At 39.0% G+C, this 72,089-nt stretch overlaps 1 long non-coding RNA gene across 1 annotated transcript; it reads left to right on the forward strand.

Annotated features, from left to right (window-relative positions):
• The first annotated feature begins 5,898 nt into the window (after window positions 1–5,898).
• LOC139308044 (uncharacterized) lies at window positions 5,899–30,409 on the forward strand. Its single transcript, XR_011599709.1, has 5 exons — window positions 5,899–6,114; window positions 20,385–20,449; window positions 26,532–26,580; window positions 29,534–29,812; window positions 30,106–30,409. It is a non-coding gene; the product is annotated as an uncharacterized lncRNA (long non-coding RNA).
• Window positions 30,410–72,089: the final 41,680 nt, after the last annotated feature.

The following is a 72,089-nucleotide window of genomic DNA, read 5'->3' on the forward strand; positions in this document are numbered from 1 at the left end:
AATTTAGACAAATATGGAAAAACTTTCTGAAAGCCATGTCTATGGAAACCCACACTAATATGAATAACATTAATACACAGTTGAAAAAAGTAACTGAAAACAAAACCAAGAGATTGATTTTCTCTGTGTATGTTATTTTGAGGAGAAACATTCTAAGCATCTATATTCAACATTTCTGCCCCAAGCAAGAGATATGCAGATGAGGGTAAACATTATTAATATATGGTAGTTATGGTAGTTACATTATAATTGACTAAATTTATCCTTTGTTGTAGAATTTGTCATACTGTAGCTCTTTGTGTCTTATTTTTATCAGCCAAATCAGTTTCCCATGTTGAAAAATATTTTTGATTTACTGAAAAATGTACCAAGCTGTAAAAACTGCAAACTTAGTAGCTACAAATAACTACATTTCCTATGAACATAGATTTATATTCACTAGGACAGGGAATCTTAAATAGTGGATCATGACCCTGAGTGACTATGAATAAATTTAAAAGGTGTTGTATTTGCTTCTAGTTAGCCTTCACTAAACTATTGACCCAGGATTAGGCCATTGGGATGATCCAGGTGCTAGGAGTCTCCTTCAGTCTCTTTGTGTCTTGAAAAACAGATTCTGCAGCAGCAGCAGCAGCAAACCACTCCTCCTCCAGAGAAATCCAAGTGGGATTGAGCAGCGGTGGGATCCTTCTGGTTTAACAACCGGTTCAGTGATTGCACACTGCGTGTGCGTGCACAGTTCAATGAAAAATCACCTTCTGCATTAGTGCTAGGGAATTAAAACAGCTGAGGCGCAGCAATCTGCTATGTCACGCTAATCAGCTGTGAAGATAAGTAAAGCGCAGGGGCAGGCAGGCCCAGCTGATTGTCGGAGCAAAACAGTTTGCTCCCAGCTGATTGTCGGAGCTACCGGTTCGCCCAAACCGATCCGAACATAGAATCCCACCCCTGGGATTGAGGCAATATTTCCTAGTCAGATGTTCCTCTTCCAAGGATTGTTTCTTCCTGGACTTAATCAGAAGGTGTCATACTGGGCCCTGGCACTGAGTTTGAATCTGGGCTCCAGAAATCGCAACTCCTATACCACTTTTTGCAGGAAGATGATAGATCACTCTGAGGGGCAAGCATGGCTGGGCTGCCTGAAGAGCACATATGGTCTCCGTGCCAGAGTCTGCTTTGAATAGGAAACAAAGAGGAAAACTCAGACAGTCTTGAAAGCATTTGAATCCAAGCTGAGTGATCAGGGACTGTTTCTGTGAATACGATGACTATCAAGGATTGCTCTGGCTCTAGAAATGAGTTCTGGTGGTGAATCTGTGTGCCAACTCCAAATATCCTGAGTGCACTGGCCTCCCATTGGAAATCATCCTCTCCCTGTAAGAGTGGAAGTGGCCAGGTTGCCTGGAGTAAGCATACAAGAAGACAAGAATCCTGGCTGGATTGGTTTAAATAGCATTCAGAAACAAGGCAAACTGTTGCAAGACCTATTCTTGCAAGCGCAAAGGCCATCCGTTTGGTTCTGGAAATGCATTCAGACAATCAGGCATGGACCCAGCTTTGAATGTGCAAACCTGGCTTGCATCTTGACAGCTGAATCACTGTCAGACCACACTTCCGATTTCCTGGGTCAGTAGTGTCTGAGCATGGTCTCATAGTTCTATGCATGTGGCAATCACATACATTCATTTGTTATTTTAGGGGGTCATGGTACCTCCAGGTTTTAGCACTGCTGCATTAGGATGCAGTGATAGCAACCAATTATTCAATTATATCAATTATCATAGTATGGTTTTCCCAGATTCTTAACTTTTCTAAACAAAAGATGACTTGGACATTGAAACCAAAGATTTAGTCATTTGTTCACAGCCCCATCCCAATTGTTGTGCTCAATAGGAGATCAAGTCATTAGATATTCATACTAAGAATAGGTACTATATTTATGGCAAATTTATTTCTCCCTGTCTTGCAATGATACACTTCTTTTCACAATCTGCAACGTTAGCATAAGTCAACCTCTGGTACTGAAAGAAAGAAAAGGCTACCATTGGTTTATGGTTTTTTTGAATATTATATGGAAATATTCTCCTGAATATCTGTAGAGATTCTCAATCATCAAGGTCATGGTTGTCCCAAAGATGCTTTTTCAGGAGGCAACTTGGACTTTCTTGTTTTTTCTTTTGAAGACGTTTCACTTCTCATCCTGAATCTTTTTTCCCCCTCATCCAATTTAATGAAAGGATTTGCTCTTAATATTTCTTTCAAAGGAAAAGAAAGCTTGGGTGAAGGTTTTATGGGTGGAGTGTGATTTGCTTGTGCTTGTTTAGTTACAGGGTAGCCAAAATGTATAAGTCTATATTTTATTGTACAAACATCTCTCCAATAGTCTTCAGTTTCCTCAGCTTCTCACATTTCCATTAAATTGCAGAAGATCTTCTGAAGGAATTCCTCCCACAGGGAGCTTGTTCAGTTTGTGAATTGTGGGAAGCAGAAAGGCCTCAGAGTGATGGAAATATGTGTCAGTGGGAAGAAGAAACCAGCAAAAACAATCTCTCCACCATTAATAGAAGTCTGAAAGAAATGGCTGAATACCCTAATAATCTATCTTTCTTTCTTTCTTTCTTTCTTTCTTTCTTTCTTTCTTTCTTTCTTTCTTTCTTTCTTTCTTTCTTTCTTTCTTTCTTTCTTTTTCTTCCTTCCTTCCTTCCTTCCTTCCTTCCTTCCTTCCTTCCTTCCTTCCTTCCTTCCTTCCTTCCTTCCTTCCTTTTGTCTCGTTGTCTCTCTGTCTCTCTACTATGAAAACTCTCATTGTCATGACCTTTAAATGGGTGAAACAGGGCATCATAAGGCAACAATTTTTGAACTAAGGTATCTCAAATGGCCTTATAATGCATCCAAAATCCAGGACCCATGAGTCTCATGGAATTGAAATGTGACAAATTTTATAAAACATTTTTATGGCATCAACATTATCATAAAGCAATTTTATGACATAACACAAAATGTCATAAAACGTTTCTTATGCTGATGTTTGACCATTCTATACAGTTCAACGTAGGCTGTTTTCAAGGCAGATACATCTTGAATGTATCCCAACTCTTCCAGTGAACGCAGTACATTAGAAGTTCTTAATTTGCATTCAAAGCTCTCTCACCGTTGAACGCATTGAGGAATCTGGTAAGGAAATATCTCTGAAATGACAATCCAAGGGATCACAGGTTCTCTGGTAAAATATTAGAATCAAAGCTTTTCTCACAGAAGGTCCTGAGAAATTACAAGGCAGATTTCAGTTCAAGATTACTTTCCATCAGTGCTACCTGTGCACACCAAAGTGACTGGCAGGGAGAAGGGGAGAAGGGAGATCCAATTGATGTCAGCAGTGTCATGGCTGCACACATTCCCCAAAGGGGCTGTCATGCCCTCATCGGAGCCTGAATCTGCGGAGGAAGATCATCCTGAGCTGGAGCCAGAGATTGAGAGGGAGGCTTCATTGGCTTCGGAGGAATGTGGGGAGGAGCAGGCCGAGTCAGCCCAGGGCCCTTCAGGATTGGGACAGCTTGTTAGCAGGGAGGAATAGGGGCAGGATGACCAAGAGAGGGCAAGCGGTGGACATGAGGAGCAACAGAGCTCAGGTGATGAGCAAGGACTGCCCCCTCCTGATCCCCAAGCACAGAGATGGAGAGAAGTTGGGAACAGCGCAGGCCAACCCAATGACTCAGGAGGAAAGCGCCCCACCTCTCTTCACAAAGCACACCTGGGGACTGAGATTTAAGGAGACGCTGTGGGGAGGGGCATTTGTGAGGAACAAACGCTAAATTGGTAGAGTTTGGTGTGCTGGTACAGACAGTTGGAGCTTGCAGGACTGCTTGCTTTTTCTTACTTGTGGATTTAGTGCAGGGGTGGATTCTAACCGGCTTTATTACCAGTTCTCTTTGTGCGTGTGCTTTGTGCGCGATCGCCATGCGCATGCTCGCTTTGCTTGCCTGTTTGCCAAACTTGCGCTTTGCGCAAGCGCGTTGCGAATCTGCCCAGCTGAGGTGCACCAATCCGCTCTGCCGCACCTCTCAGCTGGGCGAAAAAAGAAGAAATATAAGGTCAGAATAACGCGGGGGGCGGGCGGGAGGGTCCAGCTCCCGAAGAAAGAGAACCGGTTCGGTGACGTAATAGCATCACCGCTACTGGCTCGGCCAAACCAGGCCGAACTGGGAGCAACCCACCACTGATTTAGTGCCTTCTTCCTGATTTTATAGACTCAATACCTTGTTCCTAACTTTGTGGACTCATTGTTTGTTCCCTGGTTCATGGATTAATTGTTTGTTCCTTGGTTCATGAACTCCTTTCTCTATTCTTTTGTTTTGCTGGATTGGGCGCAGCCAGAGACTGCCATGTGTGTCTGTGTGTGTGTGTGTGCGCGCGCGCACATGCGCATGCACATACACACACACTTTGCTCTGAGACTTGCCAAGAAGGTGGGCATTTGAGAGGAAATTTGGAGCATTGAAGGGTAGTTTGAACTCTTAGCTGGCTGTGTGACCTTCGTGCTTTGTCCTGAGTCATCACAGGGGCAGCTGCAGTTTACAGCACAACTTTGCAATATATTTCATTTCAGCATTTTCACAAAAGCAGTGCATTCCTCCTATGGATGCCATTGACACATCAGTTTGACTTTCACAGTTAAGTGTTATATGATGGTGTTAAGTGTTTATGATTAAGTCTTAGGAATGTAGTATTTATTTTAAAGGCACTAAGTGAATTTGGAAAAGAGAAAGGAAGAGATGCTTATTTTTAGGCTGGTGTTCCTCTCCATGTGAATTATTGTACACTTATATACAACTATGTTATTTCACTGTTTGAATGAGACATTTCCTCTTCTTGGTGATCAACTACCTTGATAGCCAATCTATGCAAGGGCTTTGCTCACCTTCATTCCATTCTGCTTCTGAACACTCTCATTTGAATACTTCCAGCACCCTAAGTACAGTACCATCCTATAGTACCTCAGAAGTAACTTCTATTGTATTCAAAAGAGTTTGGATGGAAGTATAGACTTCGTTGATTAACTAATTAAATCAACTGAATCAGGAAACGACACACTTTTTTATAAGAATGAGGAAGGATATGATCATTGTTTTTTTTTTAAAAAAAATCACAGATTTTAGGCAATATATGCATATGTCTTTATCATAGACACCATTTTAAAGAAAATGTTTCTTTAGTTTCTTTTCAACAGGAGAAGGTGAAATATAAAATTGTTTGGTCTTTCTGTAGCCACCAGAGAGCACTCTATTCTTGGGAATGCGGCTGTGACATTAAGCTAGGAGAAGAATGGAACTGCCAAAAACAAAGAAATTATATGTACACACTATAGAGCTCATATGACTCTGCTATCAGAAACCATTTATCTCAGCCTTTGGAACTCTAGCCAGACTTGCAGTTTGTAGGCCAGAAAAGAAGCATGAGCGACCTCTCTCGTCAGCCAACAAGGATCTAGAAAACTCTTGAACTCAAGAGCTCAGTGAACTCAGTGTCTCTTTCTTTTACCCAGCAATCAGACCCACCCTGCCTAATCCCCAAAGGGGTGACTGGATCCAGTGTCCCATTTCCGAATCCTTCTGCTGCACTGTTTTCTCTGTCTAGAGAAGCAAATTTCCTGCTGGGAGGGCTGGAGACAGACATAAACAGAATCATAGCTCAGATACTTGAACCTTCAATGTCCTTTTCCACTGGGTAGAACATACTTGTACTATTTCCAACTCTCTCTTTAAATCCTTCCTGGAAGCTTTTGGAAAAGATTAGTCTCACTGTCTAGTGGCTATCAGTTGCTTAAGAACATGTCCCACCCACCTCCTCTCAGTAGCTCAGAATGTAAATGCTGCCTGAAGGAATCCAGGCTAGATGGGCTTGTGGCCTCTCATGGATTACAGCACCCTCCTTGCAGCGGTGAAATCCGGCTGGATCTATCCGGCTCGTGCGAACTGGTAGGGTCGGCGGCGGGAGGCTCCACCCAACCACCGGGATGTCATTATGTCCCGTTTTTGACCCTCTGTGCATGTGCAGAAGGCTCTGCGCATGCGCAGAAGAGGCACGGACGCTCACATTTCCAAACCGGTAGCGAAGGTAAGTGCATTTCACCGCTGCCTCCTTGGTCTCTCTTTTATTACATTGGAAAGCTGTTTTCTCACTGGGAGACTCTGTGCTGTCAAGAAAGATGAGTAAGAATATCATTCTCCTCTGAAAAAATACTTTTACATGCCTTTTTAAACAAGGTTGATACAGCTGAGATCAATGCCCATCAAGATCGAAAGTTTAGGTGTGAGCCATTTTAGCAGGGGAGGGGAAAAATGGGAGTTCCAGGCTTGTAGGCAAAGCACTCATTAGTGCTTCCTATTCTTTTTCCTCCCTCCCTGTACTATGCAGCCAATAGGGAAGACTGGACTAGAGTATAGGGAGAGTGCTGCTGGGTAAAACTAAAAGTTCTGTATCTCCTTTATTGACAATAGCTACTGTCTGATCCACCACTGCCTACTGAATGTATGCAGGGGTGGGCTTCAGATCCTTTAGCAATGGGTTCGCTGCCTTGTTGCTGGGTGGGTGTGGCCATGGTGGGCATGGCCTAGTTGGCTGCCTGCACCACGGCAGGGCGGGGGGGAGGCGTTTTTCACCTTGCTGAGGCTTCGGAGGCTTTCTTCGAGCCTCCGGGAGGACAAAAACTGTTTCCCCCGGGGTCCGGAGGCCCTCCATAGGCTGGAAACAGGCCCATTTCTGGACTTCTGGAACCTCCAGTAGCCCCATTTTTTGCCCTCCCAGACCCTCCGCGCAGCCTGTGCACTTACCTGGAATGATGAACAGGCCATGTGGAGACTCCTGGGAGGGGCGGGTCAGGGTGAGGGGGTGTGTCAGGGTGGGAGGGGCCAGCCAGAGGTGGTATTTGGAGGTTTGCTAAACCCCGGCGATCCTTGGCTAGAGGACCGTCCAAACCCTGCCGAACCCCAGGAGCCCACCCCTGAATGTATGCTCATATATAGACCAAAAAAGCTGAAATCCTGGGGAGTTCGCTGTCATTCACCAGGGACGATTTGGAAGCAGATGGCAGCTCACCATAGGGCAGCTCTCCATATTATTAATAGAGATGGCTAGTCTCATTCTCACGGGCCCCCTAAACACAGCAAGAACATAACCCAGTAATTATTTTGTTATAATGTGTCCTGATGACATTGCCTTTGCTCCATCACCCATCCACAGTTGCGACAGCTTAGCTATTCCATAGTAGTGATCTCCCTTTTTCCCCTAACACAATTCTTGTGAAGACAATCTACCATGCTTGATCAACAATGTGATTGATGGTACAGTCAGAGGTTTCTGATCTCTCCACCTCCTTTTGGCTAGTTTAGGCTGCTGCAAACTCACTAATTCCACATTCAATTGCTGGTAGATTTGTGTAAAGAAATGATCCAATGGACAAGTCAAAGCATGGAAAATCAAAAGCTTTTGAAAAAGAATCCATGCCACCTTTCATCAACAGGTTATAATGTGTTGTTGTTCAACCCGTTAGCCAGGTAACCTGACAAATGGCCACGTAACTACAGCCATCCATCTACATTCACCCAGTCTCATGTACTGTTAGGGAGTGATGAGTGGCTGCTTCCCCTTAGGAGATGGAAGACCTTGGTGAAGGGGAACTAAGTGAGGGAACTCCACCAACAGCTTTTTTTTTAATTAATTCCACATTAAAACACCATTTGCTACCTCATTATTAGGCATAATAGACCCCAACAATAGGAGACTACATTTTATGCCCCCATACTTTTTTGCTATCTCAAGAGCTGGCAAATAATATTTTAGGGCACCTGACTATGACCTACATCTTTTGGCAATACATACCATGATTTAATATTCCATTACTCTTTGCTGAATTAATTAGGCCCGAGGTATATGCATTGTTACAGGATGAAAGGTTAAAAGGTGCTTCAGAATGTACCGTGTATGGGTGCATAGATAGTGTTACTGACCACTTTTAAACCACAGTACATCTTTTTCAAGGATGACTTCTGCTAGCATTTTATTCGATCATCAGTGAAAGAATAATTTAGAGAAGCAGTGCAGTAGCACATCAATAATATGGGTGAAAGCATCAAAGGGCATCTGTCTTTATTCCAGCAAGCTGCAGCATCATTATCTAATTAATGTCATGATAATGTCAATGTCAGCCAGCGATATTATTCTGAATGCAGATAAACTTTTCAGATAAACATTAGGAAGCATTTCCTCCCTGTGCAAGCTGCTCAGCAATAGAACAGACTGGTACTAAAGATGGTGAATGCTCCTTCCTCGGAAGACTGTAAGCCGAGCTAAAGGATAACCTCTTAGAGATGCGGTGGAAATTAATTTCCTGTGTCAGCTGATGTGAAGCTAGATTATGTTTGAAGTTCCTTTCAATTTTATTAGTCTACAATTTCAGATTGATCTCTGAACATATAGAAACACTGCTCCATGCTGTTCCATGACAGCAAGGACAAATGTGAAACATTGTCTAGATACGTTGAACTCAGCTCAGTTTCAAAAGCATTGCCTGGAAGCATAGTGAATTGTTCTCTTTAAAACTGCCTTCCTATTATGCATTGGATAAATTAGCATCACCACTAAATTTCATATTTGAAAGATTCATTTTTGTCCCAATTATCTTCTGGAGGAGTTCAAGCAAAACTGAAATTTCATCTTTTGGAGACTGCCAGATTTGTGGAAATAAAAAAAATATTCTGGATAAGAATGTATTGTAGTTAGCTCTACAGTAGTATTGAATGGTATATTTTATTTTCTATCTTCAGGAAATACTTTCTGCATTAGTCTAATAAGTAGCAATAGCACTTAGACTTATATACCACTTCACAATGCTCTAAGCGGTTTACAGAGTCAGCATATTTTCCCCAACAATAGACTTCGGATGGATGGGAGCAGTGGTGGGTTCCTCCTGGTTCAGCCCGGTTCCGCCGAGCTGGAAGCTAAACCCTGCTGCAGAGCTGATCGTCAGAAATACCAGTTCAGAGGAACCAGTAGCTTTTTAAACTGCCGGGGTTTTTTTACTATTGGTTCGCCTGAACCGGTAGTTTTTATTGCTACTGGTTTGCCCAAACTGGAGTAAACCGGTAGCATTTCACCCCTGCGGAGGGCTATGGCCTTATCCAATTTGCCTCTTATTTGGGGAATCTTAACTCACTCTTCATTCTGATATTTTCCTAAATGAAACATAGTTAATTCTTTCTGAGCAAAACTTTCTGCCTTTTTGACCTGTTTTGAGTTTTGTCAAGATATATTAGTAGCAATAAGCTTGCATTAAAACTAACTGATGTGATTTTGCTTGGTTAAGATATATGGACATTACATTCATTCCTCCAGAAATAATTACCATTCAAATATGAAGGATTTTCTTGGTGGCCTACAGTTTTCATGATACGGTGTGAAGGTGGTGCCGTTAGTACTGAAGAAAAACATTATTGAAATATTTATTATATATTTAATATCAGTTATATATGTAATGTATAGAGCAACAAAACATTATTTAAGCTGCAATTACCTCAGGGACTGTCCTGCCTTAGATTTTCCATTTTCACATCTTGAGACAGGCCTCTGCCTTGCAGAGGAAATTCAATATCATGAAATAACTTTCCTTGCCAGTTCTTCAGACTGTCTCTTTCTAAATTGAGAAAGGCACACCCAGGCCACATCAGTCTAAGAGAGTCAACATCCTCATGGTCACTTGACATATTAACCCAACCAATTATGGTGCCAGAGTCTTCCAAGAAAAGCAATTGTATTGCTTTGCTCATTATCCCCTGAGGCCTCAAGTAATTTTCATGTGCCTAGCAAACAATAATAAGACTAATTAAAGGCATTTAAATTCCTGCCCTAGAGCACATCCTCAAAGGATCTTTACTACCAAGGTTGGCTGGCAAGGTTTCCCTGCAGAAGCTTAATTTATTCTACTTAAAATGTCTCTTGCTGGATTAAGGTGAGGGTTAAGATACTAACAATTTGCTCTCATGGTCTAAAAGGTTAGGAAATTAAAAGTAAAAACAAAAATACTGAATACTTTGTCCAGTGTTATATATTACAATTATACATACACACATACATACACACACTCACATTTATGTTTCATTTCACATACTCATATTTTCCCTTCGTCTTACTGCTGGTGGGAGTAATGTGACAACAAAAATTAATATTTTTAGAAAGTGACTTTTAATTCTTTTGCTATATACATATCCAGTAACTTTTTATCTGATATATAAACATGGATATTGCTGTCCCAAAATGCTACTGCCACTATGTGGTGGCACAGTGGTTAGAATGCAGTACTGCAGACTAATTCTGCTGATTGCCGACTGCCAGCAGTTCGGCAGTTCAATTCTCACCAGTTCAAGGTTGACTCAGCCTTCCATCCAGGGGTGGGTTCTAAATTTTTTTACTAATGGTTCTGTGGGCGTGGCTTATTTTGTGGGCATGGCTTGATGGTCATGCGACAATTCTTTAGGATTTAGCAGAGGTACTGGTCTACCAGGCTTTTAACTGCTTGCAGAGCTGTACCAGTCTACTCATTTGTTTTTGGAGGCACTGGTCTACCCATTTATTTTTGGAGGCACTGGTCTACTCATGTATTTTTGCAGGCACTGGTCTACCCATGTATTTTTGTAGGCACCGGTCTACTCATTTGTTTTTGGAGGCACCGGTCTACCACCAAACTGCCTTTTACCACTGATCAGCTGTAAGGCGGCCCTTTAAAGCCCTGCGGCAAGAGTTTAAACAGGTTTTTTCCTTATAGCCCATCAGCTGGGACTCAGGAGGCAGCAATAAATTGGGGGTGGGGCCAAATAAAAGGTAAGAATAATGCAGGGAGGCGGGGGCGGCGGGGGCAGAACCGGTTCGATGATGTCATATCGTCACCACTACCGGCTCGGCGGAACGGGGACGAACCGGGAGGAACCCACCACTGATACAGTAGTCCTCAACTTAACGACCACAATTAAGCCCAAAATTTCTGTTGCTACGTAAGACAATTGTTAAATCAATGTTTATTTATTGGTTCAATTTATATGCCGCTTTTCTCCGGAGACTCAGGGCGGCTTACAATGGGTTAAGCAATAGCCTTCATACTTTTGTAAATACCTGCTTGGTAGGGCTTTCACCCCCCGCCCAGGCGGTGTTCTTTTTTATACAAAGTCAGCTTATTGCCCCCACAATCCGGGTCCTCATTTTACCTACCTTGGAAGATGGAAGGCTGAGTCAACCTTGAGCCTGGTGAGATTTGAACTCGCAGTAATTGCAGGCAGCTGGCAGCTAAGTACTACTTAACAGCACTTTAGTCCGCTGTGCCACCAAGGCTCCTTGGTGACCCATTTTACAACATTTCTTGCCACAGTTGGTAAGAAAATCACTGCAAGGTAGTAACTCAGTTGTTAAGTGAATCTGGTTTCCCCCATTGACTTTGCTTGCCAGATGATCCCCAAAAAGGGGGGGGCATATGAGTCAATTGCCAAACATCTGAAGTTTGATCATGTGACCATACCAATATCTCCCAAACAAACATTCTAGATTTACTGGATTATAAATTCCTTTATCCCAGGAACACTTTGGGCTCATTACTGAAGAAATGGAGTCATAGCCAACATATCGTGGGAAGGATGCTCCACATCAGTGTTTCTCAACCTCAACAACTTTAAGATATGTGGACTTCACAAGTATAAACTAAACGAGAAGTTACCATTGTGGGTAATACCCAGACACACAATAGAGAATATAAGTGTAGAGCAAAGGCAGGATGTGATTACATATAAAGAGCTTCTTAACAAGGAAAGAGGTATACTACAATTAAAATCTTTGAATCAACTAAGAGAAGAAAGGACAATTCGAACATGGTTTCAATATGTACAGTTGCAAGCTAGATGGAGAGAAGATCAGAAAATTGGTTTTCTGCAAAATGAGGAGAACTTGGTAAAACAGATTAGAGATCAAAGTCAAATGCATATAAAAAGGTTTTATAATGTGTTGCTAGAAATAGATTCAGAAACGGAGTTAGTTAAGGACTGTATGATAAAGTGGGTACAAAATATTGAAGAACCAATAATGATGGAAACATGGGAAAAAATATGGGTTAGAAATGTGAAGTTCACCCAAGCCCAAAATTTAAGAGAGAATTTTTATAACATGTTTTATAGATGGCATCTGGATCCTAAAAAGCTAGCCTGTATGTATCCAAGTGTGCAACCTAAGTGTTGGAGATGTGAATGTGATGATGCCACGTATTATCATATATGGTGGACATGTAAAAAAATTAAGGCATTTTGGATAAAAATATGGTGGATTATTCAAAATATTCTCAAAAAGAAGATAAAATTTACTCCACAGTTTTTTTTGTTAGGTATAATTACAGATTGTACTGTTATAGAGACTAAGTTGATTTTAAATTTAATAACAGCAGCCAGACTCTTGGTGGCACAGTACTGGAAGAAGGAAGACTTGCCTACTATTGAAGAATGGACACTAAAAGTCGTGAACTTAGCAAAGATGGCTAAAATTTCAGCATATTTGAAGGACCATTCAAATAAAAGATATATATTGGAATGGAGAAGATGGATTGACTATATTCAAAACAAATATCGGACTAAAAAGTTTCAAATAGCTTATGAATGAAATCTATATTTCCTTTTTGAATATGTTTAGTTAGTTGAAAGGGGAGTTAAAGAGCAAGGGGGAGTTTGGAGACCACAGAAAGTTAGCTTATTTTAGCTTATGTTTGTTATGCTATACCCTGTTTTTGCTCTGGGAAGTCCAGGGGGTGGGTGTCGGGGGGGAGGGGGGGTTGGAGGGAGAGGGGGGATGCGGGGTAGGAGTGGGGAAAATTGTTGCAATGACTGTTAAAACTTTTTAAATTAAAAAAAAAAGATATGTGGACTTCAACTCCCAGAATTCCCCAGTCAGCATGCAGTGAAAGGGAGAAATCTCACTCAAATACACGCACACACACACAGAGAATTTCTAGACACCACTCTCTGTTCCTTGTACCTAGCGCATAGGATAGAGAAGGAAAAATATCTGTGAGGTAGCTCTAATCCTTTATACCTAGAATGAAGGGTTAAATCAGGCTGCTAATAGATACCAGTCAAAAGCAAAACCTCTGACCTCTTGCCAATTTATTACAATATTATATGAACCGACATCCAGACAGCCATTTATTTAAAACAGTTTTTTCTTTCCTTCTCTCTAATAAATAGATAATTACAGCCACACAAATTTATATCATGTTTATTACAAGGTAAAACTAATACTTGTCTCAAAAAGAGAAGAGATGTCTAGATTTGTTGTTCCTTAATAAAGAGCAAATAAAACTCTGTCAAATCTGTTAATCTGTTGACTATAATATGTTATTTGCCAGTGGCAAGAATGAAGCAGAGATACAGTGCTAACACAAACATCTTAACTATGATCGATTTTCAGGTTCTTGCCAGGAAATCTGGGATATCCCATAAAGCTTATTACAATTTTATTAATCACACAGTTAACAGAACAACATAGTTGAAAGGGACCTTGGAGGTCTTCTAGTCCAACCCTTTGCTCACGCAGGAAACTCTGTACCATTTCAGACAAGTGACTGTTTAGTCTCTAGTGATGGGGCACCCACAACTCCTGGAGGCAAGTCATTCCATTGATTAATTGTTCTAACTGTCAAGAAATTTCTCCCTAGTTCTAGGTTGGTTCTCTCCTTGATTAGGTTCCACCCATTGCTTCTTGTCCTGTAAAGGAAGGGTCAATCCTGAAAGATACCCTATCCTGCACCTCTGATTTTATCCTGCAACATGCAACTTGCACGGGAATGCTGGTACCTCCAAGACTTCGTATTAGCTGGGTTTAACTATCATGCTAGCCTAAAATTGGTTATTTTGAGGCATAGTGTGTGCACATAGTCATTGCAGAATGCAAGCTTTGGTTTCATGTATTTCTTATGAGCCACCCAAATGTAACTTATTCAGCATGCAAATAATGTTTTTTTTTAATAATTTATACATTTTTACCAAATAAGTCACAACTGTCTAATTCACGTAGTATGATAAATCATAAACTATGGGTTGTAAAGTACAATGGCTAGGTTCACATAACATAATAAATGTAATGTGAGTTTGTGGTTAACATATTATATGAACACATCTATTGAATAATAATAATGTTCAAAATAGGCTTTTGATGTGCCATGTGATTTGGAGGACATTTGAAGGCAATCAGCTCACAAAGTCCTAAAATTTGCTCCTGTGGTTCAATGTTCAACCTTCAGTCATATGGTTAGAAATGTTGAGAAGCATCCAGAAGACCACAGATTGTTCATCAGTATTCTATTGTACCGTGTTTCCCTGAAAATAAGACTCACCCTGAAAATAAGCCCTAGCCTGATTTTTTTGGAAGCCCTACCCCAAAAATAAGCCCTAGTGAAGGGGGTGGGCATGGCCAGCACAGGAGGCAGCCCTTCCCTTCCTCGGTCACCTCATATAGGCTCAGCCCCTTAAACGCAGCCCCACGCAGCCCCACGGATCAGTTGAGCCAGTGAGGGCCAGGAGCTGCCTCTTGTTCTGTCTCTCCCGTGGAGGTGTTTCTGGCACACTCTTGCTAGCCCTGGCCCTGCCTGCGGTGCTAGGGAACTTCGCAGCTGAGGTCCCCTCTATTCCACAGCTCACATTGTGGCTCTGGAACAGGCGGTGACCACAGTTTGCACTCTGCCAGGTACTCCAGAGGTCGTAGATCTGGGCCAAGTTGCCCCACGCCAGGCAGGAGAAGCCCAGGAGTGCTGCTCAGAGCAGCACAGCCAGCATGGTGAAGAGCCCCTGTGAGGCCAGCAGCAGCAGGTGCAGCAGGTGCAGCAGGTCCAACATCCGGGCAGAGGTGGAGGGCACCGATTCTGACATGCCACATGGCTTTCTACCTTGCCATAGCAGCAGCCTGAGTATGATGCAAACTCCAGTGTCCCAGCAGCAGCAGGGCCAGAAGGCAGGGTTGGCGAAGGCTGGGGCATGTTGAGAGCTTGGTTTGTTGGTCCTGCAGACAAATAGACTATGGGACGGAGGGCAGGGCTGGCGGTAGCAACTCTCCCACTCCTGTCAGCCCCTGCACTCGCTGCCTTCTGTAGGTGAAGAAAAAATAAGACACCCCCCTCCAAAAATAAGCCCCAGTGTTTATTTTCGAGCCCAAAAGAAAATAAAACCAGGTCTTATTTTTGGGGGAACATGGTAGTAAAGGACTTTTGTGCCTGATGCATCAATGTAGATACTATTTCTTGAAGTAAGTTTGTAAACAACCACAAACTATAGAACATTCAGCAGTAGTTCAAAATTATCCATCTGCCAGTACCTTTTGATGGATATTTCTGATTGATCCAAATATAGATACTTCTATGCTCATCAACAATAGTACAAATGTAGATTTGATGCACTGTAAATTTTACTCAGCATTCAACTAGGAGGCCTGAAGGACAGTTTACTGCATTTGCCTGTATGTAGAGTGTTTTGCATGATCTAGGACAAATGGAGGTGGGAGACGGTGGGGCGGTGCAGTTTCCAGATCACATGCAGTTGTACTCAAATTCAAAGGAAGGATAGTTGCCCTTTAGACCAGAAGAAATTTCTTGGAATTGAAGTCCATTCATCTTAAAATTGCTGAAATTGAGATTCACGACATTTAGACAGTCAGGCTTTGCCCTCCATATAGTTGGAAATCTTCATATTTTCAAACATAAAAAAAGGCTCTTGTGTAATATTTCTGGGCACATTTTTATTATGAAAACAGCAGCCTTAGATCCACCTAAGTAAAAAGAGCAGATTTATCTCTATAATCCCTTCCTGGAAGCTGCTCTTTGAAATTTCAAATGAAGCTCTCTCATTACTTGGATTGTGGCCAGTAGGGGGAAATTGAACTTTTACCTTTCCAATGCTGTCCCTGCTTAGAGTTATTTTCTCATGCTGCTAAGATACCAAAACACATGCACAAAACAAGCAGGGTTATTGTGTGTTGTGACTACTTTGCCCTCTACTTATGAGTTGTAAAGAATTGTGTGAAAATGACCCCTGAGAACTTTGAAAAAGCAGATTCATTCATCAGCATTCAAAGCTAACAGAGAACAATCTGTAGAATTAGTTTTAAAACAGTGGGTGTTAAGCCCCCTTTCCTTAGCCTGATTGCTTTTCAATTGTATGGAGCTGATCTCTCAGAACACACAACATGGCCATCTGACTGGAGAATTTTAGAAGCTAAAGTCTACATAACTACAGACTAATTCTAGCTTTAAAACAGAAGGTTTTGATTTGTGGTAGACTTTGTTTTGTTCCTATATAGCCTTTTCTGAGCCTGATCCAAACTCTGAAAAACACTTTGAGCAACTAAAAAATATATAAAGTAATTTCAAAATACTTCCATACAATAAAATTAAAAGCTGCAATTTAATTCTGGATGTCAATGATCATATTCAAATATCTGAGTAAGAGAAATATTTTTTTTCTACAATCTGAGCAAGATCTGTGGAACCACGTTTGAATTTCTTGACACCAAGAGGAATATCACAAAAGACATGGCTTTGTGACAGAATATGTACATTTTGCAAGCAGAAGAGTCCAGATTTAGTTGATAATATTTTAAAAATCAGGTAAGGGCTGATACCTTTGCATAAGATTTTGGAGAACTGCTCTCAAGCAGAGTAGACAATTAGGATCTAAATGGATGGGTAGCATGACTATGAGGCAGTATCCTATGTATGTATGTATGTATGTATGTATGTATGTATGTATGTATGTATGTATCCAAATCCAATCTTTATGACAAGATTTTCATCATGTTTAAAAACCAGTTCATAAAATGACAAAAAACATATCTTGGGAAGCTGGTGAAATCCAAAATGGAAAACTAGAACCTACTATTTAGCAGACTCTGCATCTTCCTAGTGCAGGGGTGTCAAACTCACATCGTCACGGCCGTGTCACGTGACATATTGGGACTTCCCCCCCCCTTCGCTAAACCAGGTGTGGGCGTAGCCAGCATGTAACACATCCGGCCCCTGGGCCAGGAGTTAGACAGCCCTGTCCTAGTGGAAGCCCAGAGAAGAGGAAAACAAGCATGGTCCCATCCATCTTCCTCAGAAGGAACACATACAAAGTGAGTTTGCTTTGCTGCCAAAAGTAACAGCAAAACAAAAAAACACCACCTCACTTTGTAAGGAAGAAGGTTTCCTTCTGTGGTGGGTTTCAAAATTTTTTACTACAGGTTCTGTGGGTGTGGCTTGGTGGGCGCGGCAGGGGAAGGATTCTGTAAAATCTCTATTCCCTCCCCAATCCAGGGGAAGGTTACTGCAAAATCCCCATTTCCTCCCAATCAGCTGGGACTTGGGAGGCAGAGAATAGATGGGGGCGGGGCCAGTCAGAATTTTTACTACCGGTTCTCTGAACTACTCAAAATTTCTGCTACCGGTTCTCCAGAACTGGTCAGAACCTGCTGAAACCCACCTCTGGTTTCCTTCCTTCCAACATTTTCTCCCCTCTTTCTCTCCAGGTTTTTAAAATCAGGAATAATCCATTATTCATTTTAATAAGTTACTTTGGGAGTTTTTGAGCAAAAGCATACATATGTCTGTGAAGAGCAGATTTTTTAGAAGCTTTTGATAAATATACAAATATTTGTCCGGTAATCTAAAAAAAGAATAATCAAGTCAGGATGAGGAGCATAAAAATATACAAATGAAAGCTGTAATTTAAAACCAGCTGTTTTAATGTTCAGTGGAATTTGGCTGCCTTTATTTGTTTAATTCAAAAGTTCCCTAGGAATGAAAGTCTAGTTACAGGCCATGTAAGTTGGCTGGAGAAGAGTTGAATTTGTATTTTCCCACATCCTTCTTGCTTAAGCAAGTAGTCTGCAGCACACGGCCTGATTTCTGAGTCTTGTTTTATTGTTGACATGTGGCAATGGCAGCCTCTCTTTTTGCACATTTTGCTGCAGTGGCTACTTAAGATGAAAGCCCAAACTAGGAATGAAATAGCTAGTTCCTACTTCTTTTGAGAACAGGGAAAATGTTTGCTTTAAGGAGGATTCTGTGCAAGAACAACTAAGCAAGAAAGCAAATAGGCAGATAGTACCCAATCTTTACATTTGAATATGTACAATTCAGATTTGGATATCTCTAATTCTTGTTTTCAGTTCTGAGATCTCTCTATCTGATATAAGTTCATGATGGAATGTTTTATTTCTGTATATCTCCCCTCATATCTGATATTCTTTTTTGGTTGGAGGGACAGAGATGGACCATCTAAACCTTCCCACCTCCTGGTCCATGGCAAAATCAAGATGGAAAAACAGCAGTGCCAAATTATAGTGAAAACTCAATTTATTCATTTGCTTTATTGTTATAATCATTTAGTAAAGCCTTTCCCAACTTGGGATCATAGAATGTAAGAGAAGGGATGGTAGACAGTCCCACCCTCTGCACAGTATAGGAATTCATGGAACTATCCCTGAAGAAGGGATAGTTTCAACTTCCATTTGAAAATCTCCAGCCCTCTCCTGTAAAGACTGTATGGCATTTATTTATTTATTTATTTATTTATTTATTTATTTATTTATTTATTTATTTATTTATTTATTTATTTATTTATTTATTTATTTATTTATTTATTTATTTATTTATTTATTTTGATTTATTTGCCGCCCTTCTCTGGAGACTCAGGGTGGCTTACAATGTGCTCAGCAATACTTAACAAGTCTTGCCATCAGGTCTTACAAATACTAAAATCCTTTTGCATGAAATATTTTGCATAATGATAAGATAGTTTTATCTGTCAGCAGCATCCACAAGAGCAGGATCAAAACAGGCAAGATGGCACTTGAGGGGTTATGATTGAAGTCCAATTCCTGTGTACAGTATGTGTGCATGATGCACATCCAAAAAAGGCAGGACTTCTATCCCAATGCTACAATTGCCATCCTGTCTGATTAACAGATTAACAGAGTTGGAAGGGACCTTGTAGGTTATCTAATCCAACCCCCCACCCAAGCAGGAGACTATACACCATTTCTGACAAATGGCAGTCCAATCTCTTCTTGAAAGTCTCCAGTGATGAAGCTCCCACAACTTCCGAAGGCAAGCTGTTCCATTGGTTGATTGTTCTCACTGTCAAAAAATTTCTCCTTATTTTAACTGTTCTGACACTTCCCACAGCTATCACGGAGGTCCATTTTTTAAATTCATCAAGAATTGCAATGAGGTCAATTCCATGGCATCATCTTCTCTTGGATATTTGGGAGGAATGTTACAAACTGAATTTCCCCCTTCTCAATCTCCAATGTATGTTTTATAACACCTGACTTTATGAATCGATTTATCATATATTAATACAATTTATTTTAATTATTCAGAGTTTTGGGATGTTTAGATAGAAATACAATTTAAAAATATGTTAAATGAGTAACATTGACCTGTCTGCAACATTATGTCTTTCCTAAACTAAAATGCTCTACCTGAAATACATTGTGCAAATTGTCTTGTAGATCTGTATGATGAAAATGTGATATATATTAAAAAATTCCCTTCTCACTCCTATGGGTGGTATATTTGTCACCCTCAGTCTCAGGTTGGTTGCCACGATGTAAAAAGAGTGCAGAGAAGAGCAACAAAGATGATTAGGGGACTGGAGGCTAAAACATAAAGAACTGTTGCTGGAATTGAGTATGTCTATTTTAATGAAAAGAAGGACTAGGGGTGACATGATAGCAGTGTTCCAATATCTCAAGGGGTTGCCACAAAGAAGAGGGAGTCAAGCTATTCTCCAAAGCACCGGAGGACAAGACAAGAAGCAATGGATGGAAACTAATCAAAGAGATAAGCAACTTAGAACTAAGGAGAAATTTCCTGACAGTTAGAACAATTAATCAGTGGAACAACTTGCATCCAGAAGTTGTGAATGCTCCAACACTGGAAGTTTTTAAGAAGAGATTGTATAACCATTTGTCTGAAATGGTATAGAGTTTCCTGCCTAAGCAGGGGGTTGGACTAGAAGACCTCCAAGGTCCCTTCCAACTCTGTTATTCTATTCTATTCTTAAATCAAAGCAAAGGAATATGGGGAATAGAAAAAAGGGAGTGGAAGGATCAGAATTCTCCCCCATCTCCCCCACGTCCTCAAACATCCCAGATTTTTCTGTGCAGGTTCCAGCATGCTATCACTTAACTAAAGAAAAGAAAAGGATAAACATAAACATATACCTAATATATTTTTTGACTGCTACAGGTGGAGTGATGGGTGAACAGATATTATGTATGGATTTACGTACACTTTTTTATTATTATTAATCTTCCACTTTTTTCTTTAGGAGTTGAAGCTGGATTGAGAACAACAACCTCCTCCAATTTGTCATTGCAGTAACAACTCTGTAAGGTAGGTGCCTAAGACAGAATGACCGGCCCCCAAACAACTAATGAGCTTCTATCCTGAGGGTGGAGTTGGGCCTGAGGTGGGCTTCTTCATCCATTATCTAGCCCTGTGGAAGGACTTCTGAATTACGGCTCATGAGAAACTCAGATTACCACAGATAGGAGATGGTGGGGAATTTGGCAATATTTTGATCTAGAAGAATGTATCTAGTAAAGTGTGGAAGAACATATACATGATTATGTATTATTTATTTTATTATTATTTATTTAGTTTGTCAAACACGGACGAGATAACAGATATAAGTATAAACATGGATATGAACACAGGAATTGGATACGAATAAATGGGGACAGTAGGAGAGGGACTGTAGGCACGCTGGTGTGCTTCTGCACAACCCTTACAGACCTCTTAGGAATGGGGTGAGTCAACAGTAGACAGTTTAAGGTTAAAGTTATGGGGGTTTAAGGATGTAGCAACCAGGGTGGATTTGATTTAAATCGAGTTGATTTAAATCAACTCGATTTAAATCATGATTTAAATCACTAGTAAAAAGGCTTGATTTAAATCAATTTGATTTAAATCATAATTTTTAAAGAGCAACTATCATCTCTGCTACTCCTTTGACCCATTGTTGACTCACAGATAGTCCCAGTGTTGCAGAATATACAGCCTCATGCTACATAACTAAGCTCCATTTCATGCTGAATAAACTAAATTATTTATGTATCTTAAATAGAAAACTATCTTACGATAGATTTTTACCCCAAAAGATTTTTATTAAAATAAATTCAATAAAAATAAAAAAAATCCGATTTAAATAAAAAAAATCCAATTTAAATCAAAAAAATCTGATTTTTTTGATTTTTTTAAAAAAAATCATTGATTTTTATCCACCCTGGTAGCAACAGAGTCAGGTAATTCCAGGCATTGACCACGCTGTTGCTGAAGTCATATTTTCTGCAATCGAGTTTGGAGCAGTTTACCTTGAGTTTGTATCTATTGTGTGCTCGTGTATTATTGCGGTTGAAGCTGAAGTAGTCATTGACAGGTAGGATGTTGTAGCCAATAATTTTGTGTACTACACTTAGGTCAGACCATAGGTGGCGTAGTTCTAGGTTGTCCAAGCCCAAAATTTCAAGACTGGTGGCATAAGGTATTCTGTTGTGAGCAGAGGAGTGGAGTACTCTTCTCGTGAAATATCTCTGGACTCGCTCAATTGTATTAATGTCCAATATGCAGTGCCGATAAATAATGACAAAAACATTCAAAATGCCTTGTCTCTGAGTTGGAACCTAGATCTTTGACTTCAGGGGACTGAAGCCATTTAACTGGTCCTGGGTGCTGACTTTGGCCTTCTTGAACAATTCTAAGCATGGGGGGGCAGGAGATAGGGATATGCATCCTAGCCCATCAGACTCCACCCTCTCTGTGTTGGTTGGAAACGCCTAAAAAAGTACATTTCTGTGGTTGCTTCCTGATACAGAACTTTTTTTGATCTCCATTTTTGGCAGTCATTTCATTCAGAGCTTTCAACAACAATAACATGGCATCTGGCTGCCTTTTCATACTCTGAGAAGGGGGGGAGGAGAAAAATCACTGCAACTCCAGATGTGTCTTGCTTTTTCTTTTTTCTTTTAAGGGCTCAGCAGAAGAGGAGGAAACCTGGAGAAGGCCTCATGTTGTCATGGCAACGGCATCCCTGGCCCTGATCTGTAGAGTAGGTGCAATAGCTTCCTTGCTGAGGCCTCTTGAGGGTTGTCAAAAGTCTATAGGAACAAAAGAAGCCAAAAAGACAACCTTGTTTTCTCAAGAAGACAGAGGACATGGAATAGAGGGATTAAAGACTAGTCGCTAGATATTTCTTCTAAAAAAGACACTGCTGAGATGATTGTGCTAGAAAGGGAATGTAGCTTTTCCCAATATAGTGATTGTGATTCTTTCCAATTGGAAACAATTTCCATGTTGTTGCCAAAAAAGGATGTAAATGCAATTAAGCTAAATTCAAGGGCATCTTTATGTTGAGATCCACTCACTTCAGTTTGTGTAATTCAAAGTATCCTGAAAGACTAAATATGCTAAAAATGTAAGGTAAGCTTTTTACAATTTACAACAATAGCATACATTACAGTCCTTTATGTTATCTCCATGTGGTATCAGTTGCCATCATTACAATACCTTCTGCTATTAATGCTATGCTTTCTGGGCATTTTAACACAAATTTTCTACATTGCAAGAGTGGCTGCCCATTTTACCTGATCCAAAATTTGTTTATAATCTAACATTCCTATGCAATGTAGTTGATTCCTGGAATTAATAGGATCTCATTTCTATTATGACATCATGATAAAAGGTTTTCAATTCATGAACTAGGTACTGAGCTTAATTTTCCTTTTCTTTTATGAATAAACGTAACATGATGTTTGTAAATTTTTCTGAGAATCTTTTTGACTAAAAAGCAAGATAAACATTTGTCAAGCACACACATACATAAGCACCATCAACACATCTACAAAATGTAGGGAGAAACTATACAAATTAAGCCTTAATGTTGGGATATGCAAGATCCTGATGTAGAATGAGATTCTCTTGGTATCGTACAGTTTAAAACTCTTGCAACCAAACAGATTAATTCTTCAACATGAGCCTTTGGTGTTTTTGCCTCCTTTCTATAACAGGCCCTGTTGCACACAAGCAATTTTAGTTCATTGTTCTTGGAAAACTGAGAAGGGTCTATTAGCAAAAGTATCCTTTGGAGGTAAAGCTTCTTTAAAAACCAGACACTGATCTCTCAAACTATGGACTATTTTTCCTGTCACTTTCCTTTCAACTATTGCCATTCATATTAGATTCCATCAAAAGCCAGTTTGCCTCTGAGTTTTTACTGCTTCTTTGAGACATATGTCATAGAGTAAAAGAAAATCACCAGTTTCTGTCCAGTGAAGATAACATATTACTTAACATTACTGCAATGATTCTAGTAAGAAAAAAAGCTTTCACGCAGAGTATGAGAAAATGGAAGAGAAAGACCAGGAGCTAGTGGGATGGACTCAGTTAGAGTAGTGATGAATGCACTATTAGAAGACCTGAAGGATCAGGTTAGGATCATCGTGGAAAATATCTATGAGGTCACTAGGAGCTGAAAATGACTTAAATTATAAGATTGGAAGAAGAGATTTTGGAGTCTTCTACTCCAACACCCTGCCCAAGGTAGACCTTACTGCATCCCAGACAAATGACTGCCCAATTTTTTCTTGAAGACTTCCAGAGTTGGAGCCCCCACAAGTCCAGGAGGGAAACTGTACAACTGATTTAACTGTTCTTACTGTCAGTAAATTTCTCCTTAGATCCAGATTGGATCTTTCTTTAAAGTGCTTCCACCCATTGTTTCTTGTCCTGCCCTCAGGTGCTTTGGAGCCTGTGACAGCCCTTCAAATATTAGAAGATAGCTATCATGTCCCCAATAATCTTTCTCTTCATTAAGATGAACATACCTCATCACCCTTAACCACTCATCCTACAGTTTAGTCTCTAGACCCCTTATCAATCACAAGAAAATGGTGGCTTCATTGCAGTGGTGGGTTGCCCCTGGTTCAGACGAACCGGTAGTAAAACCGGCAGAAGGCTCCACCCACTGACCTGGACGTCATCAGAAGTGATCTGCGCATGCGCAGGCACAATGCAAACCAGTAGTAAATGTAAGTAGAACCCACCCCTGCTTCATTGGAAGAGGAAACTATAGAATTGAAAATGGAAAAGTGCATTGTCTGTTTGATATGTAACTAATTTGCTTTGTTGGGTTTTTTGTGTTTTTCTGTCTGGTTGGAGTTTTCTACTTCCAGTTGGGTAGTGGAGAGTAAATTTTCAGAATTTCTTCTCAGAGGACAAATGACAGCACATTTAAACATATAGCATTGAGACTGCAAAAATTTGGTCAAGATGCCGATCTGTAGAACTCTATTACCTTGTAAATGAAGAATCAGCTATATCCATGGTGAAAGTGAGCTAAAATTCAGAATTTACAATTCTACCATACGTTGTTTAGTATGTAGAACTAATTGCATTGTAACCAAAAGCCACAAGAAAGATGAGTGGTAGGAGAGAAATAGAGACCCAGTTAATTAGCACCTAATGCTGTTGGGATTTTGTTAAAAGGGGAAAAAAAGGAGGGGACAGAAAATGTTGACTAAAGTCAAATGTTGGATTCAAAATACGGATCTCAGTTCAAAGAACTGAGTGATTAATTCCATTCACCAGGAAAGCTTTTGCCATTTTTTTTAAAAAAGCAGTAGCTTGCCCAAGCTTCTTCCAAGGCACTTGAAGAAACTTCAAAAGCAGCTTATGTGATGATACTAATATTACCATTCAAAGGATTTTTAAAAAGACTATTAGATGGATATATGCACACTTTTAGAAATGCTAAAATCATCTTTCTGGATTGAAATTCTAATGTTTGAGGATTTCAAAATGTCAGCTTTAAGTAGAAATGGAAATATACAACAAGGAAGTATTACAAATTCAGCATGGCTATTATTTCTTATTCCTATCATTATCCCAAATCAATCTATGATAAGATGAAGGTTTCCTCTTGGAATGTTATTTATTTATTGTGGGCCCCCAGCATCCCACTGCTCTGCCAAAAGTAGGCAGCAAAATGACAAAAATTTGACAGTGAGATTTGGAACAGGAGACTCTATTGAGATTTTTCATTTCATAGATGAAATGAACTTCAGATAGTCCTCAAGTTATGACCATTTATTCAATGACTATTTGAAGTTATGAGTTTGAGAGGTGAGTTGGAGGCAGTTCCTTACCTTACTGAGGCATGGAGCTGAGAAAAACCAAAACGAAGTGGGTTGGAATGGGTCCTCAGCTAATGACTGGTAAAATTCACTTAATCATGACAATGGGGATTGCTGGGATTGCAGTTGTTAAGTGATGCAGTCAGAGGATATTTTGCTTTATGACTGCATCACTTAGTGGTTATTCTGGTCCCAATGGAAATAGTGTAAATTCTGAGTCCTAACAGTGGTTGTCAAAGATTACCTGTAATTCTCTATGCAGGGATGGGTTCTAAAAATTTTTACTACTACTTCTGTGGGCGTGGCTTATTTTGTGGGCATGGCTTGGTGGGGGAGTAATGTGACTGGGTGGGTGTGGCCAACTTTTTTTTTTAACTTTTAAAAGCATTTCTTTTACAACCTTAAGAGGTTGCAGAAAAAAATGCTTTGAAAAGCCTTTGACGATCAGGCAACTCAGCTGGGATCACCAGAGGCTTTTAAAGGCATTTTTTCCCCTACAACCTCTTCGGCCGAAGAGGTTGCAGAAAAAATGCTTTTAAAAGTAAAAAAAAAAAAAGCCTCTGATGAGGTGGGTGGGGTAAGCGAGTGGCGACTGGGCCGGGGCCTGGTTCGGGGGCGTGGCCAGCCAATGTTATTACTGGTTCTCCGAACTACTACAAATTTTTACTACCGGTTCTTGCAAACTGGTGCGAACCAGGAGCAACCCACCACTGTCTCTAGTTAATTTTTACTGAAACTTCTCTATTTGATTTTCTTTCCCTGCTTAAATCAGAAGTGTTTACTTTCTGCTGGCAGCAGGACCTAGAAGCTGTGTTCAGACTAACCCCCTCTCCAAATCTTCACAATATTATAGCATGGAATGAACAGAGCACAAGAAATAAGGAGGACAGTGAAAGAAAGGGAGAGAGAGAGAATATTATCTATTTCTGCTTACAAGGTCTGAGTAATACATAGCTTACTTACATTGTTCCAGTCACATTACTAGCATTCCAGACTAATGGGTCCCATCTGCAAGAAATATGCACAGCGCCCTTCTGCAAGCATTTTGGTTTGTGGTATGACATTTCCCTGCAGATAGTTAGGACTGTTCTTATAGGCATGGACCTGTGATCATCTCAAAGCAAATAATGAATGGTTTTTCATCTTGACTCTTAAATCTGCAAGTCAAAGCTCATTGCTCCCTCATTGGGATGATCTTTCCAAGAGCAACACTAAAACATTTTGTATGCATGTGGAATTACTGCAGACAAATATTGACTTTATTATTAATTTGATTTTTCTTCCAGATCCAGGTTCTTTAATCTTTGGGGATATGGAATACAGGAATTGGCCAAGGTACTATAGATCAGGTTGAAGTAATTGTAATGAAAGCTTTTGTTGATAATTTGGCATCGGAATACAGAAAGATAAAGAAGAAAAGTTTCCCCAAATTTAGTAGGATCATACAAAGAGTATAGAGATGGAATTTAAAATAATAAAAGATATAGGGAATGGAAGCCCAATTGAAATTTGACACTTTGTTCCAAATGCAAAACTAATTAGGGAAATAAATAAATCTCAACCTATGGAACTGGAAGTGTTTTGATACATCACTTGTACTATTACTAGCCATTTCTTTTCCAGACCAAGAATGTGTTTTCAAACCAGATCCCCACACTCCAATTGCTAATCTGCCTCTGTTCCTGGAAACCAAAAAATTTACTGCAATTCAGTGGACCATCAGACAAGGAGCCTATGACTTCAGCCTATGACTTGTAATGGCATGATTCCTTCTGGTGTGACACGGAGAAATTACAGTTTCCCTCTTTGACAAATGGGAACAATAATTTATAATATTATAATTTATAATATTGTACATTGTCTTGAAATATGGTAGTAATGTGATGATGGTGATGATGGCAACATTATTCATTATTATAATATAATAATAATAAACAATGTTATCATCATCACCACAACCACCACATTACTACCACATTTCAAGACAATATACAATAGTCCAGAAGGGTTATGGATGCATATAATATAGGCCTTGTTGACACCACAATGATAAACATGCATTGTGACATCATGATGCAAGCTCCAGCCTTTTGTACATGAGCCACAATCACACACAAGTAGATGAATAGTTTGAGCTCTGACATTGCAATGCATGTTTTGTTATATGTCCCCTGCCTGAAGGAGATGACCAGGCTGAGCCTGAGAGAGGGGTCAAACGCACCATCTCCCCCACTCCCCTATCTGCCTAGATAGATGGGGTTCGTATAGTTTCTTAAACAGGCAGTGAACAAGTCAGTGTGCCTTGAACAGCATTTTCTCACAAACGTAACAATTCCCCATCCTCATAGGAAACAAACGTTCACAGGGCTTTATTATGCAGAAGTGTCAGAAGAGCCTTTTCTGCTTTGTGCTCTGTTTATACACTCTCTTCTTCCCTCTGCAAAAAATAAAATGTCCTCTGGTTCTTATTCAGCTTTAGTTCTTTTGGAATCATCGGTGCAGTCATTTGACTGTTATTTATGCTTGGAGGATAGTTTGTAATTAGTGTTAATGATATACTGATAAAGATTATGATGCCTTACGGATTTTTTTTTCTGTTTATAATTTTTGAATACTGTAGTTTGCGACTTATCTTGCAAAAGGTTAAAGGTTTTTTTTAAACAAAACATGGAAAAATATTGAAGAAGACTCTGAAGTGGTTTAGCCCTATTTACAACTATAACTCACAACGTCTCATAACTTTAACCACAAATTTCTGAAAGTTCCAGTTGACACAAGCACACACAATAGGAAGATCCAATAGAAGGAAAACTGACAATGATGAATTACCCTCCCCATCTGAGTCTGGTTGGCACTGAGTCTTGCATATTTGTGCATGTCCTGACATTTCCCATTCATCAGAGCTTGGCTCTTGAAATTTCTTCCTTCTTTTAATGAAAAAGGAGAATGGAAAACAGTATGTGTTTCATTTAATTCCTTGAAACATTTCCAGGGATTTCCTCTGCTTCTTATTTGGGGTCCCCTTTCATAATATTTACTGGAAGGCAGTCTTTTAAGCATCCATGCAAGGTGGGCCAGAACAATATCCCTTTACCTCAAAGTTCAGCAGTTTTAAAAAGACCTTTAGAATGGAACAGGCCCAATGCCGTTTCCTTTACTTTGTTGCTTGTTTTTTTGAATATTGTGATCTGGCAAACATACTAGTCAGCTCTAGACCAAGAATCGAAAGTAACCAGAGGATTGAAACCGCCATATCTATTAATATCATATTTTAAAAAAAAACCTATAGACCCACCAGGAAGAAAAGTGTTTCAGAATTCAAACCACATCCAATTTACAGCATTGTAGAACATCCAAGGTACTAAATACAAGACTACAGTTAAGGCCGGTTTAAAATATGCAACAGTAACCAAGTGAATGCAACACCAATACAAAGAGATATTTTTTTAAAAAAAACCTTGCGTAAAAATGCAAACCAGGCTGCCCTCCCTCCATGTTCCATTATCTCCTTTTTTCTCTGTGCTAAGACATAAATTGTCTGCATCTGTCACATCTGATCCTTTCAATATTTTAATAAGAGAAAGCAGAGAGCTGAAAAACGATTGAAATGATTCTCCAAGCCATGATGAGGCACTGATATTCTTTGCTGAACTCTCTTAGATTTGTTTGTTTGTTTATCAAATTTATATATAGCCACCCATCTCACAGGAGGTGACTCTGGGTGGCAAACAATTCTGCTCTACTATCAATCATAGTTTGTCAAATCCAATGAGCATCTTCTCTCCCTCCCTCTCTCTCTCTCTCTCTCTCTCTCTCTCTCTCTCTCTCTCTCTCTCTCTCTCTCTCTCTCTCTCTCTCTTACACACACACACACACACACACACAATCTCCTGGAGGAGAAGTTTCAGGCATTTTTCATAGATGAGGGGCTCCTAAACAGATGGAAAAGAAATACTGTGTACATGGGGGGAAAGTCATTCATTCATTCATTCATTCATTCATTCATTCATTCATTCATTCATTCATTCTTCCTCTTTGCTGCACCCTCCTATTCTTTGCTGCTAGAACACCTGAGACAAGGATGTGGGCATGATTGTGTAGCTTCAGAAAAGAAAGAGTGACTATTGTCCTGCTTTGGGGGGGGGACAATCTTTTATTTGAAAGATCAATCTATTTAAGGGATTTCCGATCCAAGAGGAAAAATCAGACGGTCTGCTTTTTTTTATTAATTTATTTCTAAATTTTGTTCTACTTTATCTTTACATTTTACATGTGTTTTTTTTTTCAGAACCAACATTCCTCAGAGTGGCTTACAACAGTTTCCCATCAGTGGTGAAATCCAGCAGGTCCTGACAGGTTCTGGAGAACTGGTAGTGGAAATTTTGAGCATTTTGGAGAACCGGCAAATACCACCTCTGGCTGGTCCCAGAGTGGGGTGGGAATGGAGATTTTGCAATATCCTTCCCCTGCCACATCCACCCACAGAAGTGGTAGTAAAAAAAATTGGATTTCACCACTGATTCCCATCAATAGCTAGCACCCCGGCAACAACTCAGGAAGCGCTCAGGTAATTTATTTACTATGTGGAGATAAATTATTTCTAAATGTGAATTAATACGTACAAATTAACAAATCAATTTTATGCAAAATTTAAATCTGCTCTTTTTCTGTCCTTTTTGCTAATGTAGCCTTCCTTCCTTCTTTCCTTCCTTCCTTCCTTCCTTCCTTCCTTCCTTCCTTCCTTCCTTCCTTCCTTCCTCTCTCCCTTCTTCCCTCCCTCCCTACAATGCTCATCCTAAACCATAACATAAAGATCAGAAAAACCTAATCCCAAGGATGATTCATCTTTCTCGTCTGTAGGAGGATAAGCTCCATTGACAGTTACAGATACTTGGCTGGCAGCACATTCTTGCCCAAGCTAAAGACAGAAATATCCAGCTGAGCAGAAAGAGAGAGATCTGCTGGAAGGGCTGTGCCAAGGCATCCAAGAATCGGGTTGCCTGACTGCAATGGGTGTGGTACTGACTTCCTTGCATCTTTGGAAGAAGTTGATCTCACTTAAAGCAACATCTGAGCATACTGGAGAAAGGAAAGTGGGAAGCAAACCAATTATTTTTTTTCCCCTTTTGACCCTGAATGGCAGAAACCTCTCACAGGCAGAAAGACTTCCCACTTGTTAAGCTCAAATTGAGACTGTGATAAACATATTATATGGCTTTCTTGAGCAATCCTGACTCTGTTTACTTGTTGTCTGGTTGGCTGGCTGGCTCCAAAGGGAAGCAAAACCATTCCAGATGATGATGTATGACATGTGTGCCAACTGGGGCTCCAGAATATAAATTAATTTTAAATAACCATTCCAAAATGCCATCCAATCCACAAAACAATTTGTGAGTGTACATGGAAAATGGATTTAGCTCACATTGATGGCAGCCTGCTCAAAGAATCAGGAAAACAAAAGAAATTATGGGAGCCAGTTCTCTCTACATACCATGTTTTCCCCGAAAATAAGACCCTGTCTTATATTTTTTTGAACCCTGAAATAAATGCTTGACCTTATTGCCATGCTCTCAAAAGCCCCATTGGGCTTATTATCAGGGGATGTCTTATTTTGGGGGAAAATAAGTCATTCACTTCTCAAGTAAAAAAAAAAAACTATTAAAATGAAAAAAGTGCTCATATTACAGTGTACTGCCCTCTTTTATATGGTCTGAATTTTGTTAGGTCAGACTCAAATTATCCTACTGTAGACACATTACAGGAAGACCTTGCTTTCTAGAGAAGACCTTTAATGCTGAAAAAGGTGGAAAGAAAAGAAGATGACCACCAGTGAGGTGGATGAACGCACTTAAAATGGAGATGAATGCATTTTTGGAAGACTGAAACATCAGGTTAGGGACAGATCATTATGGAGAAAATCTACTATGTCAGGAGTGTCAAACTCAAGACCCGGGGCCTGAATCTTAGGCTCGGGGTACTTGCAGGACAGTGGTGGGATTCAATTTTTTTAACAACCAGTTATGTGGGCGTGGATTAGTTGGGGGCTGTGGCTTGGTGATCATGTGACTGGGTGGGCGTGGCTAGCTGGTCATGTGAGCGGTGGGCGTGGCTATCTGCATAGGGACTACTGAGGGCTGAAAAAGTCATTTCTGACTGGTCCTCGCACTTTTGACCGGTCCTCGCACTTATGACTGGTCATCATTTATGCCCATTGTAGCATTCTTAACAACCGTGTCACTCATTTCACAACTGCTTCTCTTCACCATGGTGACAAGATAGGGCAAAAACGTAAAATGTGAGGACAGTCGTAAGTTCGAGGACTGGTCAAAAGTGCGAGGACCAGTCAGAAATAACTTTTTCAGCCCTCTGAGTAGTCCATATGCATAAAAGGATACAGCAATAGAGAGGGATGAAGGAAGGGAAGGGAAATTAGAGTAGGAGTGAGGGTAAGAGAGGGAGGAAGAGAGGAGGAGAAGGAGAAAGGAAGAGAAAGTAGGGAGGAGAAGAAGAGGGGGAGGAAGAGAAAGTAAGAAGGAAAGAAAAGAGAGAGGTGGTAGGTTTGAGGAGAAAGATTGCTGTACAATAAAAAAGATGAAAGGGAAGAAAGCCAACCCCAAACAAATATAAAGATATTAAGATAAAGAATGAATTGTTAAACTTTAAAGAATAAAAGAGAACAAATATGAATAAATAACAATAATTACAAACACACATACAAACATACAATGTATTTTCTTTGAACAGAGTATTTGGCTGGTTCACAAATTTAAACAGTGTTTAGTCATTTCAATTAAATTTACAATTTCTATATTTCCTTTTTGCCATATTTATTCCTCATCTATTTTTGTAAAAAACCAATATTACCCTTCATCCTCATCTCTAATCTTAATCAAATTCAATTTTTCCCTTCTATTCTATATTATACCCCTTCCCATTGTCATCTATTTTTATATCCATCCTCACATTAGTTAATTATGTAATATTACAGTTGTTTAATATAAATTCAACATTTTAATATAAATCAATTAGTTATATAACTACCTTTTTTGTATATCAATCAATATGAACATGAATATTCCAATTATTTCCATGCAATCCAATTTCTTACAAATCAATTAATTATATTTACCAATAATAATAAACCAAATAATTTCCCCCATATATTCCTCCAAACCACAACTTAACCATTTTTGCTTTCAACACAATATACAATTAATAGTATCTCAATTATTACAATTCCCTAGTTAAATAGAGCTTTTTTTCTTTTGTGTTTTAAAATCTTGAACTCTCCTCTTTTCCCCTAAATTTCCCATTGTTTGCACCTACCTTTTTTGGTGAGGAAAAAGAAAAGAAATCTGCCTGCCTAATTTTCCAACGTTGCAACAACAGCAAAGCTAACAGCCTGCTTTACTTTCAGTTTCGTTTTTCAGCATAGCTAGGGGGAAAAAATCAGCACTCTTTGCAAGCAAGCAGCAGAGCCCTGAGCAAAACAGCTGAGAGCAAATCAGCTGAGAGTCGGGAACCGATCTAATCAAAGGCTAATTAGCCTATGCTGAAGCTCCGTGGGCCAATAAAATTACAAAAAAACACTGAACCATTTGTTAAATTGCTGGCTCGCCCGCCCCTCGCCCACCACTATTTATTGGCAATAAATAGTGGTGCGAAGGGGCGGGGCAAGGGGCGGGGTGAGCCAGCAATTTAACAAATGGTTCGGCCAAACCCCTTAGAACCGGCAGAATCCCACCACTGCTGCAGGATCATCTCCTGCCATCCTCCCATCATCCGGTGCGCTCACACAGAGCGGGCCTCCTCAGGGTGCCGTCAGCCAGACAATGTCAGTTGGCAGCCCCCAGGGGGAGAGCGTTCTCTGTAGGAGTGCCGACCCTCTGGAATGGGCTGCCCACCAGCCTCAGGACAGCCCCTGACCTCCTCTCCTTCTGCCGCGAATTGAAGACATGGCTTTTTCACCAAATGGGTTGAATCCGTAGGGGTGATTTTAAATAATTTTAATTAATTTTAATTAATTTTAAATTGATTTTAATGTTTATGTAATTTTTTGTTCATTCTTGTAAGCTGCCCTGAGTCCTTCGGGAGAAGGGCAGCATATAAATTACATAAATAAATAAATAAATAAATAAATAAATAAATAAGAGCTCTGGTGGCTCAGCAGACTAATTAACATCCACTTATATCTGCTGCCTGCAATTACTGCAAGTTCAAATCTCACCAGACTCAAGGTTGACTCAGCCTTCCATCCTTTCTAAGGTAGGTAAAATGAGGACCCAGATTATGGGGGCAATAAGATGACTTTGTATAAATATACAAAAGTATGAAGGCTATTGCTTAACACGTTGTAAGCCGCCCTGAGTCTCCGGAGAAGGGCGGCATATAAATCAAATCAAATCAAATCAAATCAAATCAAATAAATAAATAAATAAATAAATAAATAAATAAATAAATAAATCTGGCCCCTGGGGTACATAGATCTGGCCCATGGAGCTGCCCTGGAAACAGCGAAGGACCAGCCTGCGGTGCTTCTGCCAGAGAAAACGGGCTCCCGAGGGCCGCCCTCCTGAGCTCCGTTGTCACTGGCAGAGGGTTGCAGGAGGCTATGGCAGCCAAAAATGGAGCTCGGGAGCCTGTTTTCGCTAGCAGAACACTCGGGCCACCACAGGTGCCCCCGACAGGAGTGAGGTTGAGCTGGCCACGCCTACCCTGGCCACGCCCCCACCTCCCCACCCCAAGGTCAAAAACAACCCTGATGCAGCCCTCAATAAAATTGAGTTTGACACCCCTGTACTATGTGGTCACTAGGTGTTGATAGCACATCATCAATCGATTTTGAAAATCGTTAGGTAGGAGATTACATTTTGCCAACCTTCACAATTATATCTTTACAACCTAAATCCTTAATATAGTTATGGAATAGTTAACTCAAATTAGTAAATCAGTTCTCTTATCGTAGTTTGTGAATGCCTGTGCACCCCGGTAAGATTAAGAAAGAAACAAAAAGGAGCCTGGATAGCTCTGCAGACAAGGCACTGTAATTTAACACCAGCTGTCTGCAATTAAAGTAAGTTCGAATCTTGCCAGGCTCAAGGTTGACTCAGCCTTCCATCCTTTCTAAGGTAGGTAAATTGAGGACCCAGTTTATGGGGGCAATAAGCTGACTTTGTATAAAATATACAAAAGTATGAAAGCTATTGCTTAACGCACTGTAAGCCGCCCTGAGTCTCCGGAGAAGGGCGGCATATAAATCAAATTTAAAAAAAAAAAAGAAAAAGAAAGAGGGAGGACCATGTTTTCCTTTTTACATGGCCTGTTACTTATAAATGGATTTTTGCATTTATGTGTGTGTACGTGTATATATATAATATGCAATTTTCTCAGCTGGATTACATGAAACAGAAGCTGAATTTTTAATTATGTATGCTGGGAGGAAATATAATTGTTTAGAGGTGTGGTCCCTTTGAACAGGTGAATACTCATTTCCTATAAGCAGTATTTGTGTCAGATAAGCTTGAAAGGATTTGTGATGCTGTGAATTTTATTGTGCAGATTTTATCACCTTGTGCAGGGTGTTTACATCACTGAATTTCATTTATTTATCCTAATAATATTCATAGTCACCAGTTAATAGTAGAAGCAGTGCCAGCTTCCTTTTTCCTGAATGGTAAGAGAATCTTTTGTTTGATGCAGTATTAATGAATTCTGTTGAAATAATTATCAGAATCCTCCAGGGCCTTGGATGTGAAAATATGATATGAGAAGAATCTTCCAGTTTTTGCAAAGAGGTCTGAGAGACGATTTGGTTATCATTGCAAAGAAAGGACAGAGAAAGGCAACCCTGTCTGATTCTTTTCCATAGTGTGATGTAGTGTCAATGAATAGGTCGAGGAGAATGAGGCACAGGTCTGACCTCTGGCATAGAAATACACTTTCTCCGAGTCCAAAATTATTTACAGGATAGTTGTTGTTGGGAGGTGGGAAAGGAGGCGGGGGAAAGTTGAAATATAAACCTAAAAAATAAAATAAAATAAAAATATTTGTTAGGCAAGAGAGTTGAGACCATTGAAAAATCACAAGGTCAGGAGGAGCATACCTAAGTATACATTAGCATACATAGAAGAGAGTATCAGCAAAAAGTATCTTCCTTCTCATAAAAAGCTGGATACCATTTTCCTTCCGTCAGAACTGGTGATACAGTTACATGCACTCTAATATATTAAACATTATGAGCCTTTCAGGGTGAATCAGAAGTTAAAAGGTCCAGAGCACGTTAGTATAATCGGATCCTTTTCACTCTGCTTAATACTCAGTGCATTCAAGATGGGCCACGAACAACTACTCATGACCTAGGGGCCCTTCAAATGTGTGAGCTTGGTTCCAAGAAATTCCATCAATGGTGATGTTTGAGTTCCATTAGAGAATTCTGGAAGTTCAAGACCACATAATCAGTGCAACAACTTGCCTCCAAAAACTGTGGGTGCTCTAACACTGGAGGTTTTTAAGAAGACATTGGACAACTATTTGTCTGAAATGATATAGGGGTTTCTGCTTCAGCAGTGGGTTGGACTAGAAGACCTCCAAGGTCCTTTCCAACTCTGTTATTCTGTTATAGCTGGAGGATGTTCAGATGGTGTTAAATGGGGTAAGTAAGAGGAAGGGAGCAGAATTTTCTTCACTAACAAATACTATCAAGGCTGGGCACCTCTATTTTATGTGGTATTAAAATAGAAAGAATTGGATGAAAGATGTAAAATGAGTTTTATTATTCTATTTATTTATTAATCAAATTTATATAGCCACCCATCTCACCAAAGACAGCTCTGGGCAATGCATAACATTTCCTCTAACATAATGCCCAAGCAAACAACTGAAATAAAATGCAGTCATCTTCCATTATTATCCCTTCTCCAAATTCAGTGATTAAAACCTGTGATTAAAAACACAAAAAGTTAATATTAATGAAAGTAATAAACAAAAATGCAGGTAGTCCTTGATAAGAAGCCACAGCTGGAACTGACAACTCCATCTCTTAAGTGTTACGATCGCTAAGTGGAAAATCATATGACAGTGATGGACTTACATCACTTCCCATTAGATCATTAAGCAAACCAGCACAGTTAAGTGAAATATCATATGACTGCAACTTATGGTTTTACTTCCACATTCTCCATGGCAGGCCTTGCTTTTTACAATTTTTAATGGGAAAAGGTTACCATTGTCATTTTGGCTGTAGAAGAAGCAATACTTATTGTCCAAAGGAGCTAGCTTCTGCTGTAATCTCATAATGATTAAGAATTATACATTAATCAATTACAACAGGTCACAGTATGGGGTAAAAATAGTCAACCCTTATTATGCTTACTAGGAAATATAACTTGACTGAGCATCCTACAGTTTATTTTCACCTATACATATGCTCAAGATTGTTCTTAAAATATATGTTAATCATTTTTAGAAACCCCTTAGTTTAATTTCCAGTGGACTCCGTACTTCTAGGATTCCTGTTTTTAACACAGTTCTTTAAATATCCAATTATGATCAAAGTAGTTATGTCAAACAGCAGAAAGGGAAAGTGGAAGAAATAACTAAATTGGTAATAAAGGAATCAAGGTTTTGAAATGGTTTATTCATGCAGAAACGATACAAAGCGTGGTAGCTAGACAATTTTACGCTATTTTGGCAAGTTTCCCGTTCTGTCCCTGAGTGCCCATTGGGTGGCACTGTAGCACCAACTGGGTGGCTCTCCTGATCTATAGGACAGTTTTTAATTACTACAGTTATATGGAAATTTACTTTGCTGCACAGGGGGTGTGGTGTGTCTGTGTATGGAAGAAAGTGGTAAAGGCAGGCAACTGATAAAAACACAGTCAAGGGAAATTCTACTCTCAGACTATGTCTGACTCAAAATGTTCAAAGTTTACTCTGCCTCAGTACTGGCATTCTAATACTGGAATGAATTCCAGTGAGGAAAATGTAGCAGATGCCGACCAGACTAGATGAAGTCAACAATCTAGAATTCATAATTCCAAGGGGAAGTTTTGGAAAGAAAACTCCTTTCATTTTCCATGAATAACTAGATTACAGAAATATCTAAAACCGATTACAGTGTTTTTAAATATTAAAGTCACATGAGGAAAATATCTAAGTGAACTTAAAATCCAAGAGAAGACATTTGAAGCAAAATCATGAAAACCTAGCTAGATTAAAGTTTGATTCCACTTTTAACAGATATTGGTCCTATTCAGTGGTGGGATTCAGCCAGTTCACACCACTTCGGGAGAACCGGTTGTTAACTTTCTGAGCAGTTTGGCAAACTGGTTGTTGGAAGAAATCATTAGGGCAGAGAACCGGTTGTTAAATTTCTTGAATCCCACCACTGGTCCTATTGGAAAAGAGATCTCTACTGGCAACAGCAGAGATCCAGAAACTAAAATAGGAGAATACTGTGTATGACAATGGATAAACTGAGTATATATTCACAACAAAAGTCTAACTGAATTCAAGCAGCAATGAATGGCTCCCTTATATACAATATATTACACTGCAAGGCAACCTAAGACATTTAAAATATGGGTTTTGGAGAAAAGAAGTAGATTAAAAAAGAATTGAAAAATGATAATGTAACTATTAAAAGCTTCTTTTTTCATTTTTTATTGTACTATTTCACTTTCGTGTATCTCCACTTTTCTACAATGTTTATGCAATAATAAAACCAATCAAATATTTTTCCAAGAAAATCAAAGATATTTTCCCTAATCAAGATTCATATTTGCCCTGAAATGTACATAGATATAATTTCACTTTATAGTCTTTCATTATTCTAAGACAATTTGCATAAAATAAACAGAAGCATAAGTAAGCTTTCTGTGAAAAGGTTTTTCAACACAGATTTGTCAACAACAAATCTTGCCAGATTGATTGATTTCATTTTCTGATCAGTTAATATCTTTAGTAGACTGCAGGGATGCTGTGGACATAAAATATTTTGACTTTATAAAAGCATTTGACAATGCACTTAATGACATTCAGATTAGCAAGATAATTAAGTGAAGGATAGCATATCTATTTTGGAGGATCTCAACTATACTCAGAACTTGGCAATGCTTCCTCAACAAGCTGAAAAAAGTATTGGTGGCAAATGAGATGCCACCAAAACTCTTCAAAATTTCAGACTTGAATTTTGAGCAGAAACAAATATAATTATAACCTCCATCTATAAAAGTATTTACAAATTATATTAAGTGATTATTTCACTATATTCTATATTGCTCTCATTCCATCTCTCGTATTGTTATCCAGTTCTGGGTATCATATTTTAGTAAAGATATGTATATTTAATCTTTAAAAAAAGCAACTGAAAATATTTATGATAGATCACTTTTCAAATACTTGAAAGGAAGTCACAAAGATGTCTCTGTTGTTCCAAAGTGTAGGATATGGAATCATAGTTGCATGTTACTGAAATACATATTTTATTAATTAATTTCTAATGATGCTTCTAAGCTGCCCTACTTCCAACAGACCCTGTGCAATAAACATTAAAAGAGCACAATACGATTAAAACAAACAACGTAATAGAATGAGATTCTTATGGAAAACCAAAACCAAAATAAAACCAGGATGGTTTTGGTAAAATGTGAGGTAAAACCCCAATAAGAATAGTTTGACAATGGATGCAATTATTTTGAAATATGGTTGCTCTCCTTTGTTGGAGTGTTCAAGTACAAGCTGGATAGCCATCTATTGGATGCTTTCATTTGGATTCTTGCATTGAGTAGGGATTAATTCAATGGTCTTAAGTAGCCTCTTACAGCCATGTGATTCTTTTATTGCACAGGAAGTAAGAGTTCTATGTATACATCCTTTGTATGTGTGAGCCTTTGTTTCCTATATAAATAAAATGGGGTATTCTTATTCAAGCTCCATATATATATATACTAGAGTATCAAGAGTTGCCAAATCAGAACAAAATGTCTGAAGATGAATGAACTAGAGAGATGTAGACAGAGATTTCTGCAGGCCTGCATTTTATTTTATTACCAACTTATTACCAACTTCCTCATGGGTGGAAGCAGACTAAGATATGGATTTTCTTTCTAGAGAGCTCCTAATTCTCTTATCACTGCTTTTGATTCAAGTCATCACATATTAATAAAAATCAAGGAGAGAAACTAAAGAATCATTTTCAGTCTGTGCTCTGCAATGGCTAATAAAGCATAAGAGTACAATATCTGCATTAGTCTGATTAATAAAAATGATTAAGATTGTCCATCAAATGTTCCATATTTTAATTACTGTCAAATATTTGTATTTCACATAGATAGGATTGTTTTTGGTCATATATTTTTGAAATAACAAATCAGCTCCCAAAAGGGAAAGCTTCTTGGTGGTTTGATTGGGAATTCTCTTGCTTAGAATTCTAATGTTTGGTAAGTCATCTTGGGTTGTTTTAAGAAAGTCAGAGTAGAAATGTTAAAGAAATAAATCTGTCAGCACTGGTGTGAGATACTCTTGTGGTCCAATGGATTTTAATGGAAAATCAGCAATTGGAAATATTCTCCATGCAAAGCTTACCTAACAGCAAAACACAAAGAATGCTAGACTGATTTGGATTAAATACATATTTTTCTTTGGAAAGAATACCTATGCCAAAATACACATAAACTGGTATTATGGTAGTCTCTTGCAACACAAAATCAACATGAATGTTATAGATGCAAAACCATGAGTGGGCTGGCAATACCTTACATTTAGCAGCTACTCGTCATCCAGACTTTTGCATTCTGGTCTATGAATCCTGACATAGCTTCTGCTTATATTTGCATAAGGAAACATATATTATTGGCGTTGATCCATAGATATCATGAAGCTTTTTTTTCTGGGTCTTGGATTACAAAGCTTTCGAGGTGAGGAAGACTTTGACAGGCTGCCCAACTTTAATAATAACATCTTCAGTTCTGTTATGAAGCTGCTACTCATTTTTCAGTCCATGATTTTCTGCAATCTTTTGTTGAGGAGCTTATATCTAGGCAAATATTATTCAAAGCACTTTTTTATTGGTTGTTCCTCTATGAAAATCAGTGAGGCAGATGGGAAGAAGAAATAGTGAGAAAGAGAACTGATATATAGTTTCGAAAAATACTATTTTGGTGAATTAACCATGTCTCACTATAAGTAAACCATAACCAAATCCATTTGTAGTAGCTGTGTCATCTCTCCCCCCCCCTCTCTCCCTCCCTCTCTCCCTCTCTCTCTTCTTCTCTCTTAACTATATTTTAATTATACTTCTTGCCCAAAAAGGCTTGCAGGACAGCTCATTTTGATAATTTAGAGAGATGGTTAAAGCATCCCAACTGGGAGAGACATTTGTTACTTTTTAAGCTGAAATAAAAGTTGTTGCTGAAAACATACAGCTAACTGTTTTAATTGACAGAAAATTTCTATTGGGGTTTTATTTTAATTGGTTTATTACTATATAATTTTAGTTTTAATTGTGAAGCCCTAGGGGAGCCTTATGAGTTAGAAAGGATAGGGGAATAGAAATTCTTCCAAAATGGCATGAAAGTGAAGCGCTTCAACAGAACTGCTATGCATATGCCCAATTTTCCTTTTGAAATCCATAAAACTTGCCTCACTGTGTATGAATCGTGACTTTGTAATTCAAGGAGCACAAAGAACAAAAATGCAATGTCTGTATAGAAGTAATTTCCACTGAATTAAACAAGACTTGCTTTCTAATCAGCAGGCATAGAATTGCAGTCACATGAAACAATTTATGCCAATTCTCATCATTATTTTTGCAGGTATGTAGCTGTGGGAAATTCAAATCTAATCCAAGAATGAATATTTAAGACATAATTCATGACCATAAAGCCAAAATGCTTCCGAGGGTTTCTATCTTAATAAAGGTTCCCTTATCTGAATCTGTCAATGATCTATACAAGTTCAGCCAATCCCCCACATTAGTATTTTTTTAATGTCAAGTCAGAACACTCCTGCATTCGTATCTCTGGCTGCTTCCTCATTTCTTCAGTTCAAGTTTTTTTTTCTATGTTTTGCACCAAAATGAGAACCTGAATGTCTTTACAGAGGCAATGCTAAGCATTTTTATTTGGGCAAGAATTTAATTTCCAGGAAAAATACATCATTTTTTACATTGTGAACGTACAGGTGTACAGTAAGCATAAATTATCTATTCTAAGGGAATGGCTGAAAGGCATAAATTTTACCTGAAGTTTTTTAAAAAAATCTTAGCAAAATACTGCTAAACATTTTCACTGTTAAATTCTTCTCTGCTTTCAGTTTTTCTCTCCTTTTTCTTTCCATTATGGTCCCTTTCTTTGTTAGTTCTATATTTGTTATCATCTGTTACCATTCTGCTACATTGCAAATGACATGCAATGCACGGCTACGCAGTGAATGCTGACTAAGGATCGGCAGCCCTGAGATCTGAGTAACTACATATATGCCACAACTCTTTAGCATCTCATTCACTTGAGGAATGTGGCAGCAAAGCAGAGTCCATTTACTCCAGAAAAAGAATACCTGCTGATAATTTAACACATTTAACAGATTTAACAGATTAACAGAGTTATCCTAGTAGTACAAAGTAAGATGCTTGGATCCTGATCCCCAAATCTGATCCTACAACTGGTTTACTACCCAATTATTCCAAGTCATACAGTGAGTGGATAGCTGAAGGGGAATTGAATCCTCATTCTTTCAGTTTGTCACAGTGCTTTCGATCCCACTAACTTACTGATGGTTTCCTTCTGCTTTAATTTCTAACCTGAATATCTGAGAATTTTTCAAGAATAGAATTTACTAAACATCTAAAACCAGGTGTGCTGTATACCCAATGATACATTATATATAGCCGACTACTCTAAGCACATTAGTAATATTTCTGTAGATCCAGGATCAGTGGTGGGTTGCTACTGATTCTCCCCGGTTCTTGCGAACTGGTAGTGGAAATTTTGAGTACTTCGGAGAACCGGTAAATACCACCTTTGCTTGGCCCCGCCCACAATCTATTCGCTGCCTCCTGAGTCCCAGCTGATCGGCTAGAAGGAGAAAAACTGTTTAAACTCTTGCCACGGTGCTTCAAAGGGCTGCCCTACAGCTGATCAGCGGTAAAAGGCAGTGTGGTGGTAGACCGGTGTGCTCCAAAAACAAATAGGTAGACCTGTACGGCTCTGCAAGCAGTTAAAAGCCTGGTAGACCAGTACCTCTGCTAAATCCTAAAGAATTGTCACATGACCATCAAACCATGCCCACAAGATAAGCCACACCCATAGAACCGGTAGTAAAAAATTTTAGAACCCACCCCTGGTTAATCCTATTATGTCCTGAAGGGTCATGTCTTAATCCCATCATCCTGGAGTTGAAGGACTTTTGTTTTGTAGATAGGCTGGCCCAATCTTTCTCAATGGGGACAAAATATCTGCTGGGGGGAGGGAGCTGGGGCTCTGAGTTTCTGTCTCCCTTAAGATTTTTTTATTTCTCTTTTAGGGGAAATATTTTATCCCTCCTTTTTTAATATTTCTCAAAATATTTCATTCTTCTGGGAGCACGGTGGCTTCCCACAATATGGAGGCAGTTATTCTTTCTTAGGATGAAAGCAACATTCTCACATACTGTACCATTCTTTCTTTTGATGAAGTCATTTTAGCCCATGGATAAAAACTCCTGTTGTACAATGGAAATACCGTATTTGCTAAGACCAGTGGCAGCAGTAGATGGGTGCTATTACACTGAAAACAGGCACCATCTTTCAAAGTATTTTTGCCGGTTACTCAGTTGTCGTGTTTTCCTTTTCTTCTCTCCCAGAAAAGCTTAGCAACAAGATCCCCTGCTGCCTTCAATGACCTTTGGCACAAAGCAAACAGACTGTGTGCCTCAATGACTGTACTCTGACTGCTGGGGAGGGGAGTGGGTAGGCTGTTAAAACAGTGAAGCCCTTAGTTTGCTGATCCTTGACAACTAAAAATTGCAGCCAGACTCTCAGGCATCACGGAAAAACCCAGAATTGGGGGCTAGAATTTACATGTGAGTTTCAATTAAAACAAAGGTCTTTTTAATTGCTTTAAAATCATCTGTGTTAAATATGCACACACCCAGTATAAATAAATAAGTGCCTAACATTTTGCTCAGGCTATTTAATATACATTTATACAGTACATACAAACAGAGACATGCTTGTACTGACATCATAAAAATCAAACCAAAACTTTTAATGGAATGGATGAAGCGTATCATAAAAATAAAATGTTCATAAACTATGTGGTATGTTTTGGGAATATTCTTTAATTTAACTAAGAAATATTGTGTTAAAAAACTGACCTTCCAAACATCCAGAATGAAAAGTAGTTTTAGTCTAGTTTAAAAATCAGCAGTCCGGAACCAACGGTTTTCTCCCTAGAGAACAAAGAAAAGGAGGAGGAAAATATTATAGGCACAAAGTCATGGTAGTTTTTGATAACCAAAATATTAGGATTCTGGTGGCACCCTTTCCAACTAAAGTTTGATTAAAAGGCATAAGCTTGCCTCTAGACAAAATGGGTGGCCCTCAAATTGAATCAAATCAATCAACAAACAAGCACACTTCTGTGAAAGCTACAGCTATGATGAGATGAGCTGTAGCTCACAAAATCTCCTACTTTTTAAAAATAAAATCTGTTAGTTGGAAGAGGTGCTAAAAAACTCCTTCAGAGTGAAAAACAAACAGATAGTAAAGAGAGAGGATGGACAATAGTAGCAAGAATTTAAAAAGTACTACCCATTTCTACCTCAGCAAACAGCCTGAACCTGCAGGAATAAAGTCAGGAAAGCTAAGGCTCAGAATGAATTAAAACTTGCAACAGATGCCAAAACAACAAAAACAAAAACAAAAAGTTTATATCAATATGTAAGGAACAAGAAAAAAGTAAAGGAAATGATTGGTCCACTAATTGAAGAAGATGGCAAGAAAAATGATGGGCAGCAGGAAGAAAGTATAACTGCTTAATACCTTGTTTGCCTCTGTCTTCACACAAAAGGAAAAAAATAGTTCAACCTACCAAAAACAACACGTGAAAGACAGAACAGGAATGCAGGTCAAAATGGGCAAGAAATTGGTAAGAAAACACCATGCTAAATGAGTTCAAATTGCCAGGACCAGATGGATTACTCCCAGAGTTCTGAAGGAGCTGGCAGATGTAATCTTGGGATCACTGAGCCAAATCTTTTACAGTTCCTAGAGCATGGGGGAAGTATCAGAAGACTGGAAAAGAGCTGATGTGGTTCCAGTCTTCAAAACCAGACCAATTTGGCATCAAAGCCCAGGAAAATCCTGGAAAAGATAAGCAGCAGATTTGTGAGCATCTAGAAATGAACAAAGCCATTACCAGAAACCAGCGTGGGCTTGTTAAAAACAGACCATGCCAACAAACCATATTGCCTTCTTTGATAAAGTCACTAAATTAGTGGATCAGGGAAACACTTGGATATAGTATACTTAGACTTCAGTAAGGCATCTGACAAAGTAGACCACAAGCTACTTTATAGTAATATAGAATAATGTGGGATAGCATCATCTCCAGACAGATTCACAGTTCGCTGACCAACCACATTTGGCATGTAGTCTTCAATGGAACTACATCTACATGGAGGAAATATGCAGTGGGGTATCTCAAGGTTCTGTTTTGGGGCCAACACTCTTCAAAATATTCAATGCTCTTTGGGTGAAAACTCACTAAAGAGAGACCCTGGAACTAAAGAGAAACTTCCTGACAGTGAGAACAATTACCCAATGAAATAGCTTGCCTCCCAGAGAGGTGCACCTTCACTGGAGGTTTTCAAGAAAGGATTGGGCATTTGTATGGCATGATGGAAGGTCTTCTGCCAAGGACAGGGGGTTGAACTAAAAGATCTCCAAGATCCTTTCCAGCCCTATGATTCTATGATTCCACTTGGTCATTGTCTCACACACACTCTCCCTTATCATGCACATATGCTGCCATAGATAGAGGGACATAACTCCAAACATTAAATATTATGGAAGATGCGTATTTGTTTATTTATACAATGTCTCAATTGCCAAAGCTACTCTAGGTAACATATAAAGAGGAAAAGCAATTTAAAACAGGCATAAACATAGCTAACAATAAGAAAATACAAAGCAACAACTGAAGAAAAATGGATACCCTTCCAGGCATTTCCTATCACTTGCTGTTTTTTTTTTTTTTTTTGTTTTGTTTTTGGAGGTAGGCAGTGTTACAAAAGTAGTTATTGAGACTTCAAAAAGAAGGAATATGTGCATTCCCTGGTCTTCATGAGGCACAATTTTTCTGTAGTCTGTCCTCAAAATATCAGATATGTAGGAGATAAACTGCTACACTGATCCTGGGTTAGGAAAACATTATTGTGCAGTGCTTATCACCAAACATTATACTCTTAAGGGAAATCAAGGAAGACAAACAAAAGATTAGGAACTAGGATGATTAATTTTATTATTAATTAGGCTGTTGGTTTATTTATGTAACCAGTGATGCGCATAGCTTTGTAAAGGCCTGTAAAAAAAATGACTTGGTTACCCTTAGGCGCTAACAATCTGAATTATATACATACATAAAACCTAAATGCCTATTTATATCTATGAGGTAGAGAAGGGTTTTTTTGAACCTTCCCTGTACCAGGGGGTAAGAATCAGCAATGGCAAAAGTACCACTTAGAGCAATGAAAACAGAAAGTCTGAGGGGATTGGCCCCACTTATATGCATAGCCATAAAGAGTTCTATTTTGGAATAAGCAAACCTATGCAGAGCAGAGAAAAACATAAGAAATACTAGGCCACATAAATTAATGGTGTGGAAGGAAGGAAGGAAGGAAGGAAGGAAGGAAGGAAGGAAGGAAGGAAGGAAGGAAGGAGCTAAAACAGGTTTGTGCTAACACCGTTCATTAATGTGTTTCAACTGCCTTTTAACCTTGTAAATAATTTCATTTCTACTACATCCATATACCATTTCATACATTACCTTTTCCTTTTTAAACTTCTCATTTCTATTTGTAATAATCTTGTCAAGTCCATTTTACCAGGACTTTCTCAGTCTTTTCCTCTTAGAATGGCTATTATGGGGAAAATAGGAAGCAGAAGTATTATGTTCACTACCTTAAGTTGTACAAACTAGAAAGCAGGATATAAATATAATAAATAAATAAAAATATTCATTCTTCCTTCCTTGGCTTGGAATTTAATCCCCATCAATCCTCACTAGGACCAAACTACCTCAGTGTATTCCTTATATTGCTCACTTACTTTTGTATTCAATCCACATTCATTTAAACCCTTCCCTCCTGATTTTATCTCTTTATTTTACACCTCTTAAGAACTCCATTTCCATTGCATTCAATTTCCTTTTATATTTTGCAAGACATAACAAATTCTCACTTCCATACTATAGTTATGTACTTATCCATAGCCATTGTGACTATTTTTGACAGACATTTATTCTTTGCAACAAACTACATATTAACTACTACTTTTGTACCAGCCCTTTTGCACATTTTAGAACTTCAACATCCATTTTCCATTACAAAATTCACCCTCTTCCCCTTGCTCTAGATTTTTTTGCCATGTATGTATAACTTCAATCCATTGTCCATGTCAAACCAGCTATTGCTTTGGTCTTTGATATATTATTATTCAGATCAGTATTCCGCACTGCATCAAACTGCTTAGTTAACATTCACAGAGGTGAAGCATCACCTGCCTGCAAAACTGTACATACATTCACATTCCTAACCATCATACCTCTTCAAGCATTCTTTATACATTAATCTACAAATAAATAAAACTACAGATATAGACATATCCATTTCTTACTCTCTGCTTTTTTATTCTCACACATATCTTGCCTTTTACATTATATTCTTATCACATTCAGCCACTAATTTTATACACCACCTAGTCACTTGTTGACTTGGGCAGCTATAGAAATCAAATTTTAAAATACAGTAACTTTCCAGCAAGTTTATACAAAACATTTCATGATTCTAATCTGTTAAATTTATCACTACCTCTAAATGAAATAATATATAATAACTCACACTCATATACTTTTTGATGACTTACTGAATAACAAAAATCTGATTTGTGCTCACCCTGTCCCACAAAATCCCACTCTAATTCCCAAATTTTGTTCAGTGTCATCTCTTGTACCCTAGAATACAATAGTGGGTTTCACTTACCTCCACTACTGGTTCGGAAGTGTAAGTGCATGCGCAGCGCTTCGGCACATGCGCAGAGCTTCTGTGATGATGTCCGGGCGGGGGCGGAGCCTCCCATCACCGCCACTACCAGTTCACCCAAACTGGTGCGAACCAGTAGAAACTTGCCACTGCTAGAATATTGTTAAACAAATTCCCAGGTATACCTGATCAATTAATTCCCCTGTAGATTTATATTTATTCTTGCCTTATTTCCTTTTGTAGAACGGAACAATAATGTCATTCTTCTTATCATTCTTATTATTCTTATTATTTATTTATTTAATTTTTATACCGCCTTTCTCCCGAAGGACTCAGGGCGGTGAACAGTCAGAATAACATACATATAATGTGAAATAAAAACAATTTAAAATAATTAAACCAATTTGACTCATCAGTTAAGATCCTCAGCATAGAATTTAGACAATTTGAAAATTTATGCCAGCCCGGCTTGGTGAAACAGAAAGGTCTTCAGTGCACGACAGAAAGTACGGAGATTTGGGATCATTCGTATCCCTGGGGGTATCCTGTTCCAAAGGGTAGGTGCTCCCACATAGAAGGCTCTCCCCCTGGGAACCACCAGTCGACATTGCTTTACTGACGGCACCCTGAGGAGGCCCACTCTGTGGGAGCGTACTGGTTGGTGGGAGGTTATTGGTTGCAGAAGGTGGTCTTGTAGGTACTCAGGTCCTAAGCCATGGAGCACTTTAAAGGTAAGAAACAACATCTTGAAGCGCACACGGAAGACCACCGGGAGCCAGTGCAGCTCGCGTAGGAGAGGTGTTACATGTGAGTGCCATGTCGCTCCCATAATCACCCTCGCAGCCGCATTCTGGATCAGTTGGAGCCTCCGGGTGCACCTCAAGGGGAGCCCCATGTAGAGAGCATTACAGTAGTCCAGTCGGGAAGTGACGAGGGCAAGAGTGACTGTGCATAAGGAGTCCCGATACAGAATCATGAGGTACAGAAACTATTTTCATACATATTAATCACATTGCACAGCTATTCCACTTTTTACTCCATGTTTTAACATTTCTACAGTTATATTTTCTACACTGCAGCTTTACTCCACACTTTAACATATCACTATAATTCCCACAGAAATCTCTAAAATACTCTTTTTAGCATTCCCTCATTTTAATTTCATCCCAAATGATTTCATCATTTTTATTTCTAATTCCATTCACTCTGCTGGAGATTTTCTGTTTAACTGTATTCAGCCATTTCCAAAATGATTATTTCCATCAAAATCTCTTTGAATTTTCTCTGCTTCATTAATCGCACATTGTACATTATGTTTCATAGCTTTAGCTGTACTTTCAATGCAGCATTTCCTGCTAATGGGAAAGACAGTAGTGGTCAGTTTTTGACCAATTTTGACCAGAATGCCTAGTACAATGAAAGCCAAATTTCATCCCAAACACACTCACTTTATTCTATGCAAGTTGAGTTCTATAATCTACACACATATACTCTTGCCTGCATCCTATCAACTAAGAAATATATGTTGTAGAGTGACACACATCCAGGATACAGATTATATGCTAAGCAAGAGGTCTGTAATTGAATCTCTCCCCACTTTCCCAAACACTAAGAAGTTTCCAGACACAATGGTTGGTTAGAAGTGGTTCCTACTGGAAGGAGAAATTAGTGGAAAGTAATGTTATTTTTGCAATGTTTGGTTTATATACACAGAGCGTGCATGGAATCATTCAATACAGGGTTGGGTTCTACTTACCTTTATGCAGTAGACTATAAAATACTGTATGACTGTGCAATAAAAGCTGGAAATCTCATCTCCTACATCTATCTGAAAGTAGGGAGACACAGCACAAGGTTTCACCAGATGATTGAGCAGAACAGGAGTACACAGGATGAGCAATGATTCTGGTATCCTGGCTCCAGATGAATTTATGATATTAAATTTTCATACCACCACCTGAACTGAATCCAGTAAAAATGCAGCTGGAGTAAAATACCAGGATTACATGCTCCACCAAGCAAGTTCCAGTAAGAAATCTGTCTGCAGCATTTTTATCTGATTGAAGTTTTTGAGCTATCTACAAAAGCAATTTCAAGTAGACTGAATCATATGTGAAATGTTTTTGCCATCTGTTAACTTTTTGTTCCTGGTGATATCAGTGCTAGCGGATGAAATCTATGGGGGGAATACATAAGATATTTTATAGCATCCAAGGTCAAAAAGAAACTGAACACTGAATATTACACCATGTTTAGGACACGTGCCAAAACATATGACATTGCTTGTGTATAAATTCCCAGTTTGTCATTTAAAAAGTGAAAAACAAACCCTTTACCAAATGATAGCACAAGCAGAGAATTGTAGAACAAGATGTACATATGCTTGTTTGCCCTATTTTAGCAGAAAAAATAATTTTATAGATAAATCCACTTGGCTTAATCATGGAACCAGACTTTTTCTTGCCCGGGTTTCTGACACCTAATTTGATTATTGGAGCATGTGAATAAAATTCACTTGCTAGCTAAGATAAAGGTAGGTGTGTATGTCAGGGGTGGGATTGAAAAATTTAACAACCACTTCACTGCCCAGTTGCTGGGTGGGTGTGGCCATGGGGACATGACCTACTTGGCCTCCTGCACCATGGTGGGGGGGCATTTTTGCCCTCCAGAGGCTCCAGAGGCTTTCCTCGAGCATCTAGGAGGGCGAAAACAGCCTTCCCCGATCTCCAGAGGCCCTCCGGAAGCCAGAAATGGGCCCGTTTCCAGAATTCCGGTACTTCCAGTAGGCCCGTTTTTCACCCTCCAGAGGCTCCAAAGTCTTTCCTCGAGCCTCCAGGAGGGCGAAAATGGCCTCCCCCAGGCACTGGAGGCTCTCCAGAGGCTGAAAATGGGCCCATTTCCAGACTTCCAGTAGGCCCGTTTTTCACCCTCCCAGAGCCTCCGTGTGGTCCCTGTACTAAACCTTGCATCCAAAACAGGCAGCGTGGAGACTCCTGGGTAGGGCAGGGAGGGGTGGGCGGGGTCAGCCAGTCCTTGGAACAACCAGTTCAGCGAACCAGATTAAAATTAACATCCGGTTCGCCTGAACTGGTCCGAATCGGCTGAATCCCATCCCTGCTCTCTCTCTCTCTCTCTCTCTCTCTCTCTCTCTCTGTGTGTGTGTGTGTGTGTGTGTGTGTGTGTGTTTCTGTGATACTCTCATTGTCATGACTTTTAACTGGGTGAAACAATGCATCATAGAGCAACAATTTTTGAACCAAGGTACCTCAGATGGTTTAGCTTACAGAGTGCATTCAAAATATGGGACCCATGACTTCCAAGGCAATGAAATTTGGGAAAGTTGTGGTTGCTGTTGTGCTGCTCTCATGATGCTCATTTTGAACAAGTTTACCAACCACTCTCGCAATCCATTATTCAGTCCCCCATCCAAAAGGATACATTTTCCTACTTGCCTGGGAGGAGAGGAGAGGAGAGGAGAGGGGAGGAGAGGAGAGGAGAGGAGAGGAGAGGAGAGGAGAGGAGAGGAGAGGAGAGGAGAGGAGAGGAGAGGAAAGGAAAGGAAAGGAAAGGAAAGGAAAGGAAAGGAAAGGAAAGGAGGAAAGGGGAACAGGGAGGAATGAACCTCTCTTCCTGAACCAACCCCATGTGCTCCTCTGACCTATGGCACTCCACACACATCCTCCCTGACACATGCCAGCACCACTCTTCATGCCTTCCCTACCAGCTTTCCACGAGGAAACTTAGTGAAGAAGTCAGCAGAAAGTCAGAAGTCACTCCTGGTTCACATTGCTTTTTTTTGGTCACCTGCAGTCATTCTGTTATTCTGTTTAGGTAAAGAAATATCTCTGAAACAATGATTGGGTTTCTAGTATATATATCTGTGTGCATATTTGTGTGCAGTGTACCTCAGCATCACTTCATGTTCAGTGGTATGTCTTGGTGAAGGTTACTGCAAAATCCCCATTTCCTCCCAATTAGCTCGGGAGGCAGAGGATAGCTGGGGGTCGGGCCAGTCAAAGGTGGTATTTACCGGTTCTCCGAACTACTCAAAATTTCCACTACCAGTTCTCCAGAACTGGTCAGAACCTGTTGAAACCCATCTTTGTTCATGTTGTCTATTATTAACATTCCACTATCCTTAGCCTGCAATTTCCTGAGGCTTCAATTCAAGATATTCAGTTCCAAGCAGAATATTGTCCATATGACTGTTGTTATAAGAAAGACACACCAAAATAAAAGAAAACAAATAATAGAAACTAAATGAATTCACAGCAAAAATAATTGTTAAATGGCTATCAAAATATTTTGCTGAAAAGATGTTTTGCATTTCTCATTAAACTAAATTGTTGCAATATTTTCAGGATCAGACTCAATAAAGATAATAGAAGTTATAGGTTTAAATATAATTCTCTTTAATCATAATAGGCATTCTATATTCGCTGAATATTCAAGATAGAAGCAAGGAAAATGGGGAGGATGGCTCCTTTTATATACAAGGGGCGGAGCCAGGAATGGGAGTGGTAAAATATGAATACATTAAAGCTCAAGTAATAAGTTAACCCCTGATGTTCCATATATACATTATTTACACATTAGAGAATAAGGCATTTACATCTGACAAATCCCCCTCTAAATGCCGGTTCGTTATACAACACCAGTTACATTCAGATTCAGGACAATATAATACATATAATTTAGAAGTTAAATATTTGTGTTGTTTAGAAGGTAAGGGTTTTGTTAATATGTCAGCTAATTGTTCAGAAGTATCACAATGTATTGCTTTGATGAATCCGTCTTGAGATAGTTGTCTCACGTGCTTAAATTTTATATCAATATGCCTGGACCTTTGTCCAATTGCATCGGATCTAGAAATTTCAATGGCCGCTTTATTATCTTCATGCATAATAAATGGTAAAGTAGGTTTCTTCCAAACATCTGTGATCAAATCATTGAACCATACAAGGTTATTTGCAGCTTTAGACAAGCAAACATATTCTGCTTCTGTGGTAGAGGTGGCTACCAGTTCTTGTTTACCAGTATACCAGTAAACTGGACAATCGTTCAATAGAAAAACATAACCAGAGGTACTCTTTCTGCATGATGTATCACCAGCCCAATCTGCATCAGCATAACAAGTAATTTTTGGTTCTTTGTCATTATTGGGTTCCAATATTAAACAAAAATCTAATGTACTTTTCAGATATCTTAAAATTCTTTTGACAGCTTCCCAATGATACACGGTTGGTTTGCTAACATATCTTGACAATAAATTGAGAGGTAATGCAATATCTGGCCTAGTCCAATTAGATATATAAAGGAGTGAACCTATAACTGATCTGTAAAATGTGTTGTCTTTAAACTCAGGGGAAGATTCATCATTGTTTCTAAGAAAATCAGTTTGCATAGGTGTGTCACATGTTTTGGCATTATTTAAGTTACATTTGTTTAGGAGTTCAATGATTTTATCTTTTTGAGTAAGTTTGAATCCCCTTTTTGTTTTGTTAATTTGTACACCAAGGTATTTATTCACTCTACCTAGTGATTTCAATGAGAAGTGTTCGTTTAACTTATTTACAAAGATTTCCCTGCTCTCTTTATGCTTTCCAATATACAAAATATCATCCACATAAATTAATACAAATTCAATATGATCATTACTCTTTTTTACAAAGAAACAGTTATCAGCAGTGGTGGCGTTGAAATCCATGGTCTTTAGTACTTTTACCAAACAATCGTACCATCTTTTGCCAGATTGCTTCAATCCGTACAGACTCTTATTTAGTAACCAAATTTCGTTCTTATTAGTGTATTGACTGTGTGGTGCTCTTACATATATTTCCTTATCTAATTTTGCATGTAAGTATGCAGTCTGTATGTCATATTGAAACACGTCTAGATTGAGTGCAGATGCTACTACAAGAGCTGTTTTGACACTCTCTGTTCTCACTGTGGGTGAATATGTGTCAGTATAGTCTTCTGGATATTTTTGTGCATAACCTTGTGCAACTAGTCTGGCCTTGTATAAGGTATTACCTCCTTCTAAATTCTTAATTTTATAAATCCACCTGGTACCTATAATTGTTTTATCCTTAGGTGCGATCGCAGGTGTGAATACATTTAATCCTTGTAAACTTTTCATTTCTTTTTCCATAGCTAGTTCCCATTTTTCTCTTTCTTCACGGGGAAGTTTCAATACTTCCTCATATGTATTAGGTGTTATTTGTTCTCCATCCATATGCATAATATAATCTTTGTATTTATTTGGTATTTGGTTTCTATTATTTCTAATATTTCTTTCAGGTTTGCTATGGTTGTCATGCAAATATCTGGCTTCCTTTTTTGTTAATGTGTCTGTCTTTATTTTATGCTGACTATTTGTCCAAGTTTTGGTTTTGTTCTTACTTTTGTTAATATTTTGATTTTCTGTTGTTCCTTCCTCGCAAGATATATTATCTTTGCTTTTATTAGGAAAAATTTCATTAAGGTGCAACTTAGACCAATTGGCCTGCTCATGAAACACAGCTGTTCTGGATACTATAAATTTGTTATTATTATCGATGAATCTGTACCCTTTGGTTCCAGTTTCGTATCCCATGAATCTTAATCTCCTGGATACGTTTTCTCCCTTTCTCCTCAATTGTTTAGGTATGTGCACGTCTGCAGTAACTCCAAATATGTGCATGTGTGCTAATTTAGGTTTTCTATTGTACATCACCTCATATGGTGTCTTATTCACAATACTGGACCATGTTCTATTTTGAGTGTAATTTGAATAATGTAAGGCTTCTGACCAAAATTGTTTGCCTAAACCAGCATCCTCTAATGTGCATCTAATCATGGTTTGTAGTGTGGAGTTCTTTCTCTCTGCAATCCCATTTTGAAAGGCAGAAAATGGATTGGACGTGAAATGTAGCATCCCTCTATCCTTTAACCATTGGGAGAATTCTTTAGACATGAATTCACATCCCCTATCTGTCATAATTTGTTTTATTCTGATATTATGTTGTGTTTCTATGCGTTTGTAGAATTCCTTAAATTTCTGAAAGGTTTCATCCTTGTGCTTTAATGTGTAAACAAAACCATAGCGACTGTAATCATCCACTATTGTTAGGAAGTAACGTTTTCTATAGGTAATTGATGGAGTTAATGGACCAACTAAGTCCATATGTACCAAATCAAAAATATTGTTAGTTGATCTGTTAGATTTTTTTGGTCTAGGACTGGTTTTTAGTTTGGTGGATTTACATACTGAGCATTCTAAATAATTTTCACAATTTTTTATTTTTACACCTTCTGCGTGTTCAGTCATTTTTTGTACTACAGGAAAGCTAGCATGTCCTAACTTCCTATGTAAGATATGAGCACACTCATCATGAATTGGTTTACCTATTTTTGGTTTCTTCTCATTGTGTGTATTTTTGTTATCATGAGTTATTTTACATTCATCATTGTCACTGTTACTGACATTTTCATCATCTGCTTCAATACAATCTTCCATATTTGAATCAATGTTATGTAACCATCTTTCTTTGGTTATCAGATAGGGTAGACCCCCTTTTATCATCACAGTGCCTACATTTGTTTTGTTCTTTTCTATAGTTGCTTTCCCCTTTGAGAAAACTATATTGATGTCAGATTCTCTGCTTAGTTTTATAGCACTTAGTATGTTGTGAGGTATTTCTGGGATTAATAATACCCCCTCTATTTTCCCTAAACCAGGCAAGGTCACATTTCCTCTGCCTAATACTTGAACCTTTTCTTGATTAGCTACCTTTATCACAAACTTATCTTCTGTAAATGAAGATAATATACTTTTGTTATTAGTGGTGTGATTTGTTGCACCAGAATCAATAAGCCAATTATTGTTCTCATCTTGTTGTGTTTTGGTGCTGTCTTGTTTATTTAGCCCATTTAGTGACCCAGATTTTCTCTCTTTTGAATTTTCTCTACCCCCTCTACTTTCTCTGTAGTTTGGTGGACTTCTATATTTGTGTCTATCTGTGGAAGATTGTCTGTAATTGTATTTGCTCCTATATTCTGGCCTATGTCTCTCCCTTGGGACTTTGGGACAGTCTCTTCTACTGTGTTCCCTGGATCCACAATTGTGGCATCTAAAGGCTTCATTATATTTATCTTGAAAGACTACTTTCCTAAAAGATTTGTGTTCTGTTTGGTTACTGGAACGATTTTTTCTTGAATTGTCTTCTGCTATCAATTTGTTAGATAGACTTTCTATTGATAAATATCCCAAATTAATGGTATCTAAGTGTGACATAAAGCTATCCCATGATGGATCAAGTGAATTGATAATAACACTTTTCATAGTTTGATCTGAAATCACTTCCCCCCTCAATTGCAGCTCAGCTCTTATTTTGTTTAGATTTATCAAATGTTCACTTATAGAAACCCCTGGTTTCACTCTAGAAGAAAAGAAATCCTTAGACATTCTTGTGGTTGTGGCTACGCTATCGCTGTGAAATAGATTAAACATGCATTGAATTATTTCTGATACAGTTAGGTTTGGTTTGATGCTATGATACATTGCAGGAGACACGCTAGAAATTATTATGAAAAATGCTCTATGATGTAAACAGTCTATTTTTAAAGTCCAAGGTCTTCTTGGAGGACTAGTTATAAAGAATAGTAAATTTTCTTTCATAAAAATAACCTGAAGCTGTTGGTACCACTCTTGTAAATTAATGCCATCAACTCTAAGTTTTGGGAAGTCACTGGGTAAGTTCCCCACATTATTTTGTCCATTACTTACAACCTGAGGCAGTCCGTGGTCTCTCAAGTGCAGGAAATTACAGAACGGCATTGGGATGCTTGTAACGAGTCTGCGCGGTTCTCTGGCCAGTTCAAGTCTTTCGGGGCCGTCTACGTAGTTTTGCACATGCGCGTTGCTCATTTCTTCTTTGGCGCCGTTGTGGAAGGTTCTCTCCATTTCAGCTCTCTCGATCCGCTCCTCTTCAGATGAGTCGGTCTCTGGCTCGGTTTTTGGGGCTTTGGTGATGGCGGCGGTTCTTCTCTTTCTCTTGTGTGTGCTGGCACTCGATTCTGTCTGCGGTGTAGGACGGAATCGGCATGGCTCTCTGGGCTCGGGTGTCGTCGTTTTCGAAGTCAGGATGGGAGCGTGCAGGTCTTGAGTTGTCGGTTTGATTGCTTGCTTCTTCGTTGATGTCTTAGAAATTTTCAATCTTGGCCCAAAGGCAGCAAAAAGTGTTTTCATTGCTGACTCTACTTGAGACTTTGTTAAATCGTCTTCACTTTCTGATTTTGGTTCATCTGAAGAGTTTGAGACTTCTTTTTCACTTTCTTCGTCTGATAGCGTTTTTCGCGCCAGAAATTTTGAACTGAGCGTTTTGATTGGCTCTGCTTCACTCTCTTTTGAAGTTCGTTGAAACCAAGATGGCTGCCGTTCAAAATTTCGCGCGGGGTCACATCTTTTCTTTTTTACAACTATTTTCTCAGTAGTCATTTCACTCACAGTTTTTTGATCTTTGGGTTTTTCTTTAATGATGTTTTTCTCTCTCGCTGCTCCGCTGTTCCTCAGCATCTCCTGGAGGTCCGCGATGAGGCTTTCATCATTCTTTTGGCTTTTTAGTATTTTTAATATTTCTGACCTGAGTTCGTTATTTTCTATCTCGATTTCTTCCTGGTCGTTATTTTCACTCATCAGTTCTTCTTCTTCAGTGGTGTATTCTTCGGATTCTCTCGAAATCGCATTAGTGGATTCGTTGATCATCTCTTGATCAGTTTCTATTTCTTTGCTGTAGGCCCTGGTGTTGGGCCTATCTTTCTTGGACATTTTTAATTACTTATTGAGTCAATTAACCATCCTCTGCTACCAGCTTGTTGCAATATTTTCAGGATCAGACTCAATAAAGATAATAGAAGTTATAGGTTTAAATATAATTCTCTTTAATCATAATAGGCATTCTATATTCGCTGAATATTCAAGATAGAAGCAAGGAAAATGGGGAGGATGGCTCCTTTTATATACAAGGGGCGGAGCCAGGAATGGGAGTGGTAAAATATGAATACATTAAAGCTCAAGTAATAAGTTAACCCCTGATGTTCCATATATACATTATTTACACATTAGAGAATAAGGCATTTACATCTGACATAAATGTTATAAACTAGTATTTGCTATTTATTCCGAATGATTTTAAATCTGTTTCCATGTTCTTTCTGAGATGGTACATCCATTTCCAAATAAACTCTATTCCTTCTTAGAGTATGATGAGGACAATTTGTCTAATCAGGAAAATAATTTCTAATACAGTGGGTTCCTGTCATTACTATCAGCATCTTTATTCCTCAGATCTTCAAGCAATTTTATTTGCCTTCCATTATACTTATGACTTATCAGGATCACTCCCTGAGCTGCTTTGGCAAAATTATTATCCTTTAAATTCTATTATTGCAATTAAATTTGAACTCAAGTCTCCTAAGTCAAACCAAAACATCCATCTTTGGGGAGTATATTGCAAAATAGATTCAGTGGTCCATATAAGGAGTGAGGTGCGTGGGCTAGAAACAGAGAGCAGGCAGAGAGAATTGTCTAACTAGTAGCTTGCTTTCATGATACAATAAGCCAAACCCAGCTGTTATTTTCTTACATCTCGAACTGCTTTTCCTGACTATAGAAGGTACAGTCAGCTCCCAGGAATCCATGTTACCCGCTGTAACATCTCGCAGCAGCTGAAACAGTGATGAGTCAGCAGGCTGGTTCTCACTGGCAGCTTGCTGATCCCTGGCAAGAACATCAATCCAAGTCCTGCTGCCTCTCTTCATCAGGTCAGTGTTTCTTGCTGGCACCAGCAAATAAATTTCTGGGTCTTGCTAGCCTTGGCTCAGGAGAGCACCAAAAGGAACTGAGAGTTGCATCCCAAGCATGTCTTTTTTCCCCTTCGTGTTTGTGGAAAAACAACCTTAAAAAAAAAATCAAAACTAAAAAGTCAGTGAGCATAGAACAATAAAATAACTCAGCTTCAATAAGTGTGGAATAGATATGGTATGCTTTTGTTGGCCTTTGTGCTGGAAAACAACAATGGATTTCAAGGTAGCCTGGGAACATGGCATTACATCATTGAAAGTTGTGTTTATTTTATATAAAATCTAAAACTAAAATCTTGACTTGTATGTATTCATTTGATTTAAATTACAACTGGTGCAATGACTTGGACTGATCCTGCCAATATCCTTCTTTTACCATATTACAACTGCATGAAAAGTTTAAAATATATTTTTCTCAAATTTGGAGAAAAAAATCATTCATGGTTCCCTGTTGAAATAGGCACATGAAAAGTTGTGTTAAAAAAAACCATTTTGTTGCAAAGATGCATCAAAGTGGATTAATATTTCTGGCCAGTGGTGAAATGCTCCGAAGTCTGCTATCGGTTCGCTGCACACGCATGCGCAGTGCACACCAAATACATGCTACTGCGCATGCACGTGTGGTGCATGCCAAATGCATGCTGTGTGCGTACATGCGCAGTGTGCACCAAATGTGCACTTCACACGCACGCGCACCGCAGGCGCTACCATGCAGCGGTGAAAAAGGAGGCTTAAGAAGCCTTTTCCAAGGTAAGTGGAACAGCTGCTTTCTAGCGAATATAAATCGTGTGGCACAGCTGATTGTTGGAAATACCGGTTAGTCCAGTAATTTTACTACTGGTTCACCTGAACCAGTAGCTTTTATTACTACCGGTTCGGGTGAACCGGTCCAAACCGGTAACATTTCACCCGTGTTTCTGGCATTCAAAATCTTCAGTATTTCTCTTTTACAAGCAAGAGAACACCAGGCTAATATTGTATACAGATTTCTATTGTATGGCAAAGAGCAGTCTAAGAGAGCAGCCTAGAAAACAGCATGAAGCAAAGTGAACCAAACATTGATTATCATGGTAATGAACCTAGCTACAATCCATCCAGCAACCATGCATAGTCCATTTAAAGAAAACAATTTAGATTTTAAAATCTGATTATAAAGGAACCATTTTTTTTCCTAGTTTGATCATCTATGGGTTATTCACTGTCTCCTAATGATACTGAAAATAAATTTTTTGACGTTTATTTAGTAACATAATTTCAATCCTGTCTACTTCAACAAACACAGGGTGGATCATAGAAAATGTTTTAAACTAATTAAAACATAAGAACATTAAAAAGCAACCTACACCATACACCCAAATCAAGCTCTAAATGCTCATCAGAGTATTTTTTTACTCCAAATTGGAAAAAAAAGGAGACAACTGGAACTTGGGAACAGTTCATTCCACTATTATGGGGCAGCCATCAAGAAATCTGCTTCTAGGCTTCCAACTTCATAATCTTTTGAGGAGGACTTAGAAGTGAGCATTCCTTCCTGGGTTAATCCAATCAAATAAACAGAATCTTTTTGGAGATAAGTAACTATGCTATGAAAGAGTAGGATAAAATATTTTAACTATGTAATCCTACCAGAGAAGTGTCTCATGAAATGAAAAGATGACATATTTATTCATCTGCCTTCTTGAATATTGATTGATTGTTCAATTATGTGCTATCAAGCTATCAAGAGTTTTGACTCTTAGAATCCACATAGTTTTCCTTTATGGCAATCTGTCCCTAACTTGACCTTTCAGGTTTTCTAATGGTGTACCCATTGCCAATGTTACTGAGTCCATCCACTGCTGGTCCTCTTCTATTTACTTCCACCTTTCCTAGCATTACAGCCTTTTCCAGAGAGCTAACTCTTTACATAATGTGTCTGAAGTATTATTATTTGAGCCTGATTGTTTGTAATTCAACTGAGAACTCTGATTTGAACAAATTCTGCTTGATCAATGACCCATAGGTTTGTTTTCTTGGCTGTCCAGTGTATCTGAAGAATCTTCTCAATATCAAAGTTCAACACCATTTATATTCTTCCTGTTCTGTTTAAATAAGTCCAACTTTTGTTTTTCCATAGTTGCAGAGAATACCACTGCTTGCACAGATCTGATCTTTGTAGATTGACACATCACAATATTTGAATACTGCATCGTTTTTAAGGCCATCATGGCCGATTTACCAAGTGCTACTTATTGACAAATTTTGTTGACTATTTGTTTCTTTACTGTTGATGATTGATCACAAAAGGCAGAAGCTATCTACAACTTCAATGTCTTTATCATCAATTCTAGTTGTTGTACCTGTTAGTTTGGTCTTCTTTACATTTTAGTTCCATTTTTTCCACTATGCTCCTTTACATTTTTTAGTAGACCTTACAGATCCTTTGAATTTTTGGCTATTAAGGTCAGTTTATCAGCATAGCACAGCTTATTTCTCAGATTTTAAAACCATACCATGTCAGTTCATTTATTTATGTAATAATTCATCCTGTGTATTTATTCAAGATTAGCCTGAATGCATATGCATATAGGATTTTATTCAGAAACAATTTCTGCTGCAATCAATAGGACCTACTCTCAGGTAAGTTATGTCCATGTTATATAAGTTATATAATATAAGTTATATATTTACATTTGTTTTCCACTCCATTTCTCTAAATTAGTCTATAGCTGCATTGTTATAATATCTCCTCTCAGGCTAGTGGGAATCCAAAACTTCAATAGCAAGGATTTTTATAACTGATCCAATGGAGAAGGATAGAATCATCTTGTGAGGTTTTATTTAAACTATTTCTGCTTCTGTGTTTGGCTTTCATTCCCCACACATTTCTTTAAAAACAAAGCATGTACATTCATAATCTGCTTTCTCAGCAGAAGTGGTGGCCTCATCGCTGGATCTCAAGTGTCTTTCTTCAGACTGGGAAATGAGAAAAACATACATGGCTTGGAATGAGCCAGGAAAAGCCTATCTGTCCCCTGGCTTTTGGAAATGCCCGTGTATAGTTACAGTTTAATCTTGGAAATGTCAGACAGCTGTTCCTGGTTGCTAGGAAACCAGAGCACATTATGCAGATGTCAGAGACCTCAAATGTCTGCCGGAAATTGCAGCCTGCCTTGTGTAAGGAGAGATGCACATTTCCCTGTCTGGGGAGCTCAGCAGGAACCCACCACTCCCCACCACCCCCATTCACCCACCCCACACACATGCCATTACCCCAATCTCCATATTGAAGGGGGAGATGGCTGCTCTGCCAGACAACTCAGTACATTCTGGAAAATAAAAGTGCACACAAAAGAATTCAAAACAGAAGAGGTTTTATTAGCTTAAGGGTGGGGAGGAGTGGGAGGGAAGAACTTAAAAGGAAAAAACTCTACAGTTGGTAGCTACAAATATAAATTGGAGATATAAATATATTTTGGCGTGTAGTAGTTAACCTGTAATATGAAAGCAAAAGCGACAGTGGATGGTATATGTACTGAATTTTAAACAGTTCTACATTTTGTTATATTTAATAAGCTTAAATAATGAGACAGTAAATATGAACTTGTTGAAAAGGCAGGTGGAATTTTTTTTTTACACTTTATTAATAACATCAACAAAAGATACAGGTTTAAATGCAACATCTTTTGCATAATAATATCCTGGATTTGAATGAAATTTCACCATGCAACATTGTTCAGGTACCACAGACACTTGAAAATTTAACAAAAGTGCATGCTGATAATTGTCACCTGAATAATTTCTGAGGAAACTTGAATTATTGCTAAACCTCTAAAAATCTTCCCTCTAAGACTAAAGCTTTACAAGCACATGGAAAATAAAAGCCAGAACGCTCCATACACAGAGACTCTACCACCCTAGCAAATTAATTAATTATTAATTATAAATGGATGTTTTCGGTTTCTTCTCTTTGGTGGGTTAATGAGGGACAGACCCAGAATGAGATCTTTCCCTATAGTTGCCCTGTTCTGGTCAAACATGCCATCCTAGAAATCTTAGGGCTGCACCCTCCTGCCATTTTGCAACCAAGGCTCACCACTTCAGTAGTGTTTTTGAAGATTAAAACAATAAATGGATTTGTTTTGCAATCCTTCTGAATGTGCCATTATTTTTTGAGTTAGAACTACTAGTAGGAATACAATTCTTTAATTATTATTATTTATTTATTTATAATTATTATTTATTTACAGTCTTCTGTTTTTTATTCTTTCCAACCCTACAGAATGTTGAAACTCTGTAATGGATTTCAGGATTTGACTGTACCTGCTTGTATAGCTGTACAAGCTTAAGACAGCTTGCTGAAAACTGAAAAAAATGAAACCAAAGGGGGTTTTTTGGGGGAGGGGAAGGAGAGGGAAAGGAAAGCCAGTAAAAGAAAGACTGAGTTTGAAAATGGGCTAGTACAACCCAGGCATTAAGGAAAAAAACAAAGAAAAAATCTCCAATACATCCCTATGGGAGATGCCAATTCAGCAGTTCAAAATTTTGCCAATTATTCCATTCTATGCCCCCTTCCTCCCCTCCCCCAGTTATATGAATCAGAACAGAGCTATTTTGAAAGCTCTGCATGTTTTCCCTACCTTGTTATCATCTGATGATAGCCACTCCAAGACTTTGGAGCAACATGGAATACATTTGTTGGTAAGTACATAAATGCATTGTGCTTGTGTACCACTCAAGCTTAGAGAGATGACAGGAAGATACACCATTATTTCAGTAGAATTGCTACAATATCTTCTAAAAGTACCATAAATAAGATAAATGAGTATATGCGATTAATCCAGGCAAGGAGGAGAAATAACATGGTAGAAAAAATGTAAAATGCCATAAAAATGGCAGATACAATTCCTCCCTGCCCCCTCCAACATCTCCAGAAACACTTCCAGAGAACATAAATCAATGACAACCAAGTATCACCCATGCACAAAAGGAGCAAATGAACTCAGACTCACAGAGATACATTCTCAGCAGAGATATATTCCTGCATCATTAACACACAATATATCAAACAATATCACAGTGTCCCCATTCATCAGCCCTAAAGAGCACAGGCAATAAAAACATACTATTACCAGTCTCCAACTATCCTTTCAGGTAGGAGTTCAAATTCCCTGTACATGGAAAGGAAAGGAAAGGAAAGTATACAAGAATACAGCATTAATATACTGCACTATAGCTATTGTTGAGTTAGAAAACACACACAGCCCTTCTGGGACCAAGACTCAAAATTCATGTAAGGAGGAAAAGAGGTTTTTTCCCCCCTAAGCAGGGAATAGAAAGGAGTAGCACATACAACAAGTGATTTACAAACATATTTGCAATAGTCTTCTGCATTAGACATAAGATTGAAAAGTAGATTGAAGGATAAGATCTGTTGGAAGAAATGTCCATCTGGGTTTAGTTCCAAGTAGGGAGAAAGACACTGGAAACATGGAGGCTATTTGGAAAGATGGTTTTTAATGGTGGACAGGACCACATGGTTTGAGGTCCTGGGCAAAATGAGCACGTGGAAGAGAGAGAGAGAGATTTATACCCAGAGGTGGGCTGCTACCAGTTCGGACCGGTTCACCAGAACCGGTTGTTCCTATTCTGCACGGTTCAGAGAACCAGAAAATCGGACCACCAGTTGGCCCCAGCTCACCTGTTTTTCAGGCTGTTTTCGGCCATTTTCAGGCCATTCTTGACTGGATTTCGGTGAAAAACGGCCTGAAAAACAGCCAAAAAACAGGCCATTTTCCAGGCATTTTTCCAGCCAAAATCGACCCAAAAATTGGCCTGAAAATAGCCTTTAAAAAGGCCTGAAATTAGTCCAAAAATCACCCTGAATATGGCTCAAAAATATCACCAAAAAGATGGCCATTTTCTGGGCCGTTTTCAGGCCGATATTTGGTCCAAAAATGGCCTGAAAAATGGTCTGAAAATGGCCTGAAAAAGCTGGCTGCAAGAGGAAGAAAAGCCAGGTGTGCCAGACCCAGATGTGTCCCGGGTGCCTTCGTCCCAGAAGCAGCAACCTCACACTGTTCCCCTCTCTGCTAGCCCCTTTCTTCACACGGTATCGCCCAGCAATGAAGATGGAGAGGGAGAAGGAGGCAGCGTTTCTGTGTGCTCCCGTTTCTGTGTGGCACTCTCCCCTCAATGCTAGCAGCCGCCACTGCCCTCTCCCTCTCTGTCTCTGCTGCTGGACAATCTTGTGTGAAGAAGGGGGCTAGCAGAGAGGGGAGAGTGTGAGGTTGCTGCTTCTGCGATGAGGGGACCCAGGAAGCATCTGGTTCTAGCTTACCCAGCTTCTCTTCCTCTCGCAGCTAGCTTTCCCAGTCTAGCTTGACGCAGTCTCTCTCTCTTTCACACACACACACACACACACACACAGAGAGAGAGAGAGAGAGAGAGAGAGAGAGAGAGAGAGAGAGAGATGTTGGATCTTTCTTTCCTCCCACCCCTCCACCGTAGACCCCTGGATTTCTTCCCCAACACTGCCTGTCCCATACAGGTACAACCCACACAAGTGACGTAGACTTGGTCACTCCCACTCAGTCACATGACCCTCCCAGCCAAGTCCCATCCAACCACGCCCACCCAGCCCGCCAGTGATTAGGGCAGAGAACCAGTTGTTTAAAAATTTGGAGCCCACCACTGTTTATGCCCTCTCTTAGGCCCCGCTTTGGAGCTTCCTGTTCCTGTATAAGAAATGTATTCTGATTGGTTGTCAGACTCCCATGGGGCCATACAAGGGTAACTTTGTAGGTTTTCTTGAGTCCCAAGCTTGGTTGAATGGTGCTGAGTGATGCAATCTCCCGGGTGCCATGTTCTGAGTTCTGTTGCTAGATGGGTAGAGGGCTAATCCTATCATGTCCTGTGGACCATGTCTTAATCCCCTCACCCTGTAGCTGGAGTGGGGGGGGGGGGGCAGGGAGCTGCTTTGTCTTTAAAACATGTTTCTCCTTTTCTCATCCAAGGAAATATAATATTCTGCCTTTTTAATATATCCTAAAATATTTCATTCTTCTAGGGGGCGTGGGGGGGTGCTAACTTCCTTCAGCTCCATTAGGAGAAAGAGGCATAAGGGGACAAGGGGAGAACTGTAAAATGGTAAAAGAGGACGAGTTTTGTAACTTGAAACTCATGCTGCAAATACTATAGAGCAGTAAACCATAGAATAGAATTCAGAATCCACAACCTAAAGTTAAAAACTTGACAATGTGGAAAGGAACATCTTTCATGTAATCTCAAAAGATTATAATAATCCACTCACACTCGCCTCCAAGTCTCAGATACTGTGTTTTAAACTCCCAGTATTTACAACAAGCATTGGAAGCTGGCTGGGGATGATGTAATTGCAGACTCAAGACATCTGGTTAGGAAAACCTGCCTTGGCCAAATTAGTGGCCAAGAATATGATAATAGTGCTAGGAGATAATGATTTTAGCATTAGTCACTTGGTGATTCTTGGCTAATTAGGCCAAATAGAGAGGCAGATTTGCTGACCCATCTAGTCTCATAGGAGCAATATAATATGTCCAAACAGAGATCAGGACTCAGCAGGTGTTTAATGAGGTACAAGAATGTTGTGTGCAAAAGGAATAGTTTATCATACCCTGCTTTCTTTACTTTCTTTACTTTTAATTAAAAAATCTGAAGTTTAAAAACATATTATCAGACTAGCAAATTTTATCAAAAGTATTACCTATTAGTCCCCTTGCATTTTACCAAAATCGTATAGAGTCAACTACTGGATACACAGGAAAAGGCATTCTTTCATATAGTTCCCAGGCTATCAAATATACTCTCTAATGAGATATGTTTGGCTTGCACTATTTCCCTATTTAGGAAGATAAAACCATAACCAGGTACTTTAATTATTGCTTTTAATTATGATTTTAACTGTATTCATTTTGTATTGTTCGTCCTATATTTTCTGTTTTTTATTGTTATGCTACCTTGAGTATTAGAATAAACAGAAAGGTAGAGTATAAATGCAATAATACTAGATTTTTAAAAGGAACGTGGCTTGAAAACAACTATTTTGACAATGACAATGCAGATTTAAAACATATCCCTGATGTTTCCCTACCTCCAGTATGCCCTTCTGAAAGTATGGATATTATTTCCCAGAATTCTCAGCTGTAGCCTTGATGACTAGGGAATTCTGAGAATTTAAATATGATCACATATGAAAATTGGTTGATTGATTGATTTTACTCACTTTGTATGACCCAACTCCCAACTACTCTGGACAGTTCACAAGAAAAGTGAAAACAGTACAGTAATAAAAGAAGCAAAGAAGATGAGCATCCATATTGTGAAGACTACTTTAATGGTTACATTATGAAGTGCCATCAAGTGTTTTCAGCTTCTAGTAACCACATAGATTTTCTCCATTATAACCCATCCTAGGCTCTCTGAAGTCTCCCAACAGGGCACTCATTGCCATTATAACTTGAGTCCATCCACCCTCTTCTCTTTCCTTCCATCTTTTTCCAGCATTAAAGCATTTCCATACAGCTAGGTTTTCACTAACGTGTCTGAAGTAGGATAATTTGAGCCTGATTCCTTAAGTGACAACTCTGGATTGATTTCTTTGTTGTAAATTTGTTACTATACATAGCTATGGGATTTAGTTCTTTTTAAAATACTCTATAGAGGTTTTATACTTCCTTAGTTATGGTAAATAATAATAGCCAGCACTTTCAATTGTGCCAAGAAACCGTCCAATTCAGATTATAATACCAAACTCCCAATAATAAAATTTGGCAAAACTCTAATTAGGAAAAACCCACCCAATGGAATGTGCCGGCAGATGCATCTCTTTAGAATAGAATAGAATAGAATAGAATAGAATAGAATAGAATAGAATAGAATAGAATAGAATAGAATAGAATAGAATAGAATTTTTTTATTTGCCAAGTGTTGACTCAGCCTTCCATCCTTTCTAAGGTAGGTAAATTGAGGACCCAGTTGTGGGGGCAATAAGCTGACTTTGTATAAATATACAAAAGGATGAAGGCTATTGCTGAGCACATTGTAAGCCACCCTGAGTCTTCGGAGAAGGGCGGCATATAAATCAAATTAAAAAAAAAAAAAGTGTGATTGGACACACAAGGAATTTGTCTTGGTGCATATGCTCTCAGTGCAGAGGTGGATTTCAGCAGGCTCTGACCAGTTCTCGAGAACCGGTAGTGGAAATTTTGACTAGTTCAGAGAACCGGTAGTAAAAATTCTGACTGGCCCGCCCCCATCTGTTCTCTGCCTCCCAAGTCCCAGATGATCAAGAGGAAATGGGGATTTTGCAGTAACCTTCCCCTGGATTGGAGAGGGAATGGAAATTTTACAGTATCCTTCCCCTGCCACGCCCACCAAGCCACGCCCACCAAACCACACCCACAGAACCGGTAGCAAAATTTTTTGAAACCCACCACTATCTCAGTGTACATAAAATAAAAGATACGTTATGTATCTTATGATGGAAACACTCTCCTAAGCTTGTTTCCCAAATGTGTATTCATACCCACTTGTGTTGACTCTGTTACCCGGGAATCTCAAATTTCTAGGAACCGGCTCATTTTGCACCCACTTTAATAAAGAGTGAAAATCACAGCGGTTTCTCCCGTTTGCCCCCGCCCGCGGCCCAACGCTACAAACTGGCTCGCCTAGCCCTTTGCCAAAGCCATCGTCATCGGGGAGGCGGGAGAGCGGGTGAGGGGGGGGGGAAATAAATGGGCCAGGTAAAAAGAGCGCTGCGGTTGCCATGGTGACGAGAGCGAGGGAGCAGAGTGATCGATAGGCTTGCGTCGCCTCATCTGGCTGCCGTCCACGTGCTGCTACGGAGCGGGGAGCAGGGAAAGCGGCGGGGGAGGGAGCGAAGGGTAATGAAAAGCGAGAGCCGGGCAGACGGGGCCAGAGATTTGATATGCAGCCGCCTCGGCCGCTGCCGCTCAATCAATACACCTTGTCGGCTAGCTAGCGAGTAATTGGCTAGCTCCAATTTTTGCTCAAGCAAAACAGAGAAAGAGCTATTATCTCCCTAAATCCTCCGTGTCACACCCTTCCCCTCCCTGCTTTAGGTTTCTGGTGGATTCATTCACCTGCTAGATTTGCCACTCTGGACCTCCTGCAAAATCTTTCTAGCCAGATTTGGTTCCCCAAATAAGAGCATTTTTCCTCCTCTTGGGGGCTGCATATCCTTCAGCATGGCAGCCACTAGAGCAAGGGAAGGTGGGAAGCAGCTGTGGAATGAAAAATAGAGCCCAAAATGGGTGGTGCGCCGTTTATTTTCTCTCTCTTCCTTCTGCTTTATTCATTCTAGCTCTTTTTGTGTCGTCATTGCAAATCAAAGTGAAGTCTAAAACTGAATACTGACAAAAATTGCAAAACATAAGAATTGCCTTTTAAAAATAAAGTACATCAATTTATTTCACATTTTGATAGTTAACTGCTGAGGTGAGGGAAGAAACTATTCTAAGCTAATAGGTGGGCGTGAAATTGTTTTAATTACAATAAAGTGTTTGTAATACACACACACACACACACATACACACACACACACACACACAGAGAGAGAGAGAGAGAGAGAGAGAGCGCCTAGGAATTTTCTCATCCTGAGGACAATATTGCAGATGGAAGAAAATAATTCGCATTGTGCAATATACAGTGATGCAGCAAAGTAACATTATCATGTGATTAATGGACTCTATTAATCAGGAGAGACAGTTTCTACCAACACAATAAAAACCTGGGAGAAATATTAGATAGCAATTCACTGTCTAGTAAATGGATCAGCTCCTCAGATACAGGTGAATTTTTATATTGTACTCAGTTGACATTCCCAGAATGAAGATTATTTGAGATACAGATGGCCATTTCTAAAATAAGTGAGTATAACAACAATTTTAATGGCAGAAATGATAAAATAGTTTTGCAGGCACCCTAGCAATTAATCCCATTGCAGTGGCAAATTCAAGTACTTGAGAAAGTTTTTAGCAGTACAGTATCTGCCCCTGTATGCATTTGTCGAAACAGAGAATTCCAGTATAGGAAAGAAATACACACTCATTCAGCATCAATGCCTCAACCAAAATTCCCAAAGGAGAACAGGAATGGTAAGAAGTAATATAGAAATCCAAAGAACCCTCCAAGGATATGGTTGCCACATATCAATACACTTTTTTTTTTTTTGAATGGTGCAGTAGATGGAAAATGAGAAAAGGAACACCGTTTCCAAACAGGGAATCATTAATCTGTCACAGCAGAAAAACAACAATTTTGGAATGCCCTACAAACCTAAATGATGGTAATAGTAGTAGCAGTACTTTTCATGCGCTTTGAGTTTTCCAAATTTTCACATTACTTGTTTCGGCTTTCTGAAAAGCAATTTGAAGGTGTTCTATGCTAAGAGCAATAAAGTAAGTGCATGTTGGTAAATGTATCAGATGGGATTTTTATTTTTATGTGACATGTGGGAATGCCAGGTCTATCTCCTGCTTGTATAGAATTTGCACATGTAAATGTACATTCTCTTTTATGTTTTTCATTTGATACTAATCTGTTCATATTTCCTGCAGTTTAATGTGGGGAGATATTCCTCTTTAAACTAAGTTTTTAAAAAGGAATTTTTTTCTGTAAAAGTCGTTGTGAGTTTAGAATTCATCTCTCACTAACAGTTTTTCATTATTACCTTGATTTTTTAACCTATTACCTCTTTTTTTCCTCCCTCTAGTTTTGTTGTTATGCTGCATGCAGAAATTTGCAGTTTAAGGCTACTTTAGAAGCCATTGATAGATTTTAATCCTGCATCATAAACTTTCTATATCCTCAGCAGTATGTACTTAGAGGATTAGAATAACAATGGACGATAATATTAAAGTGTTCTGGTTTACAAAACTGGAACACAACATACCTTGAAGGATAATCTTCTCCATCCATATTCTTTTCACCTCAAACAGGTAATGTAGTCCAGCCCTATTTCACACTTCAATCTCTTCTGCCTTCTGTCTCAGCTGCTCAGTTATTTGCATTCAGATCCCTCAGCTAAATCCTTTCCTTTCTTTTCTCTACCCTCATATTCCTCCTCAGTTAATTAAATAGCTCTCCGTTCTATTTGAATTTCTGTAGGTAATTTCTATTTTATTTTAAACTTACATATCTCATTATTCTAGTCTTTGGCTAATTCCTTGCCATAGAGCTTTTCCCCACTGGTATTTAACTATGGCATAAACATGCCCAGCAATTTTTTTTAATGCTATAATGTCCTGATGTTCCTTTTTTACAATCCAGACCAGGGGTGGGTTCTACTTACCTTTACTGCCGGTTTGCAACGGGATTGCACATACGCGCTCGTTTTGCTCTCTTGTGCACCTTGCTTCTGAGCATGTGCAGATCACTTCTGATGATGTCAGGGTCAGTGGGCGGAGCCTCCTGTTAGTTTTACTACTGGTTCTATAGAACCGGTCAAAACCGGGAGCAACCCACCACTGATCCAGACCTATACCTAAGGCAGTTTAAAATCATGCCCAGTGTTCTGGTGTTAAAATAGTGTTTCACAACAAACATGGGTATAATTTATCACAAATCACCAGTTGTTTTGCAGTGTCACAGGTACAGAACCATGCAATGTATGAGAAGCTCAACAGCTAGTGGATAGTGGCCATTTTAAGCTGGTATAGACTCACCCAATCTCCTCTAATTTCTGTGCACTGTCTTCCAGAACTATTCTATTTTGGATAGTAAAAGTTCTTTCAAACCAGGCACTGTCATAGCATCTACCAGGTCCACAGGCCAATCTCAAGACTTGAGACCTAGCTCAATGTGATCAGAAATTGACAAACAGTAGTAAATAGAAATTGCTGGTATGTATGTTTGTGTGTGCATGCACGTGTGCACATACACACACACTGGCATCCGTGTGCATGCAGCAAATCTTCAAGCTTTCTAATTCAGCTATGAGAAAGAGAACTTAACATTTTAGGGCTGTTGTTTTTCCCTGCATTTATATTTCAAGTCTTTTTACTGTTGTAAATAGAACATTAAGATAGGGAGACTTTCCTAGCTGTTGGGTCTCAAACAACTATTGCTATAGTTCCCAACAATTCCTACTATTGGTTATGCTTGCTGGGCTTTAGAGTGTTGTATTTCAGAGAGAAAGATTCCCAATACTGGAAGGGCACAGTTTTCTTGCTTATATTTTAAGATAAAGAACTTAATTAACATGTATTATTTGGATACTGTGTGTTGCTTTTGTTTTCTTTCCAACACAATGGAACATTGGAATGAAGTTATAGAAAGGATTTTGGACTTTCAATCTGTCTTCCAAAGCCAAAATGGAAGGGCACCAAATTTGGTGTGGTGCAAGAAGCCTGCAAATGAAAAGTGGAGGTAAAAAAAAATACGACTGTATGCAATGGAAACTGCACCAATCCTGTTTCACTCCTTTATTTTTGTTCTATTTATTTTTATTTGTTGTTAATGCCATTTTTTTTAGTTAAAGGAATTTATTATTGCTGTTTATCATTTCCATTTATACCAGTCTTAATATTTTTGATATATTACACATTGTGCAAGCCATTGAGAGACACTGGATTGTGGCATGGTACAACTTTAATAAATACTTAAATTCCAGAATTGATTCTTTGATACATCCTTGTGAGAGACGGAATTCAGCTAAAGTGTGGAATTGTTCTGCCTCAAATGTCTCTTAGATGAAACATCACTCCAGATTTCCCCATGTATAATAA

This window comes from Pituophis catenifer, unplaced genomic scaffold, assembly GCF_029215685.1.
Source record: "Pituophis catenifer annectens isolate HBS135680 unplaced genomic scaffold, rPitCat1.0.hap2 SCAF_1, whole genome shotgun sequence".
Lineage (NCBI taxonomy): Eukaryota > Metazoa > Chordata > Lepidosauria > Squamata > Colubridae > Pituophis > Pituophis catenifer.